Raw genomic sequence first — 70083 nt, 5'->3', positions numbered from 1 at the left:
ATCTCAGCTGACTGTGAGGCCGCGCACACCCTGATCCAGCAGACACCGGCAGGTCGAGACGCACCGCTTCACCTCAGATTCTTGTTTTTGGGCCGTGAGAGAAAACTGGAGAGAGCTGGAGTCGATTCAGCGGTGATGTGAGCATGGCTAATGTGTGTGGGACAGGTCACCATCTTGAATTACACATCGCTGAACGGAGACGCCTCGTCACGCCGTGCTCCTTCTGGAAAGATCACCCGGAACTAGGCTGGCAAACGTACGGCCCGCGGGCCAGAACGGGTCGGTCAGAGAATCTAATCCAGAGGAAATATCAGCAGCGAGAAAATTGTGACACTAATTCACCCGGTGTTCGACCACCGGGGGCGTGAATCACTTCAGGTGGTCAGAATTACTAAACAGACGTAGAAATGTGTGGACATTAAAGATCCTCTCCAAAAACAAAAAAAGAAATTTTCATCATAATATGAACGAGTCAAATATATATTTGAGTTCCGGCTACATGTCTCCAGATGTTTTATGCCTTTGCAGATGTAAAAGATTTAATTAAAATCCACTGTGATGAACCGAAGCATCACGCTGCTGAAATTTCAGCTCTTTTATTCAAATTTCAGGTTTTTCGTGAGTGTAAACGGATGACTCTTTAATAAATATGAATTTCTTAACCTTGAAAGACCTTAAAAGACTGTCTAACTGTGTGTATAATCACAGAAAATCAGTTTAAAATAGGGGTGTTGTTTTAGAGGTGTTTTACTTTGTGGCTCTAAAAAAACACATTTAGAGTTCTAGTTATTTACGTATAGATTGTAGCCATTATTTACTGAGATCAAATTTCTTTGCATGTGCCTCCTGAAGTCAATGAGTCTCCTCCTAAATTCCATCCACAGACTTCTATTTGTTTCAAAGTGCCGCTGCTCAGCTCATCACCAGAACCAGAACCAGAACCCTCCAGCTCACCTGAGCGACGCCTCAGCGCTCCGATTCTCACTCTTTCTCGCTTCAAGACTGAACGTTTGAGTTTTCATGGAGCTGCCAATCGGTCGACAGATTTCTCCTCGGTCGGTGTGATTTGCGGGGAAGGAGTGAGATCTCACGCTTCAGCTGTTTTCAAGTGTGAAAAATAAATGGATCAAAGGTCAAGTGGCCGCGCTGTGTTGATCTCTTGCTCGCTGCAAACCCGCCGACTGACGAGGAATCTGCAGCACAGAGGAAGATTACTGGAGCTTCATATTGTTATTCAAACACCTGAGGTGAAATAGAGTTTTCCTCAGAAGATCTCCTGCTCTGTCTGTGAATGTTTCAGTGGTTGAACGCGACGCAGTCCGGCTCTGAGACTCTTGATTCCAGAGGCGTGGCGTTACCCACTACTGTATCCTACCTTCTGACTGCCGGGAGCCGACGGACCGACGGCCGAGTTACCTAACACGAGACCCCAGGTCCTCCTTCCCCCTGCCTCCTTCCGGCGCTCGGCGCCCTGGGGACGCTGTGAAAGCAAAAGGAGCAGCCGAGGTCCGGGATCCGAGCGACACCGGGTACCTGCGAGGCCTCGGGGGGATTTCGTGGCTGTGCTGAGATTCTCTCGCTCTCTCTTTAAACGTCAGAAGCATTTCTCTTGCTGCCTAAAGGTGCGTCAGGATGTAGGTTGATACGAAGGTCACAGACTGTTGCGTAAGCCGGTGGGTTACAATGGAAGCCTGAAAGCTTTCAGAGGACTCTTCGCTGGATTCAGAACGGGCTCACAAAGCTTCGCTTCTCTTCTCTGCTCTCGGTGTGATCAGTTCCAGCCGCGCTTTCACTAGATAAACACTTCATTCGCCGGGCGCCGGGCTTTAATTCAGCTGTGAGAAAAGCACATGTTTACAAGACGAACAGAGCAGCCTCACCTGTGTGATAGAAAAGTGTTTTTTATTCACTCTATTGAGTCTGCTCATGCAATCGCTTGCATAATCCGAAATGAAAGTCAAAATGTGAGAACAGAAAGCAGAAACTCCTACAGTGCTTTAACTACACGTTTTTAACATCTTGCACAGTAACGGTTTTTGAAAGCAGCGATCCCACAGATCAGTAAGATAAGCTGAAGGTTTCTCTCATTCTCCTCTTTGCCGTCTCGCTCTGCTCTGACTCATGATTGCCTGCAGTTTAGTGTTTTTCACCTGAGCTCAGGATCCGCGTCTTTTTCCAGGTTCCTGTCACAGTCCGAGCTGGATCCGTGTCTGATGGCACCTAAAGGCAGGAAGGCAGCCTGGTTTGAGGGTCTGCAGCCGCGTTCTGACACATCTGTTAGGCGACACGCCGGCGCTCGGAGCTGTATTGGAGGTGACACCCCATCAGGCCTAAAAATAGCCGCGCACTTCTCCCCCGGGAGCCCGGCTGCAGCTCTCCCCCCGGCGTTTGATCGGCCGTTTGAGAGGCAGCTGACGGCCGCCGCGTCCCTCTGGCTTTCTGATGTCTGCACACGAACGTATAGGACGGCCAGACACAAAAACACACACAACAGCCGGGATGCAGCATGCAGAGAGGCGGCGGCCTCTGGGGTTCCCTACACCACTCTTAATGATGACTCACCTGATCGCTTTAAAGCGAGGAGAATCTCCCCGATACTGTATCACTGTAAGTAAATAAATGAGTGTGGCTAATTGGAAGAGATGGGGCTTCAGACTCAGCCCCCCCGCCTCTAAACAAGTGGGAGTATGAAGAGAATGAAAACAAGGAAGACGGAGAGAAGCCCTGCAGGCAGCGTCTGACCCCAGTGAGTCACCGTCTGCATGAGCGTCTCCAGGACCGCCGTGACTCAGGAGCAGCGCCAGCACCGCCGGCGTCTGCTGCAACAGGCTGGACTGACGCTCGGCGTCTCATGCTGTGACTTCAACCACGTAACTTGTTCTGATTTCAGTGTGTAGTTTGCATGTTCTTCCAGGCGCTGCTTTCAGTGTCAGAGCTGGAATCGGCCGCAGATCACACACGGGGGAAGCGCGGGCTTCGAGGTGGATGGATGGACGGTTGAGCAAATAAGACCGAATATCCACTCTGCAGACTAACGGGCTGAAAATCAGTGACTGACTGTGACTTCAGTGAAGTGTGATTCTGAGACAGTCACTACCATCATCTGCCAGGCAACACTGGAAAGGTGATGTTGCAATCTGACACACACACACGCACACACAGCCGCTGTTGTACTTTTGACCCGATTGATCCTTTTCTTCCTCACAGTTGTACAAATGTCAGTGTTTTACCTTTGAATATAATGTTTTAATTTATTATACGATTTTTCATATTCAATACTTACGAATTGTATAAACTAATAGAAAAAAACTAGATTAAACCTATTTCAAACTCCTACATTTTGACTGCTGAAGGAAACGAGTGTCCGAGTTTCTGGTTGTTAACAGTCAATGCAACATTTTGACTTTTAACTCTCTCAAAGAAAAAAACAAAAGACCAGAGTTGAACTGTGAAAACACACTCAAGACTCCCTGAACCAGACCAAGTTTTCCATTATTTAAAAGACCTGGTTCCATCAAAGAGCACCTGAACCTTTTAAAAGAGACCTCGGCTCACTCTTCACACTGAATCCAGACTCCTCAAGACGAAGCTGAATTCATAAACCACACCTAAACGAGGCCCCGGCTAAAGTTTCTTTAGGATGAATATGAATTCTTTGAGGCTTTTTGTGAACAAATTCCTCAAAGATTTGGAAACACTTTACTCTGCCAGCTGGTTGGAGAAGTTGAGAAGGGTTCAGAAAGGTGTTGGAGGCTGTTCCAAAGGTTAAACTGAAATCTATAGAGTGGCACATTGATGCAGACTGTATGGAATCTATATGTCTGACTGTATTGGTATCCACCCTTCTGACTGTAAAACTAAATTAAATGCTATTTTTACTGTTTAAATCTCTAAAACAAACTGATAACTTTTCGTTTTACCTAATATTTAAGTAATTCAGACATTTATAGCAAATGCAATACAAGAGAAAAAAATTAAATATACCCATCAGTGCTGTATTCTTAATGCCTGCCCTGTTTCTGCTTAGCAAACAGAAATAATAACAGCATCCGGTGGATCCACGCACGTCTACAAATAATTCATTTGAGGAAAAGGATCCATTTGCCTCGTGCTTGTCCTGCGCGCGAGTGCACCTGGTACCGTTTGGTCACGGCAGATGCGTCTCCAATTATCCAGGAGCGCATCTCACCCGGCCTCTCTCTCTCTCTCTCTCTCTCTCTCTCTCTCTCTCTCTCTCTCTCTCTCTCTCTCTCTCTCTCTCTCTCCCTTGCTTCCTTGATCGACCAGATCAATGCAGAAATTCACACGTGGGTGACTTATTGTGGGGTCATCGATTGGAGATTTGCCCGCAACAAGTTTTGCGCACGGAAACGTCAAGCACGAGGAGGCAGAGCGAGAGAGAGAGAGAGAGAGAGAGAGAGAGAGAGAGAGAGAGAGAGAGAGAGAGAGAGAGAGAGGGAGAGAGGGAGGGGAGGGAGGGGGACGCGGACCCTTCCCGCGCGCAGATGAAGCGAGGAGCGCTCGGATGCGGCCGCGATTAGACTTTCTCTGAGGAGTTATGTAAAACGGCCCCCCTGGTTCAGCGGCCACGCTGCCGCTCAGTCCGCCGACAGACCAGACGCGCCGCACGCGCGCACCTCGCGCCACTCCGCCAGGCTCTCCCGCCGCTCTCACAGGATGCTGATGTGGAACTAAAGAGGACTATAGAAAGAAAGAGAGAGAGAGAGGGAGAGAGAGAGAGAGATGGTGGCGGCTGCCTGCTTCAGCACGCTGGATAGCGCTCCGGGAAGTTGGAGAGGACCAGGCGCGCGCGGGGCGCACCGGGCGCACGGACGCACGAGGATCTAAAGTGAAATTAATTTCTGGTCGCAGGCTGGGGGGGGGGGGAAATGAGCGACCATGGTTGATTCTAGGAGCTTATTACCAACAGAGGACCTCCCGGAGTGAGACATGGACTTCGCTGAAATCCTGCTCGCGCTGTTCATCGTCGTGCTCGCGGTCGTCTCGCTGCTGTCCAACTTGCTGGTGCTGCTATGCTTCGTGCACAGCACCGAGATCCGCCGGCAGGTGCCCGGCGTCTTCACCATGAACCTGTCCTTCTGCAACATCCTCATCGCGGCTCTCAACATGCCCGCCACCCTGGTGGGGGTCATCCGGCGGCAGCAGCCCTTCGGGGACTGCGCGTGCCGCACGGTGAGCTTCCTGGAGACCTTCCTGACCGCCAACACCATGCTGAGCATGGCGGCGCTCAGCATCGACCGCTGGATCGCGGTGGTCTTCCCGCTCAGCTACTCCACCAAGATGCGCTACCGGGACGCGCTGGTCATGGTGTGCTACTCCTGGCTGCACTCGCTCACCTTCTCGCTCACGGCGCTGCTCTTCTCCTGGGCGGACTACAGCGACGCGTACGCGTCCTGCACGCTGCGGCCGCCGCGCGCCGGCGGCGGCGACGCCGTCAGCTTCACCGTCTTCACCGTGGTGTTCCACGCCACCAGCTTCGCCCTGTCGCTGCTCATCCTGTGCTTCACCTACCTGAAGGTGCTGCGCGTGGCCCGGTTCCACTGCAAGAGGATCGACGTCATCACCATGCAGACCCTCTTCCTGCTGGTCGACATCCACCCGAGGTACGGTCCGCGCCGCCTGCCTCCCCACTGTTCCTCTGCTGAGTTTTCACCTTCTCCACTGTTGCAGCGTGAAGCAGAGGTGTCTGGCCGAGCAGAAGCGGAGGAAGCAGAGAGCCACCAAGAAGATCAGCATCTTCATCGGCTCCTTCATCATCTGCTTCGCTCCTTATGTGATCACCAGGTAAGGTGAACTGATTGTGCCTCATGAATCATTTAATTCAATGCAAAACTCCCGAGCAGCCGCTTTAAAAAATAAATGACCCCCCAACTCCTGCTTGAACAGTGACTTTATGAGTGATCAGGGGAAAGTGAATTTATCCTGGATGTAACGAGTAAACAGACCATGGAGACGGTTACAAACCTGAGCTCGTCTGTCAAGGCATTATGGGAGGAATTTATTGATACAAGAGCACAATCGCATTACGGCCACGCTGTGGGCCTTTTACTTTTATCATTTCTCTGAACCCTGATGGCTCATTAGTCACCGGCGCTGCGCCGGGCGCCGCCAGGCTGCTCGCACAGCTCAGGACAACACACACACACAGACACACACACACACTGCAGGGCGCAGAGGAAGTGCTTCAGCGGCACACGGATACACCGTCAGCTTAATGTGGCTCTCATAGTCCATCAGGTTGACATCTGCGGTGTGCAGAGAGCACAGCAACAAGGGGAAGTGTGTGAGCTGCTGGAGTGACCTCCTGACCGCGGCAAGCATCCGGACTCATGGTGACATCTAGCTATGATCATTCCTGCTTTATTAACGTCTTTATTGTCCGCCCGAGATGAAACCTGGAGGTTCCTCCGGCTCTGTAACCCGACGCTGCCTTTTCAGGCCCGTTCCACAACATCAGCTTAACCAGGGACCGCGTGGAAACGGTTCCGGACGCTTCCCCTGAAATATCAGAGTGTGCTCTGAAATATTTAAAGTTGCTGAGAAAAACAAGTAAACATGGAAATGTCAGGTTTTAACATCCTGATATGCATCTTAATTTCCAGCTTGTTTGCACCTTCCTTTATTTATATGTTTACTTTTTTCAGTTTTAATAATGCAGAAACAGTTTCTATACAATTCATGAAAGCTTAATGTGCATGAAAGATTTAGACATGAAACTAGTCTTGAAATAAACAGACACACATCCGCCGTACCCTTTAGAGGAGAAGAACACTTTGTGTTTTTAACTCCCTCTTGATTTCCATACAACCTTTATGGTTGGTTCTTACGTAACGACCTGACGGTGGCGTCCTCATAAAGCCAGCTCCCTCTCTGCCGCCCCTTCAGGTTGGCCGAGCTTCTCCCCTTCGTGGACGTCAACCGCCACTGGGGGATCATCAGTAAGTGCCTGACGTACAGCAAGGCGGCGTCCGACCCCTTCGCCTACTCCCTCCTGCGTCAGCAGTACAAGAAGGTCCTGGTGGCCGCCGTCAACCGGCTGCTGCGCCGCGACCTCTACCCGTCGTCCGGCCACAGCAGCTCCTTAGACACCGAGAACGACTGCTGCCTCCAGAGGATCAGCTAATGGCAGACACACACACACACACACACACACTCCGTCGTACGGGCCAAAAATAAAGGTTGTCTCTGGAAGTGAGGTGGGAGGAGGAGAGAGGGGACAGATCGTGGGTGGAGGGTGAAGAAAGAGCGAAAAATAGGGACAACTGTGGGCGGAGAAGAATGGAAAGACGACTGATGAGGGGAGGGGGGGGGGAGAGGAGAGATGGGATGTGAGATAGGGGGGGCTGCTCTCAGCTCTGCCAGCCGCTCAGATCAAACCAGAACCTTTCCTCGCCTCGGAAGGCGTCTTCAGAGTGGCCTTTTGAGGTGAAACGAAGAAACGAACCCGTGTGGACGGCGTTGGACGACTCCCGCAGAGCCGCGTCAGTCACTGAATATCGATGCACTTTGTCTAAAGCTCTCAGAGTTCCAGTAGATACAGCAGCCAAAGGCAACTTACAGTTACACCTGAATACAGAAGGGTTCGTCTGGGGAGCGGCTGTGTTTTCGCGACTGTCAACAAGTTTCACAGGTTCCTCAGATTGAGATTCATTTCTCTGAAATGTATGTTTGAACGCCTGAAATCTCTGAAAACCTCTTTTTTTATTGATTAGAACAAAGTCAACAAGAGTCAGACGGTGTAATTTAAAAGACTATATTTGCATAAAATGCACATATTTTCAGCACAAACGTTCACAAAACCCTTTCAAAGGTTGGTTTTCATATGTTTTTAGCTAAATTTAACTTATAACACGACAAAATGCTTTGTTAAACCTGAAATATTGTGATTTCAGTTGAGCAAAACTCATTTCCAGTTCCATTTAAAGCTGTGCAAACACAGAAATAACAAGTCTTTCCGTTTGATCGGTTTAAAAAAAAAAAAAATCTTTTTTTACAGCGTGGACTAATTAACAGTTGCTGCAGGTGTGAGTGCTTCTGCCTCACATGTGGGACAATGAGAACTAAACTGTAACGCTCGAATAGCTACCAGCAGAGCCGGCTGCATGGAAATGAATCATTTTGAAATCAAAAGACGGCGGTCGAAGTCCTTTCAAAACATTGTTAATGCAGTTATAAAATCTGGCAGCTTAATTAAATGGAACTCTCCTGAGGATTGATCTATTGTCCCTGCAGCTCCGCGAAGCTGCAGTATTGCGAGCGACTTCTTATTAAAAGAAGACGCTTGTTTGGAGTCTTACACTGAAAAGCTTTTGCCTTTTTTTAAAAAATCTGATTGCAGAAAAAGTGCTTTGAAAACACCAAACATCAAACTGATTCATGAGGAAAACAACGATTGTGATGTAACCTAAACCAGGGGTGTCAAACATGCGGCCCGTGGGCCAAAACCAGCCGATAAGAGGCTCCGATCCGGTCCAGTGGGCCACAATGACACACAGACATGGATTTTTGAACAAATTTCTTAAGAATAGAGGACACAACTGAACACTGAGAGCTGAGCTGAGACATCAGGGATGCTGTAATGAAAGATCGCTAACTCGCATTAGCCCCAAAGGGTTTGCAAAAACACCCACAATGCAACAGCTAGAGAAGTTTTGTGGAAATTTTACTGTATTTTGCACCATAAGGTTTCATTAAAATCAGTTTTATATTGAGATTTTAATCATTTTGGGGTGATTTTTACAAAGCTATCGACATTTTAATCACTTATACTTTGAGCCACAACAAAGAAAAACTTTAAAATTCTGATTTAAAGGTTATTGTGGGCTACTTATTTGGCTTACTCAAGATGAAATTGCGGCGTGTGTGTGGCCCCCTGAACTAAAGTGTGTTTGCCTACCCTGCTCTAAACTCCACTGGCAGGAGTTTTACCATGAGCTTTTCACAGGCAGAACTAATAAATAACTTCAATTTGGCAAAAATCAGCCGGGAAGCGTCAAACTCTCCACAATCAGACACATTTTACAGCTTGTCAGACGGACAGCGTGTGTTTTGTCGACAGTACAGAAAGCAGGCTCCGCCTCCAGACGCCCTCTGAAGTGTGTGTTTGAACCTGAATGTAGTCGCTCGAGGCCACTTTGGACTGAACCTGCGTTTGCACGACGGCGCTTCGCCTCTGCCAGCCGGAGGCGACGTTTCTATGGACATTTACACGATGTTATTATATATTTTGCACTGTACAGGAACAACTCTTTTTTTGTTTTGTTTTGTTTTTTTGTCTAGATAAATGGGGAGCGACGTGATGTAGCATAGGACTGGTTTTCAAAGTGCTTTAAAAAAGAAAAACACACACCGTTTTGTGTTTGTGCCAGATTCAAACGTGGGATTTTCTCGGCTGCTTTATTTATTTAAAAGAGGAATCGGTCGGTTTGGATGTACTCTACTCTCCTCCTGTGAAGCCACTTGCTGTTTTTATTTGACGGTGTGATTCGCTTTTAGTGGTAAATGTGCAATACGAGCCGTCAACTATAAAGATATTGGAAATCTGAATGTTTTCACGGAGATGTTGTTGAAATCAAGGTAATAAGATACATTTATGTCTAGATTTGATTTACAGGTTTGTGAAACTGAATTCAAGTGGTAGATGTAAAAATCTGGGGGGAAACACGCCGCTTTGAGGATTTCATGGAAACGTCACCGGCAGTATTTCGAAATCTGGACTTTGCTAAAGTTGGTTTTGAAATTTAAATATGTGGCTAATAAAGCTGTTTTGGATTCACCACCGTCGTGTTTCTGCGTCCATCGGCCTCGCGGCTCTAATTATAAGCAACATAAAAAACGAGCGCGGTGTCAGCGGGATGACCTGCGCCGTTATTGCCGAGCGTAATTAAAGAGACGGGTCAAAGGTCATTTCTGTCAATTAGTGCATCCCGACCCAGTGGTGACTGCGCTTTAATGAGGTTTCATGGAAGCTGAAGGAATTCTTGGTGTCGTTCGCCCTTCCAACACGCCGCTGGTCTGAATCCAGACGGCCGGCAGCCGCCCCGGAGCAAGGCACCGGGCTGTTCCAACACGTCTTAATTAACCTCGGCTATCGCAGCCTGATAAACGGAGCAGCTGGTAATTAAAACTGCTGGGATGGAAAATGTATACAGGGCGGAGGACGTCGCAGCGGTTCAGGATCTGCAAAGCGCTGTTCGATCTGAAACTCACAATGTGTGCAATATTTCAACTGGAATATTCTAAAAAAAAAGCAGCAAAACTGCTCAAATTTAACCTCCACATGATCCTTTGTGGTTTCAGTTGAAGTATTTAGGCTCGAATCGACGCTTCTTCTGCATCGTTTGATTAAAACTGTTGCACGTTCGTGCATGTCCTCCGCCGAGCGCCGCGTCTCCCATGAGGCTTCGCTTCCAACTTTCTGGGCCGCGTCTCCATTTGCATAATACATGCCCAAGCCAAGGAGCTAATCAATATTCCCGATTTAGCTGAGGGTTACAGCGGTATTTTTACCCGCACCTGCCTGCCCGCGTGACGAACACCCGGCGTTTAAATGACGCTAATTCAGACTCACTTTGAGGAATACAGTAAATGAGTTGGATTGATTCAAACATATCAGGGCATTACAGAAATCATCTGTACGATCAAGCAGAGGAGAAGACGGTTTCTGGACATGCTGCACCAGAGGGGCTCATTAAAACTGGCTTTATGTAGAGACTGTGGTGATTTCTGGTAGTTTTTGGTGAAATTATAGACATTTCCATCATGAATACTCTGCAAAACAACCAGAAATACTGAAAAAAAGTTGACATTTAAAATGAATTATTTTACCAGTCCAGCTCACTCAAGACGAGGTTGAACTGAAGTGTGGAGAGTTCAAACAAAATGTTCTGTTTGGTGCGACACAAATGGGTTTGAGAGGTGAAATCTCCTTTTCTCTCAAACTTAAAAAAAACAATTTAATGTGTTTTATGTTTGCATTTGAATAGAATTGAATAACTTTGTTTTCATTTACACTGAAATCAAACCTGAACTTGTTTCTAACCGATTAAAAAAACAGGAAACCACAATAAATGCCAGAATGACTGTGAAATAAATGACCGAACGGCAGCAGAAGGCCTCGGTATCCCCGGATCACCTCTCACCCGTTTCCTTGTGTAACTCGATATTTGACCGTAATGTTTGTAATAAAGTGGCTTTCGGGGAAGTTTCTCCCAGAATCTGTGGAATCTTCAGAGATGCGCACACACTTTACGCACACACACACACTTTACGCACACACACACCCACTGCGGTGCTGCGTGCGCGCGGTGCCACATCGAAGCGGAACCAGGAGAAATGCGCGTCCCGCCGCTGGTCCCGCTGCTGCTGCAGCTGCTGGCCTCCGCGTCCTGCCTTGCTCCACGCTGCGACCCGAGGTTCCGAGGTGAAGTCCCGCACCTTTCTCTCCGCTCCACGCTTTGGTTTTTTTTTTTTTTGTTTTTTTTTTTTTGCAGATGTGCGCAGATGTGGACCTGCGCGAGACATCTTCCTTTGATGCAGGACGGCTTTACATAACTTTTACAGCCTGAAAGGTGTAAGAATTCTGTTTATTGTTACATGTCGTCTGTAAAATTGATGCATTTGCATGATTGATCAGTCGGATTTATAATCCCGAGTTCTCTCTACTGATTATTGATGCTTTGTGAACTGACTTCCAGACAGCTGATCAGACAGTCTGCAGACATGTTATTGAACTTGTAAGGCCCCGATGTGGTGTTTTTATAAACCACTCTGCCATCTAGTGTCAGTTATTAATACACAGATGTGTGTTTTTTTTTTGCAGGACTGTGCAAACCGACAGTGGAAGAAAAACGTAAGTATAGATCCCTGGAGCGTGAGATGGAGGAAGGGAGTCATGGGGAGGGGAGCTGTTTGTCATCCAGGTCATTTCAGGATGCGGTGGAGGTGCCAGTTTGGAAATGGACTCTTTTTTTTTTTTTTTTAGGGGATTTTTCAAACTTGAAGTCCTCCATCTGAGGATTCGGTGTGTTTCTCACAACAAACAGGAGGAGCTCACACACACACTCTCTCTCTCACCCTGATGGAATCTGGAACAAAAGCCATTAAAACATTCAAGTATTTTTAGATGATCGATGGCGGCATGAAATATTCAAATTCTAATTTCCAGAGATAATAGAAATATTTGGAGCGGCTGTGATTAGTGGCCGTGACAGATGGAGGCACACATTTACCTCCTTCAAAATAAGAGTAATGATTTTATTCTGTCTCGCAGCGAAATGCTCGGACCTGGCGCTGTCCTACTGCGAGGACATGCCCTACGCCCAGACCATGTTCCCCAACCTCCTGGGCCACCGGACGCGGGAGGACGCCGAGGCGGGCGCCGAGTACCTCCTGCTGAGCGTGGTGGAGGCCCTGCTGGGCGGGGAGTGCCACCCCGAGCTGCGCATGCTGGGCTGCTCGGTGCTGGCGCCGCGCTGCCGGGCCGGGACGGTGCTCAAGCCCTGCCGCGCGTCCTGCGAGGCGGCGCGCCGGAAGTGCGGCCACGCCTTCGACGGCATCGACATGGCCTGGCCCTACTTCCTGGACTGCGACCGCTTCTTCGCCGGCGAGCAGGAGGGCTGCTACGACCCGCTGGAGGGCCTGAAAGGTGAGAGGTCAACCTCCCGGAGCGAGCGCGGCCTGGCTGCATGTTCACGAAGCAACGGCGAATTCCTGGACTCTGAAAAGGAAAAATGCAGCTTCATGTGTGAAACAGATGAGAGGATGAGCGGCAGCAGTGTCTCCTCTGAGGAGGAAGAACATGTCCAAGTATTTACTCTTCCTCTTTTAGTCTTTGAAAACAGTAAAACTAGGACATGATCAGAGTACACATTGCTGCCTGATCAGGATATGAAGAACTGTATCGATCATTTCTTTTAAAGTCAAAGTTAAGACAGGATATGAATCTCTTCAGCACGGAGGATTGAGCCAGTTGGATTTCCTCCAGCGGCTCATTCCAGGCTGATGAGGCTTCAGTTATCTAACGCTGAACTGTGTGCAGCACCTGTGGAAAACGCCGAGCGCTCCAGGTGTCACGACTGTGATCAACAGCAGTGAAAACCGAGCCAGAAGTTCACCGAGGAGGCAGCGTTTACGCCAAATATCAGCCTTTTTCTGTCAGTTCTAGAAAAACTGTGCCGAGCAGCAGCGTCGCGAGAGGCAATGTGCAGCACCTCGTGAACACAGCATCGCTTTGGAACGAATCATTTCAATAATTTAAAACATTTGTGACTCTGAAATGCATGTTTTGTGTAGTTTTATTCCATTTTGATAATATATGTTTTCATATTCATCTAAATTTTAATAAAACGTGACTTTGCTTCATGTGAAAGGAGCTTGAGTTTAAGAATAAGCAGTAGAGATCAGGGGTGTCAGACTTAAGGTGCGTGGGCCAGAACTGGCCCACAAGAGGCTCCAAACCGGACCACCAAGTAAACTGTAAAACATTCAAAGAAAACATTGGTTAACACTTTATTTGAAGCCCCCCTGTACAACACATTATAAGTACATTTGTAAAGCATTATAATGCCATTATAACATGTGTAGCTATAGTTATAAACATTCTTAGATGATCACAATGCCAGGACCTAACCCTAATCGTAACCCTATGCTGTATAGTGAGTTATAAAGCATTGTGATCATTTATGAGTGTTTATAACTACTTATAATGTGTTATACTGCTTCAAGTAAAGTGTTACCAAACACTGATTTTTAAACACATTTCTTAAGAGTTTTGAACACAACGCTGAGACCTGAGCTGAGATACGAATCACGCTGACATTAAAGCTATTAAGTTAGCATTAGCCTCAACACCATGCTGTTAGTATGGGTCTGTAAAAATACCCATAATGCAATAGCTGTGGGAGCCGTTTTCAGGACATTTCACTGTGTTTTGCAGCGGGAGGAACTGAGCCGACCTTTTCACCAAAAGAACAAAACAGCCTCAGAAACCCTCTGCAGGAATATGAAGTGCTTGGAAATTGCCAGCGAGTTAATAGGATGTTGTTTTTTTTAACCCGATTGCTTATGAAGTTGTTCAGATCAGCAGGCTCAGGCCGACTGGATCCCTCTGTGCTTTCAGGCCTCACCGTCTGCGGTGGAGGAAGTGGTGTCAGATCAGACGTGGGAATGAGAGCAGGGCTAAGACGCTCCGTAACGTGTCCGCTTTAATGAGCCCAGTGCTGCCTGTCTTTTTGGTTCACTGTCCATTAATAAATATTTTCTTTTTTTTTAATCCCTGAAACAGCGTTATATCGTTCATTATATTTGAATCAATCCACAGAATCAGAGATACGTTGTGTGTTCTGTACAGATGTAATGGAGTGGGTCCTTTTCCACTGTGGAGAATGTGAGCTCCTGCCAGCTCTCAGCTCCTCATATAAAAACACATCTCTTTCCTAATAAGGCAAACCTGCAGCAGGACCCTTTTTTTCATGCTTTTTACTTTTAGGGTCATTGGCTCAGTCGTTTGCACAGTTTGGATTTTATGGTCTCATTTTTGTCATTTGCTCAAACAAATATAAATCAAGTGAAGAGTTGTGTATTTCTGTGGGATTTCTGTTAATGCTGCTTTATTTTCACGACACTACTTTGCTACATCACTGCAGTTTTTGTGTTTTCCATGCAGAGGACCAGGAACAGGAGTATGACTATGGGATGGATTTCCCTGTTCCCGAGGAGCCGGGCGCCGCCATCAAGTTCACCTACCACTCCAACGCTCAGATGATCAGCATCCTGAAGAAGACCCAGGAGCGCTGCGCCAACATCTCCCGCACCTACAGCATCGGCCGGAGCGTGGAGGGCCGCGAGCTGCTGGTCATCGAGTTCTCGGACAATCCCGGAGAGCACGAACTGCGTGAGTGTGTGTGTGTGTGAGACCGCTTCATCCATTCATGTAAGAGTATGTTAAAAAAGGAAAATTGCTCCACAGTTGAGCCGGAGATGAAGTTCGTGGGCAACATGCACGGAAACGAGGCCCTGGGCCGGCAGCTGCTGGTCTACCTGGCGCAGCACCTGTGCTCCGAGTACCTGCTGGGCAACGAGCGCATCCAGACGCTGGTCAACTCCACCCGCATCCACATCCTGCCCTCCATGAACCCCGACGGCTACGAGGTGGCGGCGGCCGGGTCCGGCGACACCAGGGACGGCGACGAGGAGGCGGTGAGACGACTCGTTCTTCTGACTGGATCTATAACTCTGTGACTGGTTTCCTAAAACACAGCGGAATCTCCAGGATCTCCGGTACGAGTCCTGGAATGTGGGCCGGAACAACGCCCAGAACGTGGACCTGAACAGGAACTTCCCCGACCTGACGTCCGTGGTGTACAGCCGGCGCCGGCAGAAAGGCTACCGCACCGACCACATCCCCATCCCAGACTATTACTGGTTTGGTAAGGTACAGGAAGAGTCCCGTCTCACTCAGGGGTTTGAACCTCAGCCCACGCTTCAGGAAGCTAATCCCAGCGCGCCGCGTTAAGGAGAGCGACTGCTGTGGTGCAGGTGGCTCCGGAGACGTACGCCGTCATGAAGTGGATCCGCTCCGTCCCCTTCGTGCTGTCGGCCAACTTCCACGCCGGGGAGCTGGTGGTGTCGTACCCGTACGACCTGTCCAAACACCCGCTGGAGCGCAGCATGTTCTCCCCGACGCCGGACGACAAGGTGAGCCGGATCGAACAGGAAGCAGGGAGCCTCGAGTCAGACCAGTTAACATTGTCAACTAATTAATCTCAATTCTGACCACAATTAATCACAATTAATCCAATCATTTGTGAACTCGAATCCAACACATAAAATCACAATTTTAATGCACAATAATGTCTGTTTCTGAATCTTTTAACTTAAGCGGAGCTGTTGAGAAACACTCATAAATGTGGGATTTGAACCATCCAGCAGTGTAAAGTTGAGTTGCTCAAGGGAAGGCCAGTCCCAGATCCTCGTTCGATGTTGAACAGTCCGTAACATGGACGCCACAGGAGGATATTTGTAACATTTTCAAGCTTCAAATGAAGAATGTAATCCTCACAGTTCACCTGAACTGAACAGGAATGAGGAAGAAAACCACCCTTCACAATAAAATGAGTTCTCTCTAGCATTTCTTTTCTTTGAGCCAATTGCTACCTATAGCCCGAATTCTTCGATTATTCGCAATTAGCAGTCCGTTATTTGTTCTGTATGGAAGCAAGTGCATTTAACTTCTCTCAAGTTTTCCTTTTCTAGATAAATCTAATCATCACCTCACCGATCCGTGATTTATTTGATGTATTGTGGTACGATGATCTTATTTTGGCAACATTTCAACAGACAGATGAGCTTTACTGATGTAAATGCAACTCTTATGTTATTTATAGACATATGAAACTAAAAATAAATTCTCACAGCTCCATCTTATTCTTCACACTCTGTGACTGAACCCGATGCTGCTGTGGAGGGAAGAAGAGCTGTAATAATCTTCATCTTGCAGGTTTTCAAGTTTCTTGCCAGAATCTACTCCTCCACCCACGACCGGATGTCCAATGAGAACGCCCACTGCGGCTCCACGCGGGGAAACAGCAAGAAGGGAATCATCAACGGAGCTCAGTGGTCCAGCTTTGCAGGCGGTGAGGAGGCGACGTCCAATCACGTCCTCTGATCACTGGATGGTTCACGAGGCGTGCTGGAGCCGCAGTGAGCCACCAGAGGGCGCCATCACTCCGGTTATCAGCTGAGTCCTTCCTCCTGTGTCGTCTCTCTCTTCCTCAGGGATGCAGGACTTCAACTATCTCCACACCAACTGCTTCGAGGTGACGGTGGAGCTGGGCTGCGAGAAGTTCCCCCCCGAGGAGGAGCTCTTCATCGGCTGGCACGAGAACCAGGAAGCTCTCATATCCTTCATCGAGGCCGTGAGACCCTTTCAGCACTTTCATCTCTCACCCAGGGAAGACGAGCTGTCAATGTACCGACTGATCTGGTGTTCTTCAGGTGCATCGTGGCATCAAAGGAGTGGTGAAGGATGAAGAGGGGAATGGGATAAAAGGCGCTCGGATCTCAGTGAGGGGGATCCGGCATGACGTCACCTCAGGTAACGCCCCCAGGGTGCTCAAATACTGCTTTTACTGGAGCCGAAATTCAGCTTTATTCAGAACATTTTCACTTTAACTTGACAGATTATTGTGCTATACACTGAAATACTAAATAGGTGGAATTTCACATTATATATTCCAACATGTAAACACCATTTATGCAATATTTGCATGTTCATGACCCTTTGAAAGAATGTGTTTGTCAGGTTGACGTTACCAAATTGAAGTGGGTTCTTTAGGCACGTTCAAAAAAACAAAGTACTCCACAAGTTATTCAAAAGAAAACGCAACAAACAAATGAAAATAAAATCGGCGCATCAGTAAAATGAACAGTATGCAATCAACTGTGTCGCAAAATGTAACAATGCGATATAATAAAAACTAAAACAACAAATACGAGTCGGGTAAAACAGGATAAAATGTTTTGTGCAGTAAAACGAGAAAAGGGGTTAGTTAGCATTGTGTAAACTGACCTGATTTTAGGTTTATCCTGATTTGTTGTGTGTGTGTGTGTGTGTGTGTGTGTGATTGGTGCATGTGCTGTACGTTGTGTGTGATAAGATTTGCCTGTATCAGGAGCTTTATTTTGTCGATCCAGGTCCAGTACTGTCATTTTTGGAATCTCTGAGCTACTTGTTGTGATGAAGGAGAAAAACTCTAAATGTCTTTCTTCCAAAGGAGTAGAAATATTATCCAGCTGATGTTCCGTCCTGAGCCGGATGTCAGGCCCACATTACTGTAAACGTCTGGCTCATTTTTACATCGTACAAATGTGACAGTTTAATCTGTGTTATTATAACCTTTAAATGAAAATTAAAAGGTTTTCTTTGTTGTGTGTGAGAGTATACTGTATGAAAATGTTTCTATTTTCGCAAAAAAACAAAACAATTACGACTAGAAATGGAAAACATAAAAAAAAAGCCAATTATAATGATGCTTTTTGGAAAATATAGTGAAATGTCCCCAAATCTTTTTCTTGCTGCTGCATTCTGCATGTTTGTACGAACTCCCCCTGACAGCCTGGCTGTGAGGCTAATGCTAGCTAGCTAGCGAGCGTTCATATCTCAGCTCGGGTCTCAGTGTTGTGTTGGGTCCTCTACTCTACACAAATTTGTTTTCTTTAAGATTTTTACAATTTCCTTGGCGTTTTGGCCGGATTGGAGCCTCTTGCAGGCCGGTTTTGGCCCACGGGCCTCATGTTTGACGCCCCTGGTCTAAAGGTTTGTGTCTGAACTTTATTTATGTCCGTCCAAGTTTAGCCACCGGCAGCTCAGTCCTCATTCGAAGCGGTATTTGCTCATGTGGAGCAGAGTGTGTGTCACGCTGGAGTGCCCTGAGGAAAAAAAAAAAGTTTCTATATAAAGTCTGGGTTTGTGAATTTAAAGAGTTTTCCGTCCCCGTCCAGCTGAAGACGGAGACTACTGGCGCCTGCTGACCCCTGGAATCCACATCGTCTCCGCCTCCGCTCCCGGCTACACCAGGGCCACCAAGAAGGTCCACCTGCCGCCCCACATGCACACGGCGGGCCGGGTGGACTTCGTCCTGCTGAGGTCCCCGGAGCCCGCCGCGCAGGAGGAGGAGGAGGACCCCGCCGCGGGCTCCTACGACCGCTTCGACCCCTACAACCAGTACGAGCGCTACACCCTGATGGCGGACGTGAGCCAGAGCCGCGAGGAGAGGGCCGAGAAGCCGTGGTGGTGGAGCTACTTCGTGTCGCCCGGCGGCCCCGCCCCCACCTGGCTGTTGAAACCCTATTAGAGGCGAGGCGGCGCCCGGCACACCGACACACTGAGGCCTTAGACTGTAGAGTCCTGCTGCTTTCACTTCACCCACATCACGCTCTGGTTATTCCTGCAGACCTGTCCCTCCACCAGCACAGAACGAACATAATCTTTCAAAATAAAAGACGTGCATCATGGCGGCGTTATAGAGGGAGAATGGATTGTTTGGAATCAGTGTGATTTTGTTATTATTCTTCTTTCAATAAAATCATTCATTCTTCCGACCACTAGGTGGCAGACTGACTTAACATCGTGTCCAGGTTTAAGTTCAAAACAAGAAAACCTGCAACATCAGATCTTTAACAGGCTGTGTTAGTCATGCCTCATCATTTTAAATGCTAAAAAATGGATTATGATCACATTTATTCAGTAAATTTACATAAAAAAGTAAACATGTTCTGCACTGCAAATGTATGTTAAAGTGTTTAACTATGAACCTTTGTTTTGCACTATATAAAACTGTTAAAAAATGATTTTAAAAAGATACAGCTCACACTCCCATAAGCAATTTAAAGTCACAAAATTAACCTAATATGTATGTTTTTGGGCTGTTAGAACCCACCGTAAACACACGTGCACACATGCTCACATGCTGTAACGCCTTATAAGCGAGTAAGATGAAAACAAACACTAAAAAAAATAGTGTAATTTATGAATATTTCTGCTCATTGGCTTCTCATTAAGTTGATGTACCTAAAATATACAGTCTTTGATCCACCCTGTCATCATTACAAAGCTAATATTATTCATATTTTGTTCAGACATTTTCCTTTAATTCAATTCTTAACCATATTTATTTTCTTTGTAGCTTGTGTTAAGGCCAAATTCCATTTTTTCTTGAGGTTTTGAAGGTTAAAAATGGTGAGCAGCATTTAAAATAAAACATTATTATCTCTGCAATGGCACTGAGCTGAGTTTTCCTTTAACACATTAGATTATAATCGATATCGCAGAAGATTTTGGAGTACTGATTGAGTCAAGGCATCAGGAGACTACATTGTGAATTGAAAAACAGGAATAAAGGAGCAGTGAACTGTCTGAATAAAGAGTGAAAACATGAAGGTTCAAAGGCAAAGGGCCTAAATGGACACCAGATTCGCTCAGTGCTGCAAAATAGAGCCAAGCATGCGAGAGCACTGCCCGCCCCGGGGTCCCGAGGAGTCCCAAATCTGATAAACAAAATAGCTCTTAAGAATTTTTATGTAAGGTTATGAAAAAAAAAGCCATGGGAAAAGAAAATTACCCCCAGATAAAGGTCAAGAAATAGTAGTGACAAATCATAAAGGAAAGTCTGCTCAGTGAAGTCCTCGACCCGTGACAAGTCTGGAAAAAGCCGAGCAGGCCACTCGGGATTTACAAAACACAAACACATGATCTGGCACCAGACTGGGCCGGTCAGACATGAGTGGAGAGGTCTCCCTCTCCGGGAGATCAGGAGAGCTCTCCACACCGTCCCATCAGTCCCTGAGGAGGCCAATCAGCAGACTGTCAGCAGCCAGACGTACCTGCAGCTGACTGGACGCTGAGATGCTTCACATTCATCCGGTTCTGGAGCTGCAAGGGCTGGCAAATTTGGAATTGGATTATTCTGAATTAAGTAATTCAGAATTATAGTCACGAGCTTCGTGTTTACGTAGGAAAAACGAAGGATTACGTCCTGTCTCACCTCGGGGTCTGTGAAGCGTTCTGATTGGACGGTTCGGCCGTGACGTGCTGACGTCTCCCGGAAGTACACAGCGTTTTTCTCGTCCGTCTTTCTCGATTAACTTTGACGCTACAGCTTTGAAAATGTCCGCGTTGTTAAGCGCCCGTCGATCCACTCGTTTCATTATATCCTATGCTTCTAAGACTGCTGTAAATAAATTATCTCCTTAAGAGTCGAAACGTGGACCGCGGGCCGCCATCTTGGAAAATTGCGTCATCAGGACAGAGCATGCGCAGAACGACCAGAATGAAGTCGCGCCTAATTAGCATATAATTCCGCATCCAAAAGAGAATAAACCAGCCTGTCTGTTCGGATTTAAACTTAATTCTGCGTTTACATGGTCATTTTTGAGCGGAATTCGGCTTTCTTGGGATTTATATAGGAGTACATATGTAAACGTTCCATGTAAACACATGGAATCTGTCTGATTGTGTAAAAACACTTAACCTGGAAACAAGCAGATAAACAAACCTTGAGAATGGACTCAATAAGTTATACAGAATTTGCAAAGTATTACTATTTCAAAGTATTACAAAGTATTTTCTATTTTTACCAGAAGACTCTAAAACAGGGCTACTCAACCCTGGTCCTCGTGGGCCGCAATCCAGCATGTTTTAGATGTTTCCCTCTTCCAACACAGCTGATTCAAATGATCAGGATGTTATCAGCCTGATCATTTGAATCAGCTGTGTTGGAAGAGGGAAACATCTAAAACATGCTGGATTGCGGCCCACGAGGACCAGGGTTGAGTAGCCCTGCTCTAAAATTTGCTCATCTCTCCTCAGTCCTCTGTTCCTGGTTTCCTGCCTCTGTTCAGGTAAGCTGAATCAAAGAGCAAGAACATGAAAACTCCACATGCACGTTACTGTATTCTCATTTTCGTCAGTCCTTACAGTAGAGAGCGTTTCAGGCCCTGCCAAACTCCAATAATTGCCAAAAACAGCATTTCATTTCCTAATAATGGCTCAATGTCAAGTCCAATTCAGTCTGCTTGTTAAGCGGCAGCAATTACCAAGTGGTACATGTGCAGACATCTCCTCCAGTGGGTGATAATAAGCCACTTTCTTTGTTACAGAGCCTGAACGAACTCGGGAGGGGTGGGAACACGTGAAGCAGGGATAATGCGGCCGGTCGAGCGTGAGTGTATACAAAACCCCACCGATCGTTGTTGTAGAAACCCCCTCAGCTGTGACAAAGAGTGGGTCCGAGTGGGTGAAGGTGATTCCACCTCAGCAGAGTGGGGATCCCTTCCCACAACACGGCGGAACAAAGGAAAATACAGCTGCTCGTTGGTGAAAGTCACTTCCTTTTGAGAGGAAGCGGCGGCGTCCGGGTTGACTGCCCGCCGCTGTTTAGGAACTCGGGAGGTACAATGAGGATTTGAGGGTTTCTTTGTGGCGTTTCTCTGTTGGTATATTTGGGGTCTCTCATTCGGCGTGACAGTCGGAGGTCGTCGAGCTACGCGGCCACACAAGCTTCGGCGTGACCCGTGAAGCTGGGATTTGAAATCATGTTTGTTGACATGTTCCTGTTGTTTTGGTTTGTTTTGATCGATCGCTCCACAACGCTCCGACGCTCCGTCACGGGCGGGGATCACAGCTGCCACATCTGTCCGGGCGGGGTCCACAAGGCGGAGTCTGCAGCACAGGAGGTTCACTTAAAACTTTCCAAACGGCCTCGGTGAACGTGAAATGTTCATCATCCGCAAACATCTTTCTACTGGAAAAACAGCTCGGAGCAGCCTGCCGGTCACATGACACATGAGTAGTTTCACAAACTATTTGTGGTAAATGATGTGCAGCCACATGTTGTGCATAATTTAATTCATGAATAAAACAGCCAAGTTACATTAATTCCGTGAATACTCACTGCTACGAACAGATACTTAAAGTAGGCCACAGCAGGGAGGATCGCCGCAAATTGTTATAAAAACATCGAAGATTTTACTTCTGGGGCCACAAAAGCCCAATTTCTCTGTTTGGGTGCAGAGAATATGTGATGAAGATGTCTGTATTTTCACAAAACCAAACCATCACTACTAAAAGTGACTAAAATCTCACTAGACTATACAGTGAAATGTACAAAAAAAAAACCCTCCTATAGCGTTTGCATTTTGCATGTTTTCACAAAACCACCCTGACAGCATGGCTACATTTATTTAGATATATGTCAGCCAAGCCTGGACACGCTGACTTTGTTAAAGTGACATTCCAACGTGACGCCAAGTGTTTAAACTACATCCATGTCTCTTAAATTGAAAATGATGACTTGTCTTTGTCCGTTTTCTGGAACCTCAAAGCTGCCGACAAATGTGAAATATCATCTGTCACAGTCTTCGGGGTCACAAAAACTCCGAGATATCTGCAGCATCTTCAGTTTTCAGGTGTATGTTTTGATCTGTTGTGACTCCTCCACAGGTGTGTGAAATCTGTTTTCTATCAATACATTTCTTTACAGGGTGAACAAGTGGTTTAATTTGATGAAACCAGGACATCATTGTGAGTCACTTCAGAGTTATCAGCTGCTGTCTGCCGTCCACTTTGGTGAAACACAGCAGCAGGCATGTGGTCGTAATCTTAGAGCTGATTGGTTAATTTAGTGAAAAGATTTCCGCCCAGAAAAGGAGGAACTAAACATCTTCTAAGGAATTAAATATTGGATGTTCCTTTATTTGAATCAGCTTCCTCCTCACGGTAGCAGATCCTCCCATGCGAGCCGCTCTCATAGTCTAGACGCTGCCAAACTTAAGAGCGGAATAAAACATAAAGCACAATTGAAATAAGTGTTCTTGATCTTAATGCACATTATCGCTGTGTCCCAGAGATAAAACACTTAAAAGTCAGTCATGAAGAAGAGAATGCCCGGCGGCTCCCGGGGCTGGGTACATGTCCGCGATGCGCCCAGCTACTTTAGCTGTCATGCTGCAGTATCTTGAAGCCTTCGCCGGGTGCACTGATGCTTGGCTTAAGCCATTTAGCAGCGCCCTGGTTAACTGAAACCGACAAAACTTCTGATTCCAGCCTGATCTTAGAATAACACCCCTGGCGGTTGCGAAGCTGTCCTCGCCCATTTTCGTCCGGCGCGGTCCCACAACTGCGTTTGTGGCTGACACAAATGCAGAGGAGAGATGCCTCGTGATGCTACAACTGTTGCCCCAAGAATTAGACTAAAGAGGCGACGTTGAAGAAAAAAAGAGAAATCAGATCTGGCTGACAGCTGGAGAAGAAAAACACAAACTCAAGTCTGAGTGTGGCTCCGGAGTAACGGGGGCAGAAGTGCCGTAACATGAATAAAACACGATGGCATTTGGCCGCTGAAAGCCAATGGGCGCTCTAAAGGCTAAAGTGTTGGATGTTGATGCCAGGCTAATATTTTTCCCAGAGTTGCTCTTTGCACAGAGTAGTTGCCCGGAATCATGCGGAGCAGCAACTCCGGATGATGAGATGTTTACAGCCGAGCGGGAACGTGAACGCCGGGCATGTTGGGAGTCAAATCTGCTCATGACACTGGACGAATACTCGCCAAGTCCTCCAGAAGTGTGCAACACAGAGCATCGTTTGGCCCGCAAACCCCCCGGAGGTGTCAGACTGATGCAGCAGAAGAGAGAAGTGAGGAAGTTAGGCTGAAGATATCGTGATAAATGACCGAAGAGATCCAACTTTCGACTTTAACCTGGGATTATTTACTTGAAGAGACAACAATCGAGAGAGAAACATTGTTCTGCGGCACAGTTTGTCCCATCCAGCAGAAATGAGGCAACAATAGAGCACAACAACCAGACAATTTGTTAAACAAATGCTCCTGATAAAGGCCAGCGCTTCCATCCCGGCGCGCACATGCTAACAACTTCATTAAGCATCGCCCTGTGCACATGAACTTTAATCTCCTGGATGTAGTCAAGAGAGATCTTGCCGTTCGGTGCACGGAGCTAATTATGCGATGAAAAATCTCCCGTGGCATGAGGTAATTCCTCGGTGCTCTTTTAAAGATAGTAGAGGATATGGCAGGAAACTGCTTGAAGCCTTTGCGAGTCAGCGGCGGCTAAGCTAAATGTGGCAGCATGTGTCAGGCCGAATCAATACACGCTTCCCAGGATTCCTTTGGTGCCATAATCCAGGCTGCGGTGGGCACTGACCCCGCCGGGGCCCGGCCTCTTGTTTTCTTACGCTGTTTTTTTTTCAGAAGCCGCTGCACTTATGGATATGACAGAAGTGAGCACAAGCTAATTACCTAAAAAAAAAAAAAAAACGAAAAGGAAATGAAGGTGAAATTGGGCTATAAAGCGTTTAGCTCATAGCTGGGGCGAGTTGAAACCTTTCCGCCCAGCAGCGGGGAGGTGCAGCGCCGATGGGATCAGGAAAATGGCGGATCTAATGAAGCGTGTTTACAGAAATGGTGTCCAACACGTTGAGGATGGACGTGTGAAACACGCCTGTTGGATATTCTGTTTTCACCTGAAGAACCTCTGATCAGACTTTAGTGTGAGCTCTAGTCTGCGGATCTCTCCGTGGAGGAGGCCCTGGTGTCTTCCGGCTGATTTCACAGATCCAATTAGGTTTATAATCTTGTATTTTTCTCTTTTTTTTTTTTTTTTTTGCTTAAAATAACATGAGATAATCCTGGCATCGCGCTAATCAGCCGAGGAAACTCTGACTAACCGGACTGGAGCAAGCTCAGAGGAGGAATGTGCAACAATTCCATTTAAAAAAAAAACAAAAAAAACTGGTGTGTGTCCAAAAACATGTGGACAGTCTGTGAAAACCAATACATGTAAAGTATTTTCTTTCTTTTAGCACTAAAGCGGCAGCGTCTCCATCCTCCTCTGGAGGTGTGCGGAAGCCCACATCTCTCACACAACATCACATCTCCCTCCTTGTAAGTGCTACTCCCTCGCTTGAGCCGTCAAGTCGGCCATTAAAAATGCAAAATTAACGTTTTTAAAGCGGAACATGATTCTGCTCCGTGCTCGGGGAGGCAGCGAAGCGCGGCGCTCGCATATGAAATGCGTTCGGTCATCCCCCTGGCAACAGGGAGGGAGAAGGTGCACCGAGTGAAACGGGAGCAGATTGCTTTTATTCTTTATTTAGCCGGTTATTCCTGACACTGAGTCACAGATGCCCCGTCGCCAAGGCAGAAAAAAAAATAGAAAAATCTCTCCTGCTCAATGGAGAAAACACTGAAAGCTTTGGTCTCGACAGAATTAAGATGACAAACAGTCAGTGATTGTAAATTTGCCATTGATTTGAGCAGGTAATACTTTGAGTGTGTGTGTGTAGCAGCCGACTACAAGAGGTGTGTGAAGTTCAACGAGTTTCTTTTCGGGCTGCATCCTTTATGAAATCACACTAATGTGTGGCCCTGGGCAGCGACCCGACCCTTAAACGTACTTATATTAACGTGTCCCGGATGTGTTTAGTGTAATGTCTTCCAGATTTCCAGCTTCCTGCTCACACGGCGGATCCGTTACTTCTCTTCGAGCGGGTTCCAGTTTGTGCAGGTGTTAATCTGAGATGTGGAGCGAGGCTGGTGGTAGGCGATAGTAGATGAGATAGCGTCTGGATTAACAAACGGTTTAGTGGATTATGATGCTTCGTTTTTGTGTTTTCATTTCAGAAAAAATTCACTTTCACTCGACAATGTTTTGTAAAAGTTGTCTGTTGTACGAAGTCCACCCAGTGGCAGCATTTTCACCGTTTTCTAATGGTTGCTTTTTCCTGTATTTACACAGAGACCGCATTGGAGTGTTTTCCCTCTTGGGAGATATAATCAAAAAGTTGTGTTTGTCATGTAAACGGACGCCAAAAATGTAATAGAATCTTTGTGTTTCCACTTGAAAACTTTGTCTCGTCTTATAAATATTGATCCTCCTTCATCACTTTTAGTAGCTTTGCTTCAAGGTTTTGTTTTTTTGCATAATTTCCCACTTTTCTGTTTGCTTTACATGGAATGAAATGATGGATAAACAAAGACAAACTCTTCTTTATTATTGATTCAATCCATTTGATTTGATCCATTTGATTGTTCATTGTAAAACATCAGCTTGTATCCCACTGGACGTTTTCAGAAAAGACACATTACATGGACCAAACTCCTCTTTCACGTCATTTATTCTATTAAAAGGGCTGTTTTTGAGCATAATAGTCCGGTAATTTCACATTCCGTCCGCTTCCTGAAGCTCCTACTGTGCTACTGAGCTTTCAGACGGGGAACGGCGTTCTCACTGAGAATTTAAAGGCTCGGATCGTTTCCCCTTCTTGTCATCATCAATCATAATTACACAACAATTTCTTCACCTTGGATCAATTTGTGCCACTGAGATCAAACAGCGGTGTTAGAAGGCAGCCGCATTTTTCTGAAGTTAATCTATATCATGTGGCGCGAGCGTCGCTGTTTTCAGGCCTCCGGTCGGCTTGTGTTGTGTTTTGTTTGTCACCGCGAACTAAACCCACTTCTATTAAAACTGCGAACGGTAAAATCAGCTTACAGAGCAGATGAGCAGTGAAGCAGAACGGTTTTATAACAGGTTTGTGAAACGGATCTGTTTTCTGCCCCTCTAATTCCTGTTGACACGTGAAGGAGCTCTAATCATCATTGTTTCAGTCACAACACAAACTGGGTTTTCAAAGGTTTCGCCCTGCTGTAATTACTCCAAATCGCTGGCAGCAGTGGAGCCGGCGGGGGCTCGGCTTTCACCTCGCCGTGTCAGTAAACAGGATGTTATGATGGAGGAACGCTGAAACGCATCGAGACGGTTTGACAGCAGGCAAAGTGACAGAAAACGAAACGTGAAACAGGAAAGGGCTCTTATCGGAAAACATTTATTCATATAAACCGAACCCAAGCAGGAAGGTTGCGGGCTGGAAGCTATTCTGTCTGCCATAAGGAAGCACAACGGTCTAAAGGATCGTCTAATCAAACATCAGAGAGGCTCTGATGAGCAGCTTTAGATGGCGGAGTCATGCTGTTTCTCAGAAACACACTTTGTGCTGTTCTGCAGCGGGTTAGTTGTGATTTTTTTGGGGTAAACCTTCGAGCAGTTAAAGGTGCAGCATATAAAACTAAGTTGCTTCTCTTTTGTACACTAGGTGGCAGTAGTGAGTCACCGTCTTCAAAGTTCAGAGTTCAATCTGGAATTTCTGGACATTAGAGGAGCTGCAGGACGCCACAGAAACATCACCTGAAAACACAATTAGTCTGGTTTTGCTTTTATTAGCTTCTTTTCAGAATGTTTTCAATCAAAAGATATCTGCATCTTTAATCGAATTCAGCTGTAACGTACTGGCTGTCAGAATTTGTGGCAATACAAATGAACAAAACTGAACTGAAGGAAGATAAAAACAGAAAGCTAAATGTAAAACAGTTTGATGAAACGATCTCAAATTATATTTCTTCTAATGTTACTATTGTCATGCTTTTAAAAAAAATTGAACAGAGCTTCCGAACAAATTAACTCCAATGTAGAAATGTTTGTTTTGCAGCCTGAGCTGGCTGTTTCACCTAAATAAATAAATAAATAAATAAATAAATAAATAAATAAATAAATAAGAGCTAAAACCAATGAAGAAATAGCCACAAAGTGAAAAAAAATCTGTCATTGTCAAAAGGCTCATTGTCATTCAGTAAACACCAAGGCTCACTTTACCTAATTTACCTAAATTTTTTGAAAAAGGAAGCTGAGCTCCCCAAAGAAGTTGAATTTCAGGAGCGTATATTTTAAAGTACATCTTCCAAAACATCAATCCAAACTATTTCTGAAAGAAGAAAATGAAAAAGAAACTATGAATTTCAATGCGTGTGGCGTCTGTCATGTTTTACTACTGTGTCAAAGCTGAGATTTCCTGGTAGTTTTTTTTTAAAACTGGATCAGATTTGCTTCTTTTCAAACTGTCCTCCCTTCAGTCTGCCGCCAGTTTACCTACTTTAAGATATTAGTTACTTATAGATATTGAACGCTGCACACTATGAACAGTTTTGAAGATTTCATCGTTTGACTCATATCAAATTTGCTTGATTCCTTCGAATATTTATGCTTTTGTTTCAACTTCAGGGACAAAATCTTCAAATCTTTACTTTGCTGCTTCATAAATCCTTCTAAATAATTTCCATTATTTGTCAGCGCTCACAGTGTTATGGCTGACTGGTGTGTAATGATGATAAAAACCTGACGTACATGAAAATAACCACTGTATGAAGTATTCTCACGGCTGATCTGATGTTAGGAAAAGTGACGTGAATAACCAGGTTCGGCTCGACGCCGGGGCTGGTCTCTCCTCGGCCAGTTCCTCCACATAATTCAATCCTTTCTTATTGAACCACATCATAAAGCCGCCCTGCTAAAGACGCATTAGCATGTTTTCAGCCAGGAGGTGTAACTCTATAGTGTTGGGAAATCCTGCGAGGAGGATAAAAGAGCGCGAGTTCATTGTTGCTCTTCCCCTAACGTGTTTGCAGTTAGCAGGCGGCGCTTGTTTCCTCGCCTCACGCACTGCAGCTAAGCGCCCTGTCACTTCAAACTAGCCTGATCTGATGTTTGTGCCTGCTAACTGCTGAGAATGCTAATGCCGCCTCCAGAGCTGCGTCCCGCGGCTCAAATCAAACCCAGAGAGACACGAGGAAGAGCCGGGCCCCGATCCCATCCTTCAACAAGTCCGGCCGGGATCGCGGAGGCTGTAAATCGAGCCCGGCGCTCCGAAACGCAGCTCATTTTTCATCGTCACTGTTGGGGAACGTGAGACAGCAGAAGCCTGTTGATGATCAGAGCTACAAACCGCAGCCTCACTGCTCCATTTGCACTTGTTTTCTTGGTTTTCACTGTTTTTTTTTTTTTTTTTAGAAGCTCACACATGTTTTTCTTTACGTGTCTTTTGTCGCCCGGCTGCTGATCGGATGAGCAGTTTTCAGGAACTGTCGTCCACGTCTGGATGAAGATAATCGTTTTCAACAGCAGCGTATCATCAAGCTATTTTCTGGACGCTATTTAAAAAAATGTGAGGCGCGTCAGAAGAGGCTTTTATGGCAGAAAATATTGTTGTGTTTGCGCCGACTTTTGGCAAAATAGACCTGTCGGAGCTGCTTAAGCGTTTCCCAGCTCAGAGGGAACGCCGTGTTTCTCATGTAGCCGACTGTCAGCGCTCATCAGGATCAACGCAGTTTTACAGTTTTGCTCCAAAATTACGACACATGAAGAAATGCTGGCAGAAATTAAATGTTTTCACCTCGAATCAGTCCAAAAACACCCAAAAAACCCAAAATATGGATTCATAATAAAGTTTTATTGGATTTTACAGCTGGAAAGGCTCCATTAACAGGCACCGATTCTGTGTTCACACAACGACGTTTTAGAAACGATTTCAGCGGAAACGTTGAAAACGACGCAGTGAGCATGTTGGACCACTAGTGGGAGCTGTTGCTGCACACATACAGAGAACAATGCCGATTCCTTTTCAGGAAGTTGCGTTCTCAGTGGCTCCGAACTCCGTCGTCATGTAAACGGAATGTCAAAATGCAACAAAAGCGTTGGTTTTCAATTTCCCAGCATCCCACGTTTTGAGGACCTGTGTTTTGGCAGCAGCGGCGCGTCTCCCTGCACCGTACGAACCGCTGGCTTTAGAAAAACACAGTCTCCCTCTCCCTATTCCCTTTCCGGTGATGAATAACTGGTTTCTAATTTACAAATGTGTGGGCGTTTAATGAGGCCGAAGACATTTCATTCTCCCCACTATAATGCTGTCTACAAAAATTTGCGCGCCGCCGAGTGCGATCATGCAACGCTCCCTGGCACAGACACTCTCTGGCGGCGGCGAGGCGAAACCTGCAGCCCAGAACTGCTCCACTTAGAGGAGGCTGACGTGAGCGGAGCAGACAGGCGAGAGCGCAGCGCCCTGCAGTCATGCAAAATGCAAAGGAAATATGACTTTATTACAGCTCCCTAATGGTGACATAACAATCTGTTCAGCCACTTCCCTCCAAATCTCCCAGCGCCGGGAGAGAGCGCTCCGCTCGAGATGGAGGGAGAGTTATTGAGAGTTTAAACACAATTGAGTCTGAAATTTGGGCTTGTTTGCGATGGATATTGTTTATTTATTTGGCGCTTGTTGGTCGTGTCGGAGCAATAAAAAGTCCTGGCTGGTGCAAACAACACACAGCAGGATGTTAGAGGCAGCAGGATTTACTGAGCTGATTTCTACAGCAGCGTGTTGAATATTAGCTGCATTAACATGTGAGAAAATGATTTAGTGCGTCTGAAAGCTGAAGGGAAATGAGAGTTTTGTGAATTTAACTGGTCCGGTGAAGTTGCTCGATGACTTTTTGAATGTTCTGGATGATTTGATCCATTTAAAGTAGTCGATGAGCGTCATTCACAGAATGGATATAAATCATGCACGTCATTATAAATATAAGCTTTTTGTCATTGGTGTAAGATATTTTAGCCTCCATTTGGGTTTGTTGCAGAGGCTGCTGTTCAAATGATATTTGCACAATTCAGATCACAATTCCTAATGTATGGCAACATTATCAGATTTATTTTCAATTATGTTCTAGTTTTAAAATGTATATTTATGGTGTAAAATACTGGTTTAGTTTTAATTTTGCAGGACTATACCATCCTGAAATGACTTACACTGTGTGTACACTGTGTACTCCATCCTGAAAAAATGACTTAGAATTTCATTTTTCCTCATAATTATTTATCATTGAAACATTTTGATGTGTTTTTGATTTGTTTGGTTTGATAAAGTTTGCACTGAAACTCCCAAACAAACCAAAAAAACAAGGATGTGTTTGTACAGATTTGGATAAATATCCTCAAAATTGCACAAATGCTGGAATAAAAAGCTACACACACCTTGAGGACGTCTCCAGTCTATCACAGTCACACACACACACACTCACATTTAGACTTGTGTCCAGTCGAAGATCTATAAATATTAAAGACTTTAGGTTTGATCTTTCGGTCCATCGTGTTGCTTTTGGTGAAAAGCAGCGAACATCCTGCTTTCAGAGCAACAGTGAGCCAGATACGCTGCTGATGAATTTTTAACTGGGACCATTTTGCAGATATCTATTTGTGGATTTTAGAGATAAATAAAATAAACACAAACTCCCCGTTTTCTCTTTCGTGGAGTTGCGGAATTAAAGCGCTGAATAATGCATGTCTGAAAGCATCGGCCTTCTCTCGGCTTCCTCTGCTTTTTTGGAGGCTGTGGATGGAAATGTGAAGCAGAACGAAGAGATTTATGAAGCATCGTTTGATCCGGATGTTGTCGATTCAGCTCACAATCAGAGAACTTTGACTGATAGGGGCAACGCTAGTTCCTTTATCAGAGCGAGAAACTGTGTTATGAAAGACGAAACACTCCTCATTGTGTGTTTTTTAAGGTTCTTTTTGTGACGGACAGCTGAAGTGACACTTGTTGACAGTCTGAAGTGGCTCTGAACCGTCGCCCCTCCGAGCGACGCAGACAGCCGCGCTAATCGAGGTTTGGACGGCAGGCGACAGGCGGCGTGAGTCTTTCTGACCGCCGGGACATGTGGCTGATGGGATCTTCAATCTCTGGCTGCCGTCGCCGTGGATCTGCGTGTCGGCTGAAACGTGCAGGAAGCTCTCTCTCAGCGAGCGGAAAACGCATAATCAGCGCTATCTGACAATAATATGATGTACACGGCATTAGGCTTTTAGTTGTGCTGCACCATCTGTATTTGCACAGCTCTGATTCACTGGGTTTGATTCAGATGACTGCTTCTTACAGAATTAGCTGGACTGTTACTAACAGAGTTTCACTCGGGAGACCACTGAGGGCCAAAGAGCTGGTAAACGGGTCACAGCTCTGGCACCGCCATAGTACCGTATAGCTCTAATGTGGACGCGCATCTTCGAATAAGAGCCAAAAACTTCCTTTTTTTTCAGTTTTCCATCATTTTCACAGGTATTCTAGTTTGTGATTTGCTCCTCGCTGTGTGTTTATCTGCCTTTAGAATCCAGTCTGGACTCCAGCTCTTGCAGAGTCGCGGTCATTTCTCAGCAGCTGTGAATTAACAGCGCTCCCGGCCCTCTGACGCTGTGCGTAATGGTTCAGCTGCAGAGACGACCCAGGCTGTTTAAGGGCCTCAGGTGTGTCTACCTGGCGGGCTGCCACTCCGGCTGTTAGCCCAGCGATCCAGTGATCTCCGTTTGGGGAGCAGTTGTCCTCTCCGCTGCCCGGCTTGTGTTCCACTCCGGGCTCTGATTGCTCAGCGATATGTGTGTTTACAGATGATAAATTCCCATGACTTCGTGATTTTCGGGCCGTCGCGCTGGATGGATGAGCCGAGCGGCTCGCAGCTGCACGGCCCCCTGGGGAGCGCTGAACTGGAAATTCAGAGGGAGGCTCGAACGCTCGCGTCGCAGATTATTGTATTTTAGTGAGGAGGAATGTATGTGGGGCTGTCATCCTGTCGCCAATTGCCTGGAAGAGGAGGGGAAATCAACGGGAAATAACACCAGCTGTCAATTAAATGTCACATAGAGCCAGTACCTCACACACACACACACACACACACACACACCAACCACTGCTTCCTTCTGATGAATGAGACGAACAGACTGTTGAAAGTAGAGGAACAGTGATGGAAAAGTTAGTAATCTTAATGAGCGATCGGTGTTTGTATGAGAAGCTCCACAGTTTCTCAAACTGACAAACACACAAGTCCAATTAACAGGTAAACGTCACAACGAGCAGTTTATACATCAGGTGTTTACCTCTTCCTGTTATTTATGAGAATGGCTCATCAAGCTGGGTTTAGCTACTATGAATGTAGCAGGATCTGATTACTGAAGATCGTCTCAGGTTTTCCCACACAAGTGTCTCTAAGGTTCACAGAAAATGGTCTGAAATAGAGAAAAAACGCAATGAATCTCATCCTACCTGATTCCAAGAAAGAAGGAGGTATTTTATATTCATAAGGAATTCGTTCTGGATTCCTTTAGAATCAATAAGCCTTTGTTCCGATTCTGATGGTAAAACTATTGTGTGTTTATAATATGTAGAGGAAAAAGTGACTTTTCCAATAACAAGGAAGTTAAATTTTGTCCATTATTTTATGTAGGCATTCAGATTAATATTAAAGTAAATCAAACATATACGAAGTTAAGTGGTAACAGTAAATTTCCAGTAAATGTGATTGTGTCTGTCTTTGTTTCTCCGATTTCAATGTGTGTATCAATACTTGTTTTTTTTACTATTGACCACACATTTAAACTCTGTGGACTAATACCAGTCATTTCTCACTTTGATTCCTGATGTTTTTATGTGAAATTTACATAAAAATGCATCTCTACTTTGATCTATATTTGACATTTGCTCCATTTAAAAATGGTTCAGAAGAGACCTGAGTCAGTGTGTTTACATGGGAATTTTTTATTCCTGTTTAAATCACAATAAAGCCTAATTCCGCTCTAAAATGACCATGTAAAGGCCTGAAAACTTTATTCTGATATACGTTTAATTCCGAATAGATCGGCATGTTTATTTCTGTTGGAAGCTTAATTATATGTTAATTAGGCGCGACTTCATTCCTGCCGTTCTGCGCATGCTCCGCCGTGATGACGCAACATTCCAAGATGGCGACCTGCGTCCCGCGGTTCGGCTCGTACGATTTATTTAGCGTGAGTTTCAGAAGGATTGTACATAACGAAACCAGCGGCGGACGGGCGCTTAACAAGGCGGACATTTTCAGCTGTTGCATCAAAGTTCGCCGGGAGAGAAAGAAGAGAAAAATCTCCGCCATAACCCTGTTTACTTCCGGGAGACGTAAGTGCGTCACGGCCGCCCCCTGTCCAATCAGAACGCTTCACGGCGAGCAGCGTTCCAGGAGGATTTCATCCTTCCTTTTCCCATGTAAACACAACGCTCATGAACGTAATTCTGAATTGCTTAGTTCGGAATTCTACAATTCCGAATTTAAAACATGTAACCGCACTCGGTGTTTATTATAAGAAGTGAAAACGTGAGACCTGAAATATCTTCTTAATGAGCGTTTTGAGGTGTAAATATCATCTGTGATGAGATGCAATCATATGTTTTGACTGGAGATTGGAAATTGCCACTCGGTCGCCCACAGCTGTAATCTAAGTATTTTTTTTAAGGGGCTCTAAGTTGTAGCATTGTTTTCATTTCATATTTAATTTCTTTCTGTCCCGTCTTCGTTATTGAACACCTATTAACATGCTATTGATCAGGGGCAGGAATCCCTCGGGGCTGCAGGGAAACTGATCCGCTGTGTTGGTGCCTGTGACAGGTGTGTGTGTGTGTGTGAGACACACTCCCTTTCATTCACAGACCCGGCGCCTCCCTCCTCTGGTGCTCGTCACTGCAGCCTTTCCCCATCCAGTCGATAGTCCTCCATTAGGACCGGGTAGGCTGTCAAAGCAACCTGTGACCTCCTCTCGCCCCTGTGGAGCCCGCTGGCCTGTGATGTCCGTCTCGATATGAATTTCATCCCCCTGCGCCCATCAGACACGATTCCCTCCGTCCATTAGTCTGCAGGATCTGTTTCCTCCAACTTGTACTATTGATTCCGGAGAGTCTTTTGTTAAGAGGTTGAACGACAGGGACCGCCTCGCTCGCCGCGGCGCTGCCACCCGGGCCTCGCCGCGTCTCCGTTTCCCGCTTATTAAATGATTTCATAACCTGACAGGCTGCCGAGCTCCTGTGGACATCTGATCCCGGGTCAGAGCGGAGCAGTCGAAGGTCAGGGCTTTTCATCTCGGGGGCCGCGGCCGTGTGACCTGCTGCTGTCACTCACACACACACTCACACACACACACCTCGATAATCACAGCTACATTAGTGTCATGACAGCCAGATGTGAGAGGATTTGTCTCATAGGATTACATTCATTACTGTGGATTGTAGAATGAGAAGTACAATCAGTAAACAAACAATGGTTAGAATCCAACTGTCTAGAATTGTGATTTAATATCGTTGACGAATGCGTCTTATCCATAAATCAGCTTCAGAAGGATCAGAATCAGAAGGAAAAACAATGACATTTTCAAAATAAAATCTTTGTCAAGTTTTAAATTTATTTAATGAAATCCTAACATTTTTGTTTAAGTCTGTAAGTTTTAGAATAGACTGGTGAAAGTGCAATATTTTGATGTTATTCTGTAATAAGATTTGCTAAAATCTCAACGTTTATTCCTCAGAATGTTCTGTCAATCGCATTTGTTTCTCAGCTGCAGTATCGTACACACTGCTGTGTTGTATTGTCTTAAAATGTTTGTGTATTTTTCTCACACTCAAAGAATTTATGCCTAGAAAGATATAGAATATCCACAAACAATAGAAATCCCATAAAAACCAGACTGATTCTGGTGTAACCCTTATAATCATGTGATCTTTGGATTTTTTTTCTCTTCACATTTGTTAATTTTGCCAGTTTTTTCAACCGCAGGGACGTTTCTCACACTGGGGGTGTCACGGATCGGGATCTGGGTGGGGTCAGATGCTCCCCGGCGCCCGAGACAGAAACACGGACGACCTTTGGCTTTATTTACCTTCCATGGGATGGGGTCCTTGTATTCCCTCAGCCCCCATTCAATTTACAGAGGCCCTCTGTCACCGCAGACCGCCGAAGTCGATGAAATTATCCGATCAATAACCCCCCCCCTGAAAGCCTGCTGCCGAGGGCCCGGGTCCCCCCGGCCGCTCTCGCCTTACAGCCCATAATGAATGGGGTGTTGTTTATGTTGTAACGCGCAGCGACTTCTAATTTTGTCATTTCACCACTGTTTTGCATTTTTTTTTGCCAGCTACTTTTTTTTGGTGCGGCGTGCATCCATTACTCTTGTTCTGTTTGTTGTGTCTGTGTAGCAGGGGCGTCAAATGTAAGGCCCGCGGGCTGAAAGTGGCCCGCAAGAGGCTGTAATCCGGGCCGCCAAACCATCAATCAAACAATAAACACTAAAAAAAAACACATTTTGCACCAGAAGGTGTCATTAAAATTGTCTTTCTGTTGAGATTATACCATTTTTGGTGATAATTGTTTCTTTTCTTCACAAAGCTGAAAAGACCTGCTAACACTTAGCATGTGTGGATCTGGTGCTACAAAAACATTCCCCTGTAAAAAAAAAAAATGTGGTGTTTACTGAGGAGCTGAGCCGCGGAGGGTTTATCACTCCCGACATAAAAACACATGTTCAGTGAAAGCATCTCACACCCGTCGCCAGCTCGGCGTTCGTCCGAGCCAGCCGCGTCGTTAGCGTAGCGGCGAGAGCCGCGCTGCAGCGCGTCGTTTTAACAAATTAAAGTCAGATCCCCGTCTGTCTCCGGGCCACTTTAACCCTAATTGCTCGTCATTATAGATCCCGTCTGAGAGGGCTCGGGGCAGAACGGGATGAACGGCTCATTATCAGGGTTATTAAACAACTATTTAAGCATTCAGATCTGGTTACCCACAAACCTGTCGTTCTGCATGACGGCGATGGAACTCTGTGTACAGTTTACGCTGTGCATGCGATTTTTACAGTCACCCGAGCTTAAAGGGGGCGTCTGAACGCTCCAGACTCGCATGCGAGCGTCTCCCGCCGCAGTCATCCCGCGGAGCCGCGCCATCGCTTGCAAATTCGGGATCGGATCCGTCTCGAACAATGGAGCCCGGCATTCAGACGCTCACAGCGGCGAATTGGAACCATGTGCCGTGCCGCCGAGCGGGCTCCCGCTGGTCGATCCGCAGAAATGTGCTGACAGGCTGGAGATGGCCTCGAGGTGCTCGTCAAGCCCAGGAGGGCGGCGCCAAACTCCAGGAAAACGGGCTGGCAGCTGCTCAGTGGAGCCTGTACCGTCATCGGTAGGCCTGAACGTGATCACATGATGGAGTTTCTGATCAGGTCGAGGTTTTAATGGATTCTTCTTCGCTTCTGGTGGGTGGAGGTGGAAGGGTGAGGGGAGGGGGGATCGGGGGGGGGGGGGTAGACTGCCTGCGCCCGGCCGCCGGGGTCATTTGAACCTTGTGGTTGCAGCAGAGTGCTGCGTTCAACGACTGTCCGACAGCCGGAGAGCCAGGAAGTCTGGCGACTAGAACTCCACCCGATCCCCGGCATCACACACACACGCACACACACACACACACACACACACACACACACACACACACACACGCCAGGCTACGGCGAACAGCCGCCTCAACAGCCCCAACTTGTGGCAGTCTGTGTTTTCACCCAGATTCATGAACTTCACGGCTTCATTTGTTTTTGATTACAGTTACATGTTTGAGCCTTTGGCTCTGATTTTTGATCGCTACTCGCTCAATCACGTTATGACAGACGGGATTGTAAAGCATTAAACAAAAATTCCTTGAAATGATAAATTAGCAAAACATCTTCCTTACTGCATTCACAGTTTTGTTTTGGTTTTTTTTGGTTAAAAAAATGTACTAAAATGTGAGCTGAAAGCAGAGACCGACCCTCGGTTTTAACCTCGGCTGATTTCTACATACTCCGTTCACATGTGGAAGTGGCTCTATACGTTCAAACAAATCCCTGCTATACATTCGATGTGTTTTTGATCCAAAACCTTGTGGTTCAAATCTAACCTAAGCTTATAAACCAAAACATTTTGACCTTTTGCCTTTGAAAAGTGTTAAATTTCAACATGACTGAGGTTCTATATTGAAAATGTGAAAAATCCATGTAACCTCATCTTTGATTTTAAACAATACAAACAACAAAAATGCTGCAGTAAGACACGACGCCCACTTTAAATCAGATTTAGTGCAGATTCTTCGCTCAGCTTGTGATGCAGCAGTAGAATATACGATGTATCTGCACTTTTAACTCTGTTGAGAGGCTGAAGCAGTTTAAATATTTGCTGTATAGAGGAGTAATTTCAGCTTTGCTGCCTCTCAGAATCACAGAGGTTTTAGTATCAGATTCTCCAGACTCACTTTCACTTGATAACAAAGCAGCACTTTGCTGTTCTCTGTTCCATATGTGCCTTATGTGATTTATACAGTACGAGTCTCCGTGCAGAGCAAAGGTAGGGAGGGATCTGGGCGAGAAAAGAAGGGCTGTGAGGCAGCCTGAGTGGGTGAGTGAGCAGGTTAAGAGCGCCGGGGCCTGAATGGCTGTGACAGGGAGCGAGCTCTGAAGGGGGAAGTGACCCGGAAACGCCCAGTAAAGTGCAGCTTGCCCGGCCCTCTCTCACCGCCGCCGACGCAAGCTTCTCTCTTTTCTGTCTGCGTACATGCACTGCTCACGTGCACAGAAAATTTCCACGTTTAAAACTCACAACCTGCCTCTTAGTTTGAAAGGCGCAATTGCATGCTTTTATTTTACTGAAAATTAGTTTTTTTTTTTTTTTTTGCTTTAGCTAAGTTCCTAATAATCTATCAACATATTTACATCAGTTTGATCAAAATGCTGCAATTGATAAGACACTGTGTGTTTTTAAAGAAGATTCTCTAACTTAAACTTAAATCACCTTTTATGCCCACTGTGTTGTGTGTGTGTGTGTGTGCCTCTATAAAACTGCTAATATATCCTCTTTTTCTTTAAAAATAGTCATTTTTAACCTTATTTTCTCCTTAAAATCAATTTAACAAGTCTGTTTACTTTAATTTTAAATGTCATTCTTACTAATTGATTACTTAAAAAGTTCATAAAACCAGTTTTTCTTTAACTTTTCACTTAATCTGCACACAGCTGACTTCATTCACTACACATGTATCATCACTTACTTCAAATATACTTCTAAAAAGCAACAGTAGAACTTTGATCATTTCCATCAATCATTGTAATTTAGGATTTTTCTAAATCCAGAGACAAAAATAAACTCTTTAGCAATTAACTTCAAGTGCAAAAATAATTCCTAATACAAACATTTTCTAGAATATTATGGCTTGGCGTTGATAAATAAGCCCGCTGGATCATTGTTTTGTTATTTTCTTGTAGAATGAAGCCAAAGGTTTTGCTAAAACATGAAAAATGTCACTTTGATAAACTCAAGTATTCATAATTTTCAGCTAAATTCTTCTAATGCTTAAAAACATAATTAAAATGATCCATTTTTCACTTTGTTCATAGTATAGTAAAAAGATTTTCCCCTGTTTTATGGCCAGAGGGTTCAGTGCGGTGTGACACTCCTATGCTTTTATTTTATTTCCATTACATTTCAGATAAGTTGCATCTATTTGCAGCTTCTTTTCTTAGAAACACTAAACACTAAGTTCATGTTTTAAAAAAGGAAATGATTTCTGCAAGCTTTTGGAACGATCTGCACCAGGATGGAAGAGTTTAAAATGCACATTTTCATCAGATGTCCCAAACAAATCTACAGTTAAACGATTTCAGTTAGAAATTCATGCCAAAAGAATAAAAAAAGTAAAGCAAACGCTTTCCCCTGTTTCAACAGAGCTTAATATAAATCATCATCAGTAACAGTAAGTATTTCACTGAAAGACAATAATGATGATGCTATTTACCTACATTTATGGCCATTTCTTTTCTTTCTTTTTTTTCCCCTTTGGGAAAAAAATAAAGAATTCCTGAAATCTGTTTAAAAAACAAACAAACAAACACAGATTTGGATTTGCCTCTGCACTTTAGAACTTGTACCAGCAGTTAATTAATTAATTAATATCTTACTATGGCACTGTATAAGAAAAAATAGCGATATAAACCAATTTGAAACTAGTTTCCAGTAATTACTTAAGATAAAAAAAATGATACAAAAATAAATAATGAATAAAAATTAGGGCACTTTTTCCGACTTTTTTCTCCATTTTCAGTCAACACGCCTGTAAAATGTTAAACTTGTTTTTTATTGCAAAAAAAAAAAAAAGAAGAAAAAAAAACTCATCTTCATGATAAAACTGCCTCCAACAGAAAACAAGTGAGAGTCTGAACAGGGAGAGTAAGGCCTTATAAATACAAACCAAGTGTTAAATAGAAACGCACACACACGCGCGCACACACACACACACACACACACACACACACACACACACACACACACACACACACACACACACACACACACAGAGCGGCTTTACTCCATAGGATTTATATCTACATTCATTCAGATGAAGTAAAACTGCTCACTGGATTTTCATGCATGCACGTGTTTTCTGATGATAAACAAATTAAAAAAAAGTCAGGATCAATAATAACAATAATAATAATAGTAATAATAATAATAATAATAATAATAATAATAATAATAATAATAATAATAATAATAATACGAGCCTATTTTGGAGGGAAAAAGTGGCACATGCATTTCAAATGAGTTGATATGTTGACATCAAAATAAAGGGAACTTGTCTTGAGTTAATAAAAAAAAGGAGGAAAAACGTGTGTTTAATGCCAACATGTGAATAATGATGAAGCTCCACACATCCGCAGCAGGGAAGTCATCCGTCCGCGTCGAACAGGCCAAAGTATTTGCCGGTGTTGGAGAAGCAGACGTAAGGCGCAGCAGCGCTCGGGTAGACCAGGGGGAAAGGCACCGGGAGCAGGCATCCTCCCAGCAGGCTGCTGTCTTTGTAAAAACTCGGTAACTGCACGTTTTTCCCCGCGTCCGCGAAAGTCTCTGCGGCCAGGCCGGCCTCCATGTCCGTGGACAGCTGCCGCTTGAGCTTGTTGCGGCGGTTCTGGAACCAGATCTTGACCTGCGTCTCGGTGAGCTGCAGGGAGCTGGCCAGGCACGCGCGCTCCGAGCTGCTCAGGTAGCGCTTCAGGTCGAAGGTGGCCTCCAGCTGGAAGATCTGTCTCTTGGAGAAGATGGTGCGCGTCTTCTTCTTGACCGTGGCTTTGGTGTCCGCGGCGGATTGCTGCTGCTGCTGCCGCTGCTCCTCCTCGGGGCCGTGCGCGCCGTGCGCACCGGGACAGCCGGCGGGCTGCGGCGCCGCGTCTCCCCCGCTGTCAGCACGGTGAACTCTGGGCTTCACTGTGAAAGCAAAGTGCGCGATTGATGCCGGGCAGACACACGGAACTCTCAGCTGATTACGAGAGATGAGCGCGATCGCCTGATTCCCACGTTTAATAACTCTGGAGTCAGTTTGACGCACGCCCTCAACTGTCAGTTGCTTTTGTTCAGAAAACCCGTCAGCCTGTCAGAAGTTACCGTACCTGTCTCCACTGGCCCGCCGTCGCTCCTCCGGACGTCCCACACCGTCTCGAACTCACTTTTACATCCATTTCGCCCCCTGAAGCCGCCGGAGTCCTGCTCGTCCCGCCGCTTCAGGTTGAGGATGCTGTCGATGGTGAACGTCAAGCACGCGCTCCGACCGGGGGCGTCCTCTTTGCTCATGTTCCCCGGCATTTCAGTCCCGAAGCCCCGCCGCCGTCCCCGGACGCTCCGAGCACCATCGCTCCTGCGCCGCGACTAGCGCGCACCGCGGCCGCCGCGCGTAATTCACCGACCCGGAAGACCGCGGCTCGGCGGCTCTTGATTGGTGAGGTTGAGGGGCAGATGAGGGCGGGATGAAGGGTTACGCCTGGCTGCCATATTGCTGCCTCAAACATTTTTTTTTTATTCCCTCCCCCTACCATCTAAATCCATGCGTATTTGCGCAGTGGAACAAATTTTAAAGCATTTTCTTTTACGCTCCTCAGAACTTCAGTTTGTAAACCTTGTGGTTTGGATCTCTGTCACTGTGAACCAGGGAATCTCAGCACTTCACTCACGGGGTCGTGACCCTTTAATGACACGAGTTTTGCTTTCCCAAAGAAACCACAAGAAAACTATCGGTGCATAGATTTTATTTACTTGTGAACATACAGGTACAAAAATCTGTATCAAAATCTTCTTAAATAAAAACACGTCAGTCGATCTGCATGTGCTCTGAAAGCTATTCAAACCACAAACACCGAAAAACAAAAACAGGCCTTTTCATACAGGATCTTTCATAAAGGTTGCATCTTTGTAGGAAGATTTCGAGCTCATCACACGGAAGTTTAGATTTAGCTTTGTGAGAGTTGGAAGCTTAGAGGAATGAACTGTGTCAGCAGATGAGCATATTTTTAAAGCACATTTGGTTCCTGAAAGAAGTCAGTTATGGTCACACACTTGTGTTGGCTGCATCCTCTTTAGTTTGACATATTTTCAACAACAAAATTCACAATTCCTCGCTCTCTATCCTGATTTGACAGAAGATGAGGTTCACACCTCCTAAAGAGAATTTTATAAGCCATCAATCACCACTCATTCATCTTTAGGTCATTAATTCAAAAGACTTCAGCACTTTGTGGTCTGTGAAATTTCTGAATAAAGAACTGAAACAGGATGTTGTTCATCATGTGTTGAATTTTAAACATTTAGTGAGAAAGTGGACAGTAAACCGTTTGATCGTCACTGGCGTTGCTTAAATCCCAAACACGGGATAGATCGTCCCGACGCACTGTGAGAATTCCTGATTTACAGAAACTCAACCTGAACGTTAGAAGGAGCTTTTTGCAGCATTTTTATTGGCTCAGAGTCTCTGTGCTTCCTGCAGTCACACCAGTCCCGTCATCTGCGGCGTGAGGAAGGACACCGGATGAGCGAAGTGGCTCAGAGGAAAGTTCACAGAGCTGGAGAAGCCGACGGCCGAGGGCGACACGTGCTGCAGGCCGCTCAGGGCCGCGGGCGTGGCCACGCTCTCGCGGTACAGCACGGGAACTCGGACCAGCCTCTGGCCGGCGAAGGGGACGGCGCCGGCTCCTCCGCCGCCGGCGCCGGTCTCCAGATCCGCCGTGACCTGCCGCTTCCACTTGTTGCGGCGGTTCTGGAACCAGATCTTGACCTGCGTCTCGGTGAGCTGCAGCGCCGCGGCCAGCCCCGCCCGCTCCGAGCTGCTCAGGTAGCGCTTCAGGTCGAAGGTGGACTCCAGCTGGAAGACCTGGCTGCGGCTGAACACGGTGCGCGTCTTCTTCTTCCGCACCACTTTCAAATCACCTGAGGAGAGGCAGCGGAGAGGCAGACATGGTGAAACGTTTGACTTAACCCCCCCCCCCCCCCCCCCCCCCCCCAGCCCCTCAGCCCCTGAACATGTTAGCTGCGCCCCTGCTCCCCAATTTAAAACTTGAAAGAGATGGAAAGATGGGAGTTGATTTCACTAGTTTGCACTTAATAAACTAAAAGTTGTTACAAATTTACGCATGCCGACTGATCTAACAACGCTGCGCACAAAGTGAAGGTTTTTGGTTCTGGATTCTCTCCTTGTTTCTTTTTCCTCACCTGCATCCTCTCGTGCATCCTCCTCCTCCCTGTCGTCCGTTACGCTCCCGTCCCGCGGCTCCTCCGTGCGCCCCGGTGGATTCGGGGAACCCCGCTCGCTGCTGGACGCGGGATCAGCGCGTTCATGGTCCGACTCGCTCGTCCTGCGCGGCGGACCTGAGGAGGGAGCAGTTCTCTTTAAATTAACCTGGGTTTTCCCGCAGCGCGTAATTTACGCACGGCGCACTCCAGGTTTATGAAAGAAGCCCCAGATAAAAAGTGAATCTTTGGGGGGAGAGTGTGGATAATGTGGGGATTAGATGGATAATTTGGAGTCACGGAGAAAATCTAATTAATGCAACATGAGTTAACTGGAAAGCGCAATGTCAATTATTATTACTCAGTGATTTTCACATCAATCCTTCCACGCAGGTGTCTCTTTTTTTTTCTCAATACTTTCACGCACAAGTGGATTTGCTTCAGTTAAATTTGAGAATTCCTCCCATCCAGATCCATGCGGGAGGTTCAGGTTAGTAAAGAACTCACTCCGGTTCGCCGCCTCAGCGCCGCTCGGTTGTCTTGTTTGCGGACAGATCTCCGGGTTGTAAACATCAACTTTCAGTCCGCCGTCCTCCCCCAGCTCCCGGGATGAGCGCCGTCTGTCTGTATTTCCCAGTAAATTCTCAATATAAAAAGACGAGCCTCCTCCCGGTTTGGACCTCGGAGCTTTATCATCTCCCAACATCGCGACTCTTTCCCCCCGGAACTTCCTCCCGCTCCACACCTTTTAAAGATCCCCCCCAGATGTGGATGTTATGAAATCCTTCCCGGGAACGCGTCGTGTCTTTCGCCCCGGACGCGTAAAAACATCCCGACGCAGCCTGAGCGCGCGCGCCAGCGGCGGCACCGCGGCTCGAGTCAGAGACCGACTCTGGAAGAAGAAGACAAAAAGAAATGAGGTCTGAAGTGAGGAGGCGAAGAAGAGGGACGACTCCGGAATAAAAGCCAGGCACCGTGTCTGTCTCTCGTGCGCGGTGTCTGCCTGGAGGGAGCGCGAGGTGCTGGATTTAGGTCAATTAGGGAGCAAAGCGAAGACGCGCCGCTGTCCTCAGGCTGCAGGGCTGCACGAGGAGCGGCACAGTACCGCCTATTGGCTGGATCTGTCCATGCACGCCTCAGATCCACCACATATATTCATTAATATTAAAGATTTTTTTTTTAATTAAACAACCAACATATAAAAATGGTTTTAAGCTCAATTTATCCACAATTTTCACATCCTAATTTTTTTTTTTAAAAAAGAAAACATGATTCATGATTTATTATTTTCCTGTTTTCATCCAGTTGTTGTAGTTCCTCTGAACAATGTTCGATTCTTGCAAAATCTGTGTTGGCAGAGAAGAAAACCTTACACAACTTGTTCAAGCGCGTCTGTGCTTTGATTTTTTTTATTTACGCAATAACTTTGAATAATTTCCAGACACAGAGACAATATTTACTCACTGATTATTGATAATTGAATAAATAAATTAATAGATAATTACATAACGTAGTAAATGATGCATTTTTAAGGCATTTCTAGACTTTTATTTAGCATGAAGCTCAATTTACTGAAAAAAAAAGTCCACTTTCTTTCATTTTTTCAACTCTGCACTTTGACCTTTGAACTCCCAAGTCAGTCTAGAAAACACTCTTATGTCCTGACATACTAGCTAAATTTTGCTCTGTGTGTTTTTTTTTTAAATCCAACACTTGATTTGTCACATTGAAATGCATTTCTTGGGACTATAACCAGTACTTTTTTTGGGTGTTTGTTTACAAACTCACATTTCCACTAAACCCCTCCAGCTCCAACACAGTTCAGCATCTCTCTCAGGAAGGCGTTACTTCCCCTCCAGCAGTCAGCCGGCGGCTTTCACCACAGGCCAAGAATAATTTCTCACTTTCAGACTAATTGATGGACCGAGACAGAGGTATTCCACTGCGGTCCGGAGCCAGCGAGCTGCAGATTATCCATGGAGAAATAATGTTTCTTTTATTGGGAGGAAGGCCGTAGATGGCCCGGCGCTGAGCCCCGGCCTCAGATGGCTTCATTAATGGCCGCAAGTGGAAAAAATGTTGAGTCAGCTCGGAGGAAACTGTGAACAGTGGAGGAAAACACAGCTTTAAGAGGATTTAAACACTATGAAAAGCTTACTTTCATCTGTAAGCAGCCTTAGAGAAGTGCTGAGAACATTCCAGCCCGGACGTTTTACTGAATCTCTTCTTATTTGGAGAGAAAGCGCCACACAGCCGAGCTGCGAATATCACCAAGAGGAACCAAAGAGTGGAGACAGGAACTAAAATATCTCCCTCTATTGATGAGCAGAGAAAGGGAAAAGCTTCCAAATTGACTTTATTAAAGCTTCTTTGGAAGAAATCATCTTAATGTGGAGTCTGCTCACAGTAGAACCAGAATAACAGATTCATTAATTAAACATGCAACAGCGAACTCATGGATGTTTAGATTTGATTAGAAAAAGGTTCAGTGGCGAATTGATTCCTCAGATTTAAATATTTGTCTTGAACTTACAGGGTCCACTTCTTCTGATCAATAAATTCATCGAAATTATTTCATGTACAGTTTATTTTTCAGTCAGTGTAAAGTTTTTGGCCTCTTTTTGGTTGAAATCGCAGTAATTTCATGTGAAAACATCAAATAATAGTTATTAGTTTTGAAAGACATGACAGGATTTAGTATTTTAATGAACAATGAATGACTAAACAAACAAACAAACAAACAAACAAACAAACAAACAAACAAACAAACAAAGAAATAAACAAACAAGTAAATAAATAAATAAATAAATAAATAAATAAATAAATAAATAAATAAACAAAAAACAAATAAATAAATACATTTCTTCATTAGGACTGTTTGTTTAATCAGAGTTACTTAAAGGTGATCGGGAAAACAGTTTGATATGAGATTCAGATGCTTCTGACAAACTGACAGTCACATTTTCCTGAAACAAATTTGCAGAAAGAAAGTGGAATCAGCAGAAAACATGAAGAACATGAATGTTTTCTCTCATGGAGGCCTTATAAATAAAACCTGGGAGCGGTAGCAGTACTGGTGAACAGATTAAGTTCATTTAGTAACCCCCCCACCCCCATTCTCCACCAAAAAAAAAAGGCACCAAGCCCCTTTTTATTTGTCCATTTTCTCACAAAACCTTAAATCTTCCGCTTTATGCCCGACAATGATCTGTAGATGCTGTTTGCCAATGAGTTTTTGCTGATTTAAAAATGAAACCTTTACCTTGTGGACATGTTTACGTGCTGCGGCTGCAGATGTTGATCTCAGCCCCTCTTTTCAGACTCCCAGTGTGTTTGAGGTCCTTGAAGGGATAAATACTTAAATCATTTTATTAACAAGGTGCAGAGAATGTTAAGGTGGAGTAATAAGAACTGAAACACAGGATCACGCTTGTTTTGTTTCTATCTTTTCATCATTTATAGCGATTCAGCTATACTTTTCCCATCGATGAAACACTTTCTCCCTGAAGCTTGCTTCACGGCGAAGACCTGCGGCGAGCGACGCTGGAGCTCCTGGAGCTGAGCTTTTACAGCGTAGACACGCTGCAGGGGAACGATTGGACATGGCAACGACTGCCGATTGATCTCCTCTGAGAAAGTCAGCACAGCACTTTTAGAGAAGAGCATAATCCATCTTTTTAGAGCACGAAGTAAACACAGTGAAAAGTGAAAGATTTAGCAGAATAACTGAAAAGTTGACTATCAAGCAGCACTGCGGCCGTCTTCATTTCTGCAGGATTTGCAGCTGTAATTTCAAATTTAACACGAAAAGTGAACTCAAGTGTCGAACAGCTGATCTCCATAATTTCCCCCTTCAAAGCAATTTAAATAAAAAAGATCCTGAATCCCTGTGGAGACAATGTGAAGGACATCAAAACTGCATCGGCGCCCGTCCTGCAGATTACTCTGATTTCCATCACGTGTCTGATCCAGGCGGGTTTCCGACCCCGCGTCATTACCGCTGCGCACGTCTGTGGAAACGGGAATCCTCCGCATCCTTATCTGTGCCGCTATAATGGGCCAGTGTGTCGACGCGAGCCGCCGAGGTCAAAGCCGCGGCCCAGAATGCCGCGGTGGAAGCGAGGTCAGGGGGGTCCAGACGTCTTAGGTCGGCCTGAACAGAGCCAGTCAACCAGAAGGCCTCTCTCTGCCGCCTGGAGAATCTGTCTGCCACCGAGTCCTTCAGTTCATCCCTTTTTTCTTAAAAAAAAACAAAAAAGCGTCGAGTTTGTGGCCATCAGATGAGATGTTCGACATGCTGTTTCTCTGGCAGCCGGGGTCAGAGGTCAGGCCGGGGCCCCTGCGTGAAAACAGACCCCCGTCCTCCCGCTGTCACTTCTCAGAAACGCTTCCTGGTCGGCGCTTCGTACCTGCTCGGAAACTCCAAACGCGGCGGGCCCGGATCACCGCCATTGAAACTGACACATACTTCTGCTGCCTAATCCCCATTAGCGCTCACCTCGCTGCACCCCGAGCCTCGCTCTCTGGGACAAACCGCCAGCCGTTTGGGTTTATCGCTGGAAGATTTCCTACACAAAAGAGTATTAACGCACAACCTTCGGTTTGGTTTTGCTAGTTTGCGTTTGATCACATGGGGCGGTCGAAAAGGTTCTCGGTGAAGACGTGGAGGAAATAAACTGGCTGTTTGTTTAACCCCCGGACGTCAAATTAACCCCGGTTAGAGCCGGGTTGTCAGCTCCGCACAAAGCAGGGAGTCCTTCATGCTTTCACCACTTCCTGGACTGATGCAGAACAGCCAGATCCTGGAAAAGAAAGACTGAACCGAATCCATCTCGGCTCCTGTTTTCAACAAAGTGCCTCTCCAGGGTGAAGTGCAGCAAACAGGAAGTGTGTTTTCTCCCTGTAGGTGAGGCCTGGAGGAGCGCCGCTGATGGATCCCGAACCCGGAGGCTTCTGGGAGATGAGATCAATGAGGAAACATCAGCCACTAATGTCCTGAGCCGTGCCAGGAACCGGGGTCAGATGTCAGCGTGGCAGAAAAATAACCGCCCCGGCCAAACTTTAATGGCTTTTAAAAACTTCTTCCTAGTTCATCTTTGCATTTTTTTTCCCCCCAGAATGCACTCTGTCTGACCTCAGCCGTGCATTTCCAGGTTGTTGTTTGGAATCGGTCGGAGGAGATCCGGAGCTGAAGATCCTGAAATAGAGGAATCGCGTGAGAGAGAGCGAGCGCACCGCCCCCCGAGGTCAGGACGCTTCTGTCATATTAGCTGATACACACACACACACACACACACACACACAGACACACGCACACACACACACTCCAGATTTCTCAATAAATCATGGCCCTGGAGGAGAGCCGGGGGGACGGCGGCCATTAGAGCAGCAGCCAGCGCTTCATCTGATCACATCAGGAGGAATTTATTCTCTATCGGACTGAGAAACGCAGCAAGTTGCTCTTAAATCAGTCAATCTGTTGTTTCCTGTTCAATAGAAACATCTTTAAAACTTTTAAAAAAGAGGTGAACACTGCAGAAATTGAGCAAGATTACTAGATTTTTAACTATTGATTATAATAATATCAAATAATTACTTTTATTGTGTACTACAAAGCTAAATTTACAAACTGAACTTTATTCATCCTATCTGGACAGTTTCTTGCATCCTCCTGTAAATACAGTCCCTTCTCACAAAGGACACCTGCTTCTTTATTAATAGAATAGAATAGAATAGAATAGAATAGTTATCAAGATATTTAACAGTAATTTAATAAAAAGTCACAGGTGACATGGGACTTAAAAAATAAAACTCAATGAGGCAAAAGACACATTAAGAAAATTAATTCATAAATATCACTGATTTGTTTTTATTAAGGTTACGAGTGTTGGAATTAATAGATGGCCCGTGTAAAAAAATACTGGAATAATAATAATAATAATAATAATAATAATAATAATAATAATAATAATAATAATAATAATAATAATAATAATAATAATGTTTGGAGAAATTAGTCCTTTGGGGAAAACCAAATTTGCGTTTTTAGTATTATTCCAGATAAATAAGTTGTGGTTACTGTCCAGAGTGTTCCGGGGTCTCCGGGTCATCTGGTGAATCTTACATGCAGCAGCGCCATGAAAGATGGAGGAGGCCGCGGTTCGCCTCCGGGACACGACCTCCTGTTTTCCCCTCCTCTTGTCACGCGAGCTGATCCCCGCGGTTCACCCAGACCTCCTCTCTGGAAACCTCTGTTCTACTGTAGCAAAGTTTGTTTTCTCTATCGTGCACTTTTAGGGCCTAAAATCACTGTAAAGTCTTTAAATGACGCGGATTTTGGAAATTACTAAATTTAAAGCGGATGTTTTAATGACAGAACGACTTAATATTTAACTTTAAGAATTAAAACTTGTTGGGAAAAAAAATAATGAAATCATACTTTTTCACCTGCTTTTAAAATTGAACGTAACAGGGGAAAAATGCAGGTTTTCATAAACGCAATGATTGTTTTTTTCATACAAGACCAAAAACGCAGCATCAGAGTGGATAAACATGGATTATATTGTTTTTTGCTAGATTACACATTTTGACTTTAAATATATTTTTTTCTTTTAACTTTTTCATTCTGCCACAAGGAGAAACTCTGAGTCAGAATATTTTTGGTTGTTGGGGAATAAATGGAAGAAGCGTAAGTCAGTTCATGTTTCATTCTATTTTCGCTGTTTTGTCACGAGATTTTTTAATTTATTAGACACAAATAAATTGTGCAAAAGAAAAAAATATTCTTTGGAGCTGCTCCCCCAGCGCCCTGGAGCAGCAGGCCGGGTTCGGATCTGCTGGAAAACACGAGGGAGAAACCCTGCTGAGGTTTAGTCACTGCGTTTATCTGATTTTAAAAGAATGGGTTTTTTTTTTTTTTTTTTTTTTTACAATTACTTTTTGGAGAAAAAAAATATAATTTTAGGGACTAATGTATTGTCGTTTCACCCTGAGTGGGCGGGACTAGTAAAAATAGTGCCATATAACCTTTAAATTAAAACTTTAAAGTTTTCTTATCAGTGACGCAGAGTATACCTGATAAAAAAACATCTGTATTTTCACAAAAAAATAAGCAGTTTTAACACCAAACAGAACTACAATCTCAACATGAAGCAAATTTCTCTGAAGAAGAGAATTATCCACTGAGCATCAAAGCAAAACGGATAAAAATGTTGCTTTTTTAAATGTGTTTCTAGTTCAAACAGTCTCAAATAGATGAAGTTAAAAGCCACGTGTGTGAATTCTTTAGATGTTGTGTCATGAATCAAATTGTCTCATTTAATGTTCTTTCTGTATTTTGTACAGCTGTTAAAAAATAAAAAAAGAGTCCAGTTTGAAGGGGAAAAAAGGAAAAAAAAAGAAGTCTTCATCACAGTAAAGGCTGTCCTGGTTCGTGTCACCCTGAAGAGAAGCAGAGCAGAGAGATTTCAGCCAGTTTCTGTCCTGATTGGCTCAAAAGTTTCACTTTGATTCGTTGCATTTGTGCGTGAAAAAAAAAAGAGTCGTGATTATTTAGAAGAACGAGTGAAAGAAACACGAATCCAGCTGAATTCCATTAAAGCAAATAGAAAACAAAGAAAAGGGGCTGAAGAGAAGTTCATTCAGCCACAGGAAAACTTTTAAACACAAGTTGGAAAAAAGAAATAGGGGAAAAAGTCACATTGCAGCACCGATACTGTCCAGCAGAGGGCAGCAGAGAACACAGACTCCAGAAGATGACAATAATCTGTTGATAGATTAATATTATTGTTTATGCTCGTGTTATAAGGATCTTTTCAATGGGTTTATTTTTTTTTACATAACAATAAAACAATAAAATAATTCTTTAAATAGCAGAATCAGAGGTAGTGTTATTGTTTACATTTAGTCTTAAATGTTCATCAGTTATATTTTTGATAAGAAATACTGTTTACCAATACAGTATGTAATATAATAATTTATCTTCAGTAAAGAAATATATTTTAAAACATTTATTTCCATAAAAATCAACAGTATCCACGTGATAAATTAAAAACTAAATAAGATAACGACCGAAATTCAGTCCGTTTGTTTTTATTGCTGTTACACCACCCGGTCGCCACTAGATGGCAGTGTCACACCAACAGAGCTGCAGCTCTGGAACTTCTGATGTAGATATATTATATTGAAGATAATAAAAGAAGCTTTTTCATAGAAATCTGTAACAAACTGGTGATAACGGACAAAACTGATGTTTTAGTGAAACTAATGTCATTTTTTAAACGTATTTTTCTCATCATTCTTAAAGTTCTTTGTTCACACAGGATCGGCCCTCATTAGAGGCCGCACACAGACTGGCCTTTGCTCGTAATTATCCTACATGTCTATAAGATTGCATTACTGCCTTTAATATTGTTATTGCTACATGAATGACCATAATTCCATCACAGGGCCGCGTTCTGCAGGCTCACCACCCCACAGACACGCCGGTATTCAAGGAATTGAGCCAGCAAACTCTCTGGAATTCTCCTGTATATTAAAGATAACAGACTGGTGTTTCTCTGGGCTTTGGTTGTTTTGAGCTGCTGAAGTGGGAGAACAGAGGATGAACTCAGGTATTCTCTCTCCAGCTCCCAGAGCAGCGCAGCTCGTTGACATTTCCCTCCCCGTGCCGCTGGGCTAGTGCGCACGGCGCTGGATTTGCACCTGCCTGGCGTTTATCTCCTTCACCGCAGTACGCTGAAGTGCTATTAAGCCTCACCGCCATCCGAGAGCCAATCAATGGGAGGCTCATTAATAGATCATTTACTTGTAGAAAGAGGGGAAAGCGTCGTCAGTCACAGAGACAGTTCAGGCCCTTCTGGAGCAAAATAACTATTAACTGTTACCTGAAACAGAGGTGTCAACCGTAAGGTTGTTGTTTCTTTGCTTTTTTAACGCTGCAATGTGAAAGTCAGGCTGCAACCCGGAGAATAAATTGAGAAACTCTTGAGACGACCGCTCTGCGTCTACAAGCCACAACAGCAGCACGGACAGCGTACGCAGTGAAATCCTGTGCAATGAAGCTGCATCTATTGCAGCACTCTTCTATTCAATTCTATCCTAAATTTAACAGGAAGCCAGTGAAGAGAAGCTGATACTGGGCTGATGTGATCTCCCCTGCTGGTTCTCCTCAGAACTCCTGCTGCAGCTGAATACTTTTTAGGCGGCTGTTGGGCCTCGATAACAAGGAATTACAATAATCCACTCTGGAGAGAACAAATGCATGGATTCATTTCTCAGCATCGCTTTGAGTCAACATGTTCATGATTTTAGAAATATTACGCAGGTGAAAGAAGGAGGTCCTGCAGACCTGTTTAATGTGGGAGTGAAAGGATCAGTCCTGGCCAAAGGTCACTCCCAGGTTCCTCACAGTGTTACTGGGGCTTAAACCAACACCTCCGGGGTCAGATCATTTTTCTCTCTGTTTTATCTGAATCTAGGAACAGAAAATTACGACTCACCCAGGTTTTAATGTCTTTAAGACAAACTTCTAGTTTGACAAGTACGTGTGTGTGTCATCTGCATAACGACAGAGTCCTCTCTGTTGAAGTGACTTTCACTCACTGTAATTTGCATTTAATGCACTTTCCCTTCCATTTGCTGGGTTGCCAGGCCTGAATCCTGAAACGGAACAGGAACCAGCTAAGGAAGACACACGAGGCTGCTCAGACCTGCATCTCGAAGAAGAGTCCATGTCCAATTATGTGCGGCCAGCTGGCACCGCGTCTCGCACAGGTCTGAGGACGAGGCTGTGTCCACATCTGAGCATGATGTACGGCTTAATTCATTACGAGGAGAGCGAGAGAGAAAAGACTCCTCTGCATGCAAAAAGCAAGCCTCTTCTCTCCACGGCCTATCAAATCAAATTAGTCCTTCAGAGCAGCTCCGATGTGGAAGATCGCTTGTCACGAGGTTCTTGTGCTGAGAGAGGGAAAAAAAAAAAAAGGAAGAAATAATTGCATGAGGCTATTTCTTATAAAAGAGAGGAAAAAAAAACTTGCATCTTAATGCAAATTAGTGTTACTGAGCTTTCACATCAGCTGGATTTTCAGGAATCGGTGTGCGGGTGGCATTTCCTGACAGTCCGGTTGGATTCCGTCGTTTGCATCGCCTCCGGCTGCGTTTTGTTCTCCTAAGCTGCCCAAGCAACGCTTCGGTCTCCAACGCAAAAAAACAAACATCTAATTTAACAACAAGCGGACGCGTTAACACACACACAGCGGAGCAGAACACACACTGCAGCCTCACCAGCCTGGTTACAAAACCACTGTTTTGCAGCCAGGTTTGTGTCAAAAACTTCCTGAATTTGACGGGAGATTTTTCTGACTTATTAATGGAGGAATTGTTTGCATTAATGCTATTTTTCTGAAGTATCTCAGTCCAGACGTTTGGATTCCAGCTCACATTTTGCCACCTTTCTTCACTTCTCTGTTTGCGGCGGATCTGAACGCTCGTCACAGTCGATCCAGGCGTTCCACACTCCCGATCTTCGGGGAGCGAAGAGACACGGAGGCTTTTACCACCTCGCCGGCGTCCCAGACGGCCCGGCTCCACCGGAGAGCAGGAGGGCCACAGGTGGCGGCCGCACACCTGAAACTTCATAATCACATCTCGCCGCTGGTTTCCCCTCTGACTGCAGCACCTGGGACCGTGTGTGTGTGTGTGTGTGTGTGTGTGTGTGTGTGTGTGTGTGTGTGTGTGTGTGTGTGTGTGTGTGTTGGCATGCAGGACACTCATCCAAATTAAAGAGCAGACATTGAGATGTTTTTCCTCCTGAAACATTTCCGATTTGTCCGTCCGTAATTTAGCCGATGCTGAGTCAGCACTTGTCGTACGGCGATGATTTGGCCTCATTTGCAATTTAAGTCTGCAAACCGTCCCCAGCGACGGTTCGGTTTAGAGCATGAAACTGAGGTTTAATCAGATTTCTCAGGTGTTTTACTCGCCGCGTCCTCGCCAGGCGCTGCTAAATAATGTAGCGGAGCCCTGCTATCCTCACCCCGGCTGTGTGAGGGCGGGCTGTTTATTATACATGAGCTCAAGAAATCCAGGTTTTTCTTTAGAGAGGCGCTGACATTGTGGATGAATCGTAGGCAGAACCCGCTGATCTCAGCTTCAAGCGCAGCGGGTCAAAAATCTCGTCTCCCTTTAACAACCATCCTTTCTTTTTAGTCAAACAGCCCCGAGCTCCTGATCTGACCTCTCCAGACGACCTCCGACCTCTCGTTGTCGCCGTGACGGATTGTGGCTAATCAGCCGCGGCGGCTAAAGGACCTTCGGTTTATCGACTCGGAACGCAGCACAGTCATTGGCTGACATGGACGATGACAGGAACCACCGAGCCGCCATTAGCAGGCGCACTGATCAGACTGATGAAGACGATTCATTCCAGAGAAGAGGAGGAGGAGGAGGAGGAGGAGGAGGAGACACGCTGAATCACATTTTCCAAGGAAGTCTGGGAGATTGAGAGAAATATCTTTCTTTTTATGTAACGTGATTATCATCCCGTCCAGCTGATGCATTATGGGAGTCAAAGCCGCCGAGCAGCAGGTCCCGTCGAGGCTGCCGATGAGGAAAAACACATTTTAGTTCGTCTTCTGTAAGTTTATCAAAAGCAGAGAAGTGTGATTGAGCGACAGTGTCGTCACCTGCCGGGCTGCTCGCTGTGTTCAGCAAGAGTGTTGGAAAGAATTGAAATAATCTCAGCCCAACACATTTTGGATTGAAGCGAGCGCCTAAAATAGAGCTTTGCCTCACTTCTGCCTTCCCACAACTTTCCAGTGGGAGGTGAGGAAACGTATGCACGGTTCTAAAGAGCCGCACGGTTAACCTAAAGGTTTATTTCTGCCGGAGCTGCTCTGGAAACAAGACAATTCATTACAGTATTCCTGTCCTTTTAATCACATTTGAATTTCATGTTGATTAGAATCACTTATCACTATTTAAATGCATTAATGCTGATTTAATAAACTTAGACGCACAGTTCTGTTCATTAAATCAGTGATCAGGATCTTCATGTGTCTTTGTGGTGGGAGTGTTCTGCTCCTGGATCACCTGGAGTAACCAGCATGGCTCATGCTCCACGCTGTCAGATCATCCGGGTCACTGTCACCAGCTCACGATTACGGAATTCATTCGCCTCTCTGGCTCCGTCTGCTGAGTTTCAGCCGTTTCTTGTGAGTAATTAAGGCGCGACCTCCTCCGGGGTTTTCACCATGCCTCCATTAACCAGGCGGCCGATGCTTTCCATATGTACACACACGCTCGGGGAGCCGCCGCCGCTTTCATGGGAGTCCTCCTGCAAATTGAAACTGATGTTGTGATTATTCTTTGAAGCGTATTTAGAAAAAAGACACAACAGGAAGGCTCATGATATAATTATCACCTGATTTGACAAGATTTTTATGGTTAATGAGGGCAAATCCTAACCTGTAGCCTGTTGTTGCTTTCAGATACTTTATATACAGTGTAGAAATAAACTGGTTGTAAAAAGGGAGCTTCTCTCATCACTACCAGCCTGCAGAGTGACTGAAGAATGTTAACTCACAATACTGAGAGATGTGCAGAAATGCAGGACGGGATCTCCGAATGCTCAACAAGACCTGGCACGAACCCCGGGACTGAAACCGACGGACAGGTCATGACAAACCCACAACGCTCTCATTCAGGAGGGAATATATTCACCTTCTGCTCTTCTAACAGAAACACGACGTGTTGGTTAGTTTTCCTGCCGCAGCAGGAGGGGAATCACAAAGGCCGCAGACGGAAATCCACGGTGGATGTGACTTTATTTCTATTATGCAGCTAAAAGTGTAAAAACAAAATTCAATTTCCTCAAGTAAGAAGGAGGAGAGACGTAAGTAATCTCCAGGGAACATTTGAATTGCATGAGCAAAAAAAAAACAGAAAAGACCACATCATTAATTACTTGTAATCAAATATTAATGTCGATATATTTGCAAAAAAGGAGTACAGAGTTGCGCCGAACAGATTTTTCCTTTTCATCTTGAGCAGTAAAGCACAATAACACACCGACCATTAGAAACATTTGCGCCTCCTGAGCGAGACGCCGCCCAGCTTCTCCTGTGTGAAAGTTTGAGGCTCTCTGAAGATTAATTAGTGCTCAGAATAGGAAAGTGATGCCTCCTCTCTGCAATCAATCGATTCGAGCCGCGTGTTTCTGTTTCTGGCTCTGTGATATTTAAATAAAGACGAAGACTTCCTCTTTAGAGCTGCACTCAGCCCTCTGCATTAGAGGCTTTTGGAGCATAAAGCTAAAATATCGACTTCAACAGAAGCAGATCTGATCCATTTCCTTGTTTTGGTGTAATCCTCTGCCTCCATCAAGTAAAAAATCCACTCGCTAGTTTGCGTCCGAGCTTCCGCCTCGTTACGCCGCGGCTTCATTAGCAAGACCATCTCTGCTGGAAAATGTAGACGTTTGAACTTCAGTTTCTCCGAGAGCTTCGGTTTAATAAAGTTTAAAAAGTTGAAGTTTGGCTTGTTTTTGATCAGCACCGCAATTTTATAAACAAAGTCTGGAGCTGGAGTGAATCCGTCAGCTTCCACTGAATATCAGTCAGTCTTCAGCTTCTTCCCAAACAGACCATTAATCACTCCTGCCTCTGAATATTATTTATTAAAAACCTGAACCTCAGAGCCGGCGCTTGTCGCTTACATGACTTATTTCCCTGAACCATTATGTTTCCAGTCCTTCGTCTCTGGTTTCTTTTTCCATCACCCAGAAGGATTTGTGTTAAACCGCGGTTCCAGGCAGGCGGAGGTTGTAAACAGTAACCAGGGTGTCTGAGCGTGGGTCCTTCTCCTGCCTTGACGTCACGGCCTCGTGCTGTAGGTGGGGGTGTGAAGCGCTTTTTTTTTTATTAGGGAACATGCAGATAAAAACACAAGGGCAACGGCATGAATCAAGAACTTTTAATTCCCTCCTCTCTATTAGAGAGATGAACAGTCGTCAATGGGAGGAATTCACACCGAACAAACGGCTCTTTGAAGGAGGTCAAGTGAACAATAACACCTAAAAATAACAAACTGGCCTCGAAAAAATTACTTATGGAGAGAATTATTAGGCTTCTCAAAGACAGACGTTATTTAGTCAAACGCTTTTCAAACATAATGATACAAATAAATAATGATCACTGATTGGAATTAGAGAATATATCATTTTATTGAACATCTTTCCGTACATGTTGGAGACAAATCCTTTTAACAGACAGGGAGGAAGCACAGGTCATGAAATTAGCTACTTCTCTTAAGAAATGTGCAAGAAAATAACTGGATTGGAGCCTTTTATGGGCCATTTTTGGCCCACGGGCCTTATATTGGACACCTCTGGTATGAAACATTTTTCAGTGAAAGATAAATGAGTGATGGAGGAGCAGCTCTGGACGGTCGCATCTCGCAGTCTCTTCACAACGAAAACAAACGTCTAGAAACACTGTTTCACAAGTTTTGAGTGGATTATGAGCGACTGACTCTGGTAATGGAGAGCAACGCTCAGTTGATTTCCCAGAAGGCCCGGCCCGCAATACTCCGCCTGATATTCAATTTGAGGGGGTGGAGCGGCGCTTCGAGCGGCGACGACTGGATGAGGCGCGAAGCACTCTATTAGCGTCCGACTCCCGGCCCTGCCCGGGGTCGAGGCCGCCATTAATGAGAACCGGCAAAAAAAACTGCTGGATCAATAACCTCCCCGTAATCCCAGCAGATTCGGCTCCTCCTCCGTCTCCCAAACTCATTTGCAATTTGTTTGCTCACATTTGAATGAGGAAATTAAAAAAAAAACAGAGAGGCGTCGACAGATAGCGCTCAACGAGGAGCGTTCCAGTTGATCTGAAGTCAACCGCCGAGAGGAATCTGAAGCCGAGGCGCTCCTCTTCTTCGCTTTCGGTTAAATTTCTAATGCTGGTTTCGTATTAAAGTGCCGTTGTTGCTCCTCGGACCGGCCGTCCCCCTGCTGGCTCTGAGTGGGACGCCGGAGCCAAGGCGTTCGGCCTGCGGGTGCCGGAACGAACCCTTGCGATGAAATGGCGAAGCGCTGCGTGGCGGCCGCCGCTCACTCGGTGACTCAGTCCGCTGAGGGGGATCGGGCCCGGCGCTGTGCGTGGGCGGCGGAGAGAAGAGGGGCACTCAGCGCGGCTCAAACACAAAATCCTTTGTGATGGAAACATTCTGACACGGGAGTAAATGTGATCGCGCGCAGAAAGTGGGCACTCTGGATAAAGATCCTTGCTTCTCTCCGTGACTCATCGCCCCTGACGGCATTATTCAGAGAGCAGATCGACCACACACACAAAACTAAACAATACCGGCAACAAAAACAATCATTAAATTGAAGAAATAGTAAAAAAAAAAAAAAAAAAAAATGCAATTGAGAAACTTCATTAAAGAACAACAAAATCAAAATCCAGCTAATGACTCTGAAGTGTCCGGCAGGAGCCTGATTTCCAAAATATCTGCGCGTCTGCTAGACGGATGCAGAGAGAAACCTGAGAGGAGACTGGAGGCGAGGAGAGAGGGCCTGGGTGGAAATATCTGTGTGGAGGAGTGGAGGGAGGCCGGTCTGAGAGCGCACAGACTCCACAACAACTCCAGCACAACACTGACTACATGAGCTCCATCAGCTCCGCCGAGATTCAGAATTTAAAGATTAAAAACAAAACAACTGATATTCACAGATCCGAGAGTAAAATCCCTCATGGAAAGATTACGAAGGAGCCAAAAGCAAATGAGGGCTGTTGACAACTCTCCCCTTAGAGAAAATTACATCAATAATAAAACATCAGCAAGATAAATTCCATCAAATATTGAACCGGTTCATCAGCTTCCTATCAGGACTTCTCACACATCGCTGCTCTCCAGACGGGGGCAGATCGCGGCCAAACCAGAGCCTCGATCCCCAAACAGTGGGTTTGTTTAGTTCTTGTTATCTGTTGTTACAAAAGGAAAATACAAAGGATGTTATGGGAAAAATGCAGCATGAATTTCATTTGTATTGATGGCAGAATAATCATTGTGGACATGCATCCAGTGTGGACGGATTCCAGCTGATTTTAAGCAACTGCTAGTTTGCCGTGGAATTGTTGATTGGACTAAAGAATATAGTGGAAAAAGACATTTTGAGACAAGGCTCTTAAAGTGACCATGCAGAAGAAGTGAGCATACGAAGATGAGTAGCTTTTACTGCATCACATGAGTCAAATGAAGACGTTTCCACTGCAATCTATAAGTGAGAATGTTAAATGCTGCAGACGCCGTTAAAGGTGAGTTCATCAAGGATTCTGATGAAAAGAGCAGAACTGAAGACGTCTCACTGATAATGAATAAGAAATTCACAAACTACTGTCATTCACATCTTCACTTTTCCTTAAAGTCACTTTTTAATGCGTTCAGCTATCCATGTGCCGTTAGTCTGAATTTTCGCACCAAGACCCCGAAACTCGGAGGAACACTGCAGAGGACACGGTCTCACTGCGGCCACGGAAAACAAAGCCTCCGTCTGGACCGCTTCTTGTCTTTCTCGTCACTTAGTCACCAGTTGACACTGACTGTCGAGCGAGTACCACTGGGATCAGACGCAGAAGACGGTCCAAGTTTTAAAAACGAGATTTGATAGAGATTTAATTCTCCAGGTCGGTAAACTCGGTCATTTTAGCAGTACTTCCTGAGAGTTCTGTGGTGCAGTGAGAGGGTTTTGGTTTCATACACGGCCTGAGATGATTCTCCGACTCTCAGAAATGTCACAATTGTCATCTCGCTACATCACACACTGTGATGGCAGCGACAGCCTGTAGAAACGCAGTGAAAACCACCATGAAGATCAAAGCTACGGCAGCGACGCTTCAGAGAAATGGGGGAAATCTTGGGTCCACTCTGCTTCCATATGGAGCTTTTTGTTAATGTCACTGCAGTACCTGCTCCATTCTGAGTTCTCTACATTTATTTATACCTGGAGAGCGCTCGTGTGATGTGGAGGACATAAAGGATAAACTGCAGACCCAGTTTCATCTTTAGTGAGTGGGACAGGAAAAATAGCGCCACAATAACCTTAAAAGTGATTTTTTTTTTTCTCTTCATATTTGTGGAGCATACATTATAAAAATATCTGTATTTTCACAAAACCAAACTATCACAATAAAAAAAATGACGACAATCTCAGTGAAATCTCCATAAAACTCCACCTGCAGCTGCTGCTTTCTGCAGGTTTTTCCAGACTCAGCCTGACAGCACGGCTCTGAGGCTAACGCTAGCTAGCTAGCTCGCGCTCACAGCAGCATCGGGACATATCTCAGCAAGAGTCTCAGTGTTGTGTTCACTACGTACATAAAATTTTATTGTGTTTGAAAGACAGAAATATGTTTTCATTAAATGCTTGTCTTACCTTTGAAACCTCGATGCCTTTAAATTTTTCAGGAGTTTTCAGGAGTGAGTGCAGCGTCGTTAAATATGAAGCAGCTCTCCTGGATTGAATGCATAATTTAGATGAATAATCCCACTGTCAGATGATTATGAGATGTTATGACAGGAAAGCAGAGAATATCAGGTGTGAGAGGGAGGTGAGGCCGGCGGGCTGGACGGGACGGAGACGGGCGTCCGGAGTGACGGAGGCGTCCCAGCATGCCCTTCATGTGGAACAAGGATCGGTGTCAATCCAACCAGGGTGTTGAGAACTTTCTTCATTCTGATCAGGCTTTCATTATGATCACGTGTCCATGTAAACACAGCTATTACCATCTGGGTTCGCCTTCAATCCTGCAGCTGATGAAGCATGAGGAGCTGATGGCGGCCATCCTCTTCCTCACCTCTGGACCGCACAGCTCACTGCTTACTGCCGCGCCGAAGCTTTAATGGCACTAGCTGCTCCTTCCTGACCTCAGTTACATAAAACCTCACTAAAAGCCTCCACTTGGTAATTAATTTCTCCCCTTAAGTTATGTTTTTTGCGGTTTGAGGCCCTTTTAACAGAGGTAAAAGTACGATTTTCCACAGCTCCCCCTCCATCCTTGCTTTGAAGAGAAATGAAACCGATCTGGAGTGAAGGTCAAAGTGCGTCCTTGACAGAGAGTCAGTCCATCACTGGGCCGACGCGCCGTGTGACAGTACCTGATTAACCTGGCATTTATGTCTCTGGACCGTGTGACAGTTAACAACTTGCACATCCACAGGGAGAACATGCAAACATGCATGGAAAGACCTCAGAGCTGGGACTTCAGGGACTTTTTACAGCGAAATCCAGAAATAAAACCAAAGTTGGCAGCAAATTCCAAATAAAGCTCTGCACAAAATCCATCTTAGCTTCAGAGGGGAAATAAATATAAATATTCTTCACTTGATGGACCTTCAGAAGTGCTGCATGATGGCAGAAGATGTAATCTATTGGCAGATTCATCAAATCAGTTCAAAATCTTAACATGTGAAATAAAAGTCAAGCCAGAGTCAAAGAGTCAAAGATTACACCCCGGTTTTTTACCTGAGGGGACGGATTCAGGGACACTTCCTGCAGTTTGGACAGAATCTTCTCTCTCTGGACCTCAGGGTCGACGACTAGAACTTCAGTTTTGGTTTAGTTTGATGTCTTAAAATACAGTTAAGAAGTGCACCAGTTGGCTTTGTATCATCAGGAGACACAGAGAGGTACAGCTGTGTATCATCGGCGTAGAGGTGAACACTAAGCTCATGTCTCCAAGAACGAGAGGTTAAAAAGCACTGGACCCAAGATGGAACCCTGAGGAACGCCACACGAGACCCTGTAGACCCTGGAGGAGAAAGACTCGAAAACCTGATCAAGAGTCTCAGCTTCACTGTAAACACACTTCAGTCCGTGTGGAAGCAGAAACACACACGAGCATCTCGGCTGTCGGGGGATTGCTGTGGATGAACTTCATCTGCTGATGTCTCCTGCTGCTCGGGGGCGTTCTATAAAATAAAACATGTTTATGAATGAGACGCTTCGTCTCTCTGCGGATTCTCACTTTGGATCTGTTGACGCCGCCGGGCTAAAGGTCCAGAACCCATGATTGTATATTGCTTATACTTTATTTACCTGCTTTTTAACGGGACTTCCTTTTTTCTGTTATCGTACTTGTTTCCCGTTGTCAAATCACTAAACGCAGCTCATAAAACAGTCATTTTCTGAGACGATGAAGGACATCCGGTCCTCATTTTCCCCTCACACACACATCCTGTCAGTAATTATCACCAAACTCACACTGTCTGAGGGATTCCAGTTCCAGGCAATAATTATCATTCGGAGCTATATTTGATTAAATACTAAAGGTCTCTGCGCGCTATTGCCGTCACCATGGAAAAGTCATTATATATCGTAACCTGCGATGTATAACTGGAAGCCAGCGGCGCTAACTGGTTCTGTAAATGGACTTGTGATGCAGAAGAGTCAATAACAGCTCCAGTGTTTGCTTTCAGGCTCTGCTTCAGGCCAGATAATCACACTGCTGCGAACAACACAGTGAGAGCGAGGGGGGGCGTCGCAGCGTCGGAGCGTCTGCGTCTCTCTAGCCTCTTCCTCATTAGCATAACGTAATGAAAAGTACAGTTTGAATGAGGAGTAAATTACTTTTTAGCGCAGTGAGGTTTAGATTCCCGTGTCGAACGCGGACGGTTACAGTCACTGCTGCGGCCACGCTTTAGTCACTACAGTGCAAACATTTGCATTTCATTTTGTGTAATCCTGATGCAAAGTCCTGTTTAATATGCAATTAGCGTCAGGGTAATACGAGGTCTTAATAATGGCAGTGCATAACACACACACACACACACAATGTATTTTGCATTTAATTAATGAAAATGCATATCTTTGTATTATTTTATAATAACTCAGGGCATCAAGCTTATTTTAATTCAGTCCAATTTGATCTTGAGTGTAAAATAGAGCCATAATAACCTTTATTTAAACTTTAGAGTTGTTCTTTGTTGTGTTGCAGAGTATATGTGATAAAAAAAAAAGGTCTATATTTCCACAAAACCAAACAATTGCAACCAAGAATATGATGACATGAGAACGACGGCGTTAAGTATCTTTAAAGAGAGCATTGTTAATAGAACTGATTGTGAGCTCCTAATTTCATCTGAGAGTCTTAAAACATCCGTAAATAAACTGGAGGCCATCTTTCAATCTTCAAAAAAATTCTTTGAATCGGAGCAGAAAAAAATGTTGGTGAACTTGTGCTTTTCAAACTCGGTGAACATTTTGGGTGAATTCACATCTCTGAAGGACTGAGCCGCCAGACAGCCTTGTAAGGAAGGCTGCGCTCTGGAAATCTCATCATCTCTGGCCTGATTTTCGCACCGCTGGAGTCTGAAGTGTGGCAGAAAACTGCCACCAGTCAGGTGTGGAAGCGCGGCGTCCAGAAGGCTTCATCACATTTCCAGCGTTTAACGACGACAACATATTACCGAAAACGGGAAAATGTGCAGCTGAAAAGCCGCTGAGGACAAGTTGTGATGCTAATTATGCAATTATGTTGATTTTATTATAAAATATGTTACAGTGATATTTATAAAATTCTCTGTGACGCGGCCGTGGTGTTCATGTGAAACAGCAGCGTTTCTGTCGTCTGCACCGAGACGATGGCGTTTCCCCAAAACTGTGTTTTCCTTTGATTCCATGGCATCAGAGTCGTAGGATTTCAAAAAAGTTTCACCTTAGGAGCGGTTTTGAAAATGTTCTGTGTTCATAAACTGAGTTAAAGCTCAGAAAGAAGATCAGAAACAAAAGTTTCCACCGCTCAGGGAGTAAAAACTGGTTTTATCTTCATGGGATTTAAAGGACCGGCTCTGAAACATGTCGCAGCAGAATCCAGGCTGTTGTTGTTTTTAGAGCGGGTAAGGTGAGAGCAGGAAAACATGTGAGCGGCGTCGTCTGTGAACACAACACGCCGTCACCGACTGTCGCCTAAAAAATAAAATCTGGGAATGTGATAAATATTTTTGTGCGTTTTTTTTCTTAACGGACTAAAATAAAATTAGAACTTTTCAATGAGAAAACGTACAAACAACCAAATTTGACAAGTTTTTTTTTTTCATTTGATCTATTAAATAAGTTTTTGGATGAATATTTTTCAAGAATTAGTTTAAATAAAGAAGGATTAAAATCTTGAGCTGTCAAAGTTCAATATTAGATGATGCTGCAAACTGTGAGAAACATACATAATGCCATAAATTTATTGTAATTTCACTACATTTTGGGATATTTCAGTGCATTTTAAGCTTATTATTGTTTCCTTCTAACGTCTTCATCCTTGTTGGGCTGTTTCTACTGAAACTCTGGATTAAAACTCACTTTTCCGCCGTCCAAACAGGAAGCAGTCATATTTATTGGTTCAGTAACCTTCAGACAAAGGAGCCACATATTTCTCACAACAGATTACGACTAATATTCTCAGTTTTTTATTGCTTCAGTCATCAAAATGTATCTCTGAAGAAAGAACTGTTTGGCATTAAACGAATTGCGTTGTGTTGTATTGATCGCTTTCACTATCTGTGATATGAAGCTGGAGTTCATTAAGACGCGTACGGTCGCAGTCTGACCCGGCGGTCTTGAAGAGGCGACGCATTCTCACGCTACTTTATCCTCAGAGTCACGATCTCTTTCCCACGCTGTCAAAATCATCGGTTCATTTCATCACCGCTGCTCCGATCAGCGGCGTTTCTTTTCATTCTGGATCAGGGGTGTTTAAAACGCGCTAATCCAGCTCCCCGAAGGCCTCGTTTCGGCCCCGACGACCTCGAAAAGTGCGGAAACTACAAGGAAAACCTTGCTGTTGGTGTTAAATGGTAACGTGACACAAAACTTTGAGGGAGACGTGGAAATAAGTTTCAATTTCAGGCAACAGTTTCGAGTGAAATTGGAAAAGGTTCCCGTCTACATGGAAACGTTTTGAAAATGACGCCTGTTTACGTGGCAGAAATGCTGGAAACGTCTAAATTTTCAGCCACTAGAGGGCGCTGTCGGCTGTTTTTGCAGTTACACCACATGGTTTTCTGTGATAAATGGCAGGATTTCAAAAAACTGCAATTCAATGTTACTTTTCAACCAGGAAAATAAGAAATACCGACTCAGCTGACCAACCCTCACTGAGATGCTCCTGGTTTTTGCCTTCCTGCTCGGCAGCCTCGGGGTTAACGTGCAGCCAGACACATCTTTATTTACGCCCGTGAAGAAGACACTGTCCTCTGTGAATCTGCCAATGTGCAAAAGAACACAGAGAGAACAACACCATAAATCTGATTCATCCACTCCGACCTTGGAGGAAAACCACTGAAGACGGAACACAATTATGAGCACAAACAGAATCGATTTGAAATATTATTAAAAAAAAAAAGAACAGTTTTAGTTTGTGAATAATGTGGACGAATTAAGCACAAACAAATAGCGTCAATCATCAAATATCTCCTTTAAATAAGAGACGGGCGACAGTTCCTCAGACCGGGACGCTGTTTTCTCCGTGCAGTTTTTCAGACGTGGATCTCAGGAGTGTTTTGGAGCAGCAGCAGGAGCGACAGCAGATGGGCCGGTAACCCGTTACAAACGGCTTCTGGCTGCGCGCGCTCGGCCACAGCAGAAAAGTGGGAGGAAAACAGGACTTTTTCAGTGCGGGGAATTCAGTTTTCACCTCGGCCGTTCTGTTGCCCACGGGGGCCTTTTGGAGAACATCGGATTACGGTGCTGCGGCAGCCACCTACACCAGCCCCTGGATGACTCCCTCAAACCGGGACCGAATGCGTCATTTAACCCTCCGGCGTCGCAATCAGCAGCTCCGTAGCTCCCAATCTGTTCTCGATTGTGTGACTTTTTAACAAAGCGCGACGCTGTTTACACCGACGCACGACGTCAGATCTGAGAAAAGGGGGGGGGGGGATTTCCTCTCCCAGATGGAAAGTAAACCGCTGAGTTGGGTTTAATTAACATCTGTTGGATTTTAATTTGATGGAGGTTTACTGATCTGCCAGGAGGGAGGTCCGGGGAAAACCCAGCAATTAGACTCAGGCGATTTGTTTTAATCAAAGAGCAAAAGTCTGTGGTTTCACAGCAACGTGACAACAAAAGACTTGTTTATCTTTTATTTCTGCATGACAGCTCCAGCAGAGGAAAGATGTGCGCCTGGCGAAAGACGGACCGGAAGCAGGGGTGTCAGACGACTGAAGTTTCAGCAGAAAGTCCATTTACAGTTTGCTTCGTGGTTTGTTGGCTGGTCTTTGGCCCGCCGGCCTTATGTTTGACACCCCTGACTTCAAGTCAGACGAACAAACGGAGGTAGTTTTCAAAAAAAAAGAAAGAAAGAAAGAACAGCAGAGTTAATGCGTCGGTGGTGGAATCGTCAGTAGTTTCGGGCCGTCGTGAAAAACCATCTTCGGGCCTTCTGAACGGAACCAGAATGACCACCAATAAATAACGACCACGCTGTTGTGCTTGTTAGTGAAGCCTGAAGGGTGAAGTTTAGCTCCGTCACACTCAGCATTTCAGAGCATCAACTCAGAGACGAGAGACAACACCAAATTTTAAACAACAGTATTTTCTAAAATTAGAAAAAAAAAAAAAAAGTTACGCAGACGTGTGAAAGGTCACGAACCAAAACTCAGAAACACGTTCACTGCTTTTGTGAGACTTCTCAGTGTTGAAACATCTGAAAATAAAATCCTTTGAGAGAAGTAATTTTGATCAAACATACAGGTACGACACTGTAAATGTAATTTTCTGGTAAAGCAAAGTAAATAAAATGTTAAAAACCAGAACTCCAAGGCTTTTCAAGATTATTTCTGGCATCAGTTAACATCACTAGCCTGTGTTTTCTCACATAACCTTCGGGAAATGAGGTTTTAATGAATAAAATACTGTTATTTGAGTTGATTTCTTGTATTAAATGAAATAACTGATCCCTGTGCAGAAACCATGCAGCTGCTACCAGAGGCTGGAAACTCTCAACTCCAAACAAACTCCTCTTTTTTGGTTTTTTGTTCTGCTTTTACACCTGATTTCTCTGAATAGATCAACCGAATCAGACACGACGTGTGGCTACGAGAGCTTTAGAGCTGGATTTACTGTTTAGTTTCTGGTGGGTAAATCCAGCTAAACTTCCAGGCTGCTGGCTCCAGCTGCACGGCGTTATCCTTCTTTTCTGATGGGAACGAAGTGGACGAGCCCTTCACCAGCAGCATCACGCACTGAGCCTTCAAAAACAACCGGCCTCCTGCTTGTGCTTCAACATTTCATATTCCTGAAATAAGTAAATCTGTAGTAAATCCTCGCAGGGGGGGGGAATTAAAACAACTTGCAGAGGAGGATAAACTTGAGGGGATCTTAAATGCTCCCTTAAGTCCTCCTGGCAGATGAATCAGCTGTGTATTTTGTGTATTTTGGGAGAATCTTTAACAAAGCAAACGGCTTCAACAAGCACAACCGGGGTCCCTCTATAAATAATGACAAAAAAGAAAGAAATCACTGATATGTTGAGTGAGACAGCAGCGGCTCGGCTTCACATCTAGAAGGACTTCTTCCAGGACCTGCAGAGGATCTTCTGGAAGGCGTGCCGGAAGTCCCGGTTGAAGATGGTGTAGATGGCGGGGTTGAGGGAGCTGTTGCAGTAGCCGATCCAGAAGAAGAACTTGAAGAGCGGCTCGGGGATCCTGCAGGACTCCCTGCACACGCCGTACAGGCTGTAGCTGAAGAAGAAGGGGAACCAGCACACCACGAACACCCCCATGACCACCGCCAGCACGAAGGTGAAGCGCTTCTCCCGGGCCTGGGAGACCTTCTTCCTGGCGATGGAGCTCCGGCGCCGCTTCCTGCGGGAAGCGAAGAGGTCCATGGACTTGTTGCTGACCCGGGAGATCCGGGCCGACTGCTTGGAGTGCTTCTTTAGGCCCGCCCTCTTGGCTCTCTCCGAGTCCTGCTGCTCGGGCTTGTGACCTTTGCCCTCCGAGGAGGAGCTCTCCTCCAGGTCGGCGTCCTCGGTCTGCGGGCCCGCCGTGGCCGTGCGCTGGCTGGGCGTGGGCGGACACTGGCAGTGGCCGTTCTCCCTCTGGCCGTGGAACGGGGAGGCGGCCCTGCCCGGCCCGTTCTCGGTCTGCGTGGCGCCGTCCGGCCCGGCCTTCTTCCCCGACATGGTCCTGGTCCTGGTCTTGGCCACCTGGTATATCCGGACGTAGACCAGGATCATGATCAGGCAGGGGGCGAAGAAGGAGGCGACGCTGGAGGAGAGGATGTACCAGGTCTCGTCGTTGAGCTGGCACTGGGGCCGGGCGCCGGCGTCGCGGCCGCCGTCGATGGAGATGAGCGGGGGAGAGGAGATGAAGGCGGAGATGAGCCACACGATCAGGATGATGCACTTGACGCGCCTCGGAGTTCGCTTCAGGTTGTACTCCACCGCCTGCGTGACGGACCAGTACCGGTCCAGGCTGATGGCGCACAGGTGCACGATGGACGAGGTGCAGAACAGAACATCCAGCGCCAGGTAGATGCCGCACCAAACTTTCCCAAAATACCAGTAGCCCATGAGCTCGTTGGCCAGAGAGAACGGCATGACCAGAGTGGCGACCAGGATGTCCGCCGTGGCCAGGGACACCAGGAACAGGTTCTGCGGGGCTTTGAGCGCCCTGCTCGTGAGCACCGCGATCACCACCAGGATATTCCCCACGACGGTGAAGAGGATGAGGAAACTCACGAGAGCGGCGATGCCCGCGATCGCCGACAGAGAATACCCGCCGTCACAGGAGGAGTTGAGCTGCACCACCGTGAAGGCGTCCATCCCGCTGCCGTTCAGAGACTCCATCCCGCCCGGCCGCGCGCGCTCTAGGACGCGGGCATCCCGCACCGGAGGAGCGCTGGCACAGATCCCCGCGTATCTCTGGAGTTTATCTGCGCGCTTTGCGGGAGATCAGCTGTAAGAAGCAGAAAAAACACATAATCCGCGCGCTCCGTCCCCGCCGTGCGGCTCCTCTTTTGTCCGGAGTTGTGAGCGCAGCGCGCGCTGTCCCCCGGCACGGTGCGCCCTCGCGGTGCGCTCTCTTTTCCCCGGCGCGGTGCGCGCTTCTCCTCCGGCGCCGTGCGCTCTCACGGTGCGCTCTCTCCCCCGGCACGGCGCGCGCTCTCACGGTGCGCTCTCGCCCCCGATGATGCCACATGTGTCGCTCTCACCAAACTCACGCTCCGGCGCCGCGCCGCGCCGCGCCGCGCCCCGCCCCGGCACGCT

At 45.5% G+C, this 70083-nt stretch overlaps 5 protein-coding genes across 5 annotated transcripts; 2 read left to right on the top strand and 3 right to left on the bottom strand.

Annotated features, from left to right (window-relative positions):
• The first annotated feature begins 4931 nt into the window (after window positions 1-4931).
• LOC115385302 (G-protein coupled receptor 26-like) lies at window positions 4932-7232 on the top strand. Its single transcript, XM_030087282.1, has 3 exons — window positions 4932-5624; window positions 5692-5805; window positions 6907-7232. The coding sequence occupies exons 1-3, from the start codon at window positions 4951-4953 to the stop codon at window positions 7142-7144; spliced, it is 1026 nt and encodes a 341-aa protein (XP_029943142.1). The 5' UTR covers window positions 4932-4950; the 3' UTR covers window positions 7145-7232.
• Window positions 7233-11331: 4099 nt separating this feature from the next.
• Window positions 11332-19762, top strand: LOC115386037 (carboxypeptidase Z-like). Its single transcript, XM_030088226.1, has 11 exons — window positions 11332-11443; window positions 11843-11872; window positions 12293-12667; window positions 14687-14914; window positions 14990-15219; window positions 15293-15454; window positions 15559-15717; window positions 16520-16655; window positions 16798-16937; window positions 17017-17116; window positions 18523-19762. The coding sequence occupies exons 1-11, from the start codon at window positions 11356-11358 to the stop codon at window positions 18873-18875; spliced, it is 2001 nt and encodes a 666-aa protein (XP_029944086.1). The 5' UTR covers window positions 11332-11355; the 3' UTR covers window positions 18876-19762.
• Window positions 19763-40849: 21087 nt separating this feature from the next.
• LOC115385875 (homeobox protein HMX2-like) lies at window positions 40850-41944 on the bottom strand. The gene is made up of 2 exons (XM_030087954.1): window positions 41713-41944; window positions 40850-41530 (listed from the first exon to the last, which is right to left on the bottom strand). The coding sequence occupies exons 1-2, from the start codon at window positions 41903-41905 to the stop codon at window positions 40995-40997; spliced, it is 729 nt and encodes a 242-aa protein (XP_029943814.1). The 5' UTR covers window positions 41906-41944; the 3' UTR covers window positions 40850-40994.
• Window positions 41945-43063: 1119 nt separating this feature from the next.
• Window positions 43064-48271, bottom strand: LOC115386192 (homeobox protein HMX1-like). The gene is made up of 3 exons (XM_030088413.1): window positions 48229-48271; window positions 43802-43957; window positions 43064-43519 (listed from the first exon to the last, which is right to left on the bottom strand). The coding sequence occupies exons 1-3, from the start codon at window positions 48269-48271 to the stop codon at window positions 43080-43082; spliced, it is 639 nt and encodes a 212-aa protein (XP_029944273.1). The 3' UTR covers window positions 43064-43079.
• Window positions 48272-68219: 19948 nt separating this feature from the next.
• On the bottom strand, window positions 68220-69823 carry LOC115384906 (alpha-2 adrenergic receptor-like). Its single transcript, XM_030087088.1, has one exon. It carries the CDS (start codon window positions 69661-69663, stop codon window positions 68374-68376), a length of 1290 nt encoding a protein of 429 aa, XP_029942948.1. The 5' UTR covers window positions 69664-69823; the 3' UTR covers window positions 68220-68373.
• Between the last annotated feature and the right edge of the window lie 260 nt (window positions 69824-70083).

This window comes from Salarias fasciatus, chromosome 3 (genome assembly GCF_902148845.1).
Source record: "Salarias fasciatus chromosome 3, fSalaFa1.1, whole genome shotgun sequence".
NCBI classification, from domain to species: Eukaryota; Metazoa; Chordata; class Actinopteri; order Blenniiformes; family Blenniidae; genus Salarias; species Salarias fasciatus.
The sequence above is the reverse complement of the archived record's forward strand: the minus strand, read 5'-3'. Positions and strand labels throughout refer to the sequence as shown.

What these genes read in the sequence shown, in the direction of transcription:
- LOC115385302 (XM_030087282.1), top strand. Translation starts at nt 4,951, where the DNA reads ATGGACTTCGCTGAAATCCTGCTCGCGCTGTTCATCGTCGTGCTCGCG. An exon ending in CTGGTCGACATCCACCCGAG is followed by an intron (nt 5,625 to 5,691) that starts GTACGGTCCGCG and finishes CCACTGTTGCAG; the next exon opens with CGTGAAGCAGAGGTGTCTGG. An exon ending in GCTCCTTATGTGATCACCAG is followed by an intron (nt 5,806 to 6,906) that starts GTAAGGTGAACT and finishes CCGCCCCTTCAG; the next exon opens with GTTGGCCGAGCTTCTCCCCT.
- LOC115386037 (XM_030088226.1), top strand. Translation starts at nt 11,356, where the DNA reads ATGCGCGTCCCGCCGCTGGTCCCGCTGCTGCTGCAGCTGCTGGCCTCC. An exon ending in TCCCGGAGAGCACGAACTGC is followed by an intron (nt 14,915 to 14,989) that starts GTGAGTGTGTGT and finishes ATTGCTCCACAG; the next exon opens with TTGAGCCGGAGATGAAGTTC. An exon ending in GTGGTCCAGCTTTGCAGGCG is followed by an intron (nt 16,656 to 16,797) that starts GTGAGGAGGCGA and finishes TCTCTTCCTCAG; the next exon opens with GGATGCAGGACTTCAACTAT.
- LOC115385875 (XM_030087954.1), bottom strand. Translation starts at nt 41,905, where the DNA reads ATGCCGGGGAACATGAGCAAAGAGGACGCCCCCGGTCGGAGCGCGTGC. An exon ending in CGGCGGGCCAGTGGAGACAG is followed by an intron (nt 41,531 to 41,712) that starts GTACGGTAACTT and finishes TTGCTTTCACAG; the next exon opens with TGAAGCCCAGAGTTCACCGT.
- LOC115386192 (XM_030088413.1), bottom strand. Translation starts at nt 48,271, where the DNA reads ATGGCGGTGATCCGGGCCCGCCGCGTTTGGAGTTTCCGAGCAG. An exon ending in CGTTTGGAGTTTCCGAGCAG is followed by an intron (nt 43,958 to 48,228) that starts GTACGAAGCGCC and finishes CTCCCTCCTCAG; the next exon opens with GTCCGCCGCGCAGGACGAGC. An exon ending in GGATGCACGAGAGGATGCAG is followed by an intron (nt 43,520 to 43,801) that starts GTGAGGAAAAAG and finishes GCCTCTCCTCAG; the next exon opens with GTGATTTGAAAGTGGTGCGG.
- LOC115384906 (XM_030087088.1), bottom strand. Translation starts at nt 69,663, where the DNA reads ATGGAGTCTCTGAACGGCAGCGGGATGGACGCCTTCACGGTGGTGCAG.